The sequence below is a fragment of the Lampris incognitus genome, chromosome 7 (assembly GCF_029633865.1).
Source record: "Lampris incognitus isolate fLamInc1 chromosome 7, fLamInc1.hap2, whole genome shotgun sequence".
NCBI lineage: Eukaryota > Metazoa > Chordata > Actinopteri > Lampriformes > Lampridae > Lampris > Lampris incognitus.
Window position 1 is genome coordinate 4,800,956 of NC_079217.1, and position 66,939 is coordinate 4,867,894.

A 66,939-nucleotide genomic window follows, 5' to 3' on the forward strand; every position below is an offset into this window, starting at 1 on the left:
GTGTCGGAAAAAACAGTGGTTCGGCCTGGAGTCGCCTTGTCACGAAAGTGGGGAGGCGTCTCCTTCGAGACCGCCGGCTGGAGAGATGCAGTTGGCGAACGCGTGCAGTACGAGGGTGGGTGTTTGAATTAAAATAGGGATCGATTGGCCACTAAATTGGGAGAAAAAAAGGGAAAAATCAGAAATAATTTTTTAAAAAAAAGAATAAATTGCCTTACGCATTCTCAGTAGCAATGTGCCCCTGGTTCCATGGGAAAACTGAAATTTTCCAGTGACCAGAGAAGGGAAAAATACAGAGGCGCTTCCTGAGTATTTCTCCCCTCTTCAGTTGTCGGACTTTGGCCCGCCCGGAGAATAAGGAACAAATCACACTCCATATCGGTTCGGCAGGGAACACATAATTTCCTTCTAAAATATAGGATGATTCCATATTTTAAGGGATGGATGGCAAGATAAACAAGCACAAAACCATCCAGACCCATGACGCACCCACCAATTGAAGTCGATTGGATGAACAGTTGCTGAGAAAATCAAAGGACCGACAAAAACTCCTTCCATTTTAGTTAGATTATATTCTGAGGAATTTTGAAATGTTTATTGTTAGTATATCAAAGACTAACGAGTGCGCCCTACTAAATGTTCCTCTCAGGTCGTCCATGTCACAATTAGCAACGCATAGACCATAGCAGCAGTTGTGCGGCGCTGCGGTAAAAACATTTATTTTATATCGTTTTTAAAATGTAACCCTGAAAAATAATCCATTTTTGAAAATGGTATTGGCAATTTGATTGTCTTTTTTCTGTAACTGTATTGGAATACAGTATATTTTGGGTTTTTTAATCCTGATCATGTAACGCCCGTTGCTGTATTCCATTACTCCCAAAGCCTGATTATGCAAAACTAAAATCAGTTGTCCACCATAAACCTGTTTATGCTACAAAATGGTACTGATTTAAGGTTTTGGCACCACACCTGGATGGTGTGCACACTGCAATATTTAATTGTCTTTCACTGACTGTAAAAACTGAAAAGGGGGGGGGGCTGTACCCATTAAATCAGCTGGTGGTTAGTTTATGTGTTAGCATTTGAATTGCATAACCTTCCTTACCTCTGCAGGCGGATCTGGTAACCACAAGAGTTTCCATTCCCAACACTTTCTGCCCTCTCTGCTGCTACACGCTCCGCCACCTGACAAGAAGTGTAAACAGCCATGTCCCCACACACACACACACACACACACACACACACACACACACACACACACACACACACACACACAAATAGCCGAAACACATACATAACTAAATCAGGTTATAATCTATGCAATGCGCACAGATCCTTTTACACCTTACCCTTCGCAGTGGGTAAGGTGCTCATGCACAAATATATATATATATATATATATATATATATATATATACACTCACTGGCCACTTTATTAGGTACACCTTGCTAGTACCGGGTTGGACCCCCTTTTGCCTTCAGAACTGCCTTAATCCTTCGTGGCATAGATTCAACAAGGTACTGGAAACATTCCTCAGAGTTTGGTCCATATTGACATGATAGCATCACGCAGTTGCTGCAGATTTGTCGGCTGCACATCCATGATGCGAATCTCCCGGTCCACCACATCCCAAAGGTCCTCTATTGGATTGAGATCTGGTGACTGTGGAGGCCATTTGAGTACAGTGAACTCATTGTCATGTTCAAGAAACCAGTCTGAGATGATTCGAGCTTTATGACATGGCGCGTTATCCTGCTGGAAGTAGCCATCAGAAGATGGGAACACTGTGGTCATAAAGGGATGGACATGGTCAGCAACAATACTCAGGTAGGCTGTGGCGTTGACACGATGCTCGATTGGTACTAAGGGGCCCAAAGTGTGCCAAGAAAATATCCCCCACACCATTACACCACCACCACCAGCCTGAACCGTTGATACAAGGCAGGATGGATCCATGCTTTCATGTTGTTGACGCCAAATTCTGACCCTACCATCCGAATGTCGCAGCAGAAATCGAGACTCATCAGACCAGGCAACGTTTTTCCAATCTTCTATTGTCCAATTTTGGTGAGCCTGTGCAAATTGTAGCCTCAGTTTCCTGTTCTTAGCTGACAGGAGTGGCACCTGGTGTGGTCTTCTGCTGCTGTAGCCCATCTGCCTCAAGGTTCGACATGTTGTGCGTTCAGAGATGCTCTTCTGCATACCTCGGTTGTAATGAGTGGTTATTTGAGTTACTGTTGCCTTTCTATCAGCTCGAACCAGTCTGGCCATTCTCCTCTGACCTCTGGCATCAACAAGGCATTTTCGCCCACAGAACTGCCGCTCACTGGATATTTTCTCTTTTTCGGACCATTCTCTGTAAACCCTAGAGATGGTTGTGCATGAAAATCCCAGTAGATCAGCAGTTTCTGAAATACTCAGACCAGCCCATCTGGCACCAACAACCATGCCACGTTCAAAGTCACTTAAATCACCTTTCTTCCCCATTCGGATGCTCGGTTTGAACTGCAGCAGATCGTCTTGACCATGTCTACATGCCTAAATGCATTGAGTTGCTGCCATGTGATTGGCTGATTAGAAATTTGCGTTAACGAGCAGTTGGACAGGTGTGCCTAATAAAGTGGCCGGTGAGTGTATATACACTGTGCCAAACACAATAAATAAAGACATATAGATTAAATTATCTAAGGACAATACTTACAGAGATGGCACTGATGCGTCTGGGCTGAGTGCAGACTACACGGCACAGTGAGCCAATGCCCTGGTTGATGTGGTCGTCTAGGATGAACTGGGTGACCTGGGTGGTTTTTCCACAGCCTGTCTCCCCACTGACCACTACGACATGGTTAGAGTTGATTAACTCCACCAGTTCCTACCCAAGGGAACGAAGGGTATCAGGAGGGTTGGAAAGATTAACAAATGACAAAGGGTAAAAAGATTGATGTATATTACAGTTACTCAAAAAGACAAAAGGTTCAGACAACATAAGTTTAAGTCTGGATATGGATGAGTCAATGTCATGGGTATGAGGCTACTTACTCCACAAGACAGGTAAAAACCCATATTAACAACAAATGTTGCACAGTGCAAGTTTATCATTAATAGTCTATCTACCATGTTTGAGCAGTGCAATAAGTTTTGGCGTAGTTTCAGCTTACAATATAGCTGACGTTCATACTACTCGGCTGGTATTGTGAGAATGTTAGAGAAGCAGAATCAAATTTGTGATGCGTTTGCTGTAAACCTGGTACATACACACACACAATTCAGTAAAAAGATGACCCGCCATTTGTATCCCTACTATGGATGACATAGAAGAATGTAGAAAAATAGAATGTAGATGAGGTGAAGAGAGGGGAGGCTTGAGAAAACGCAGAAATTGAGGACCAAAAAACTGAGGCGCAAAATCCTAATTGAGGATCCACCTTTTACATAGATGCTGATTTTACAGTAATAAAGGAGGATGCTTATGTAGTGAAAAATCAGTCAGAAATCATACCTCTCTCATCTTAAAGGCTGGTAGTTTTTCCCTGAATTTCTGCAAGAAAATATAATGAAAAAACATTTATCAGCTGAATATTATACATCGAACAATATCAACAGTAAATCTTTATCTAGGAGATCTCAAACCAATGATGAATGTCTAGCCCAGTGGGCATGGTAATATTTGCTGGCACATTTTAACTTAATTTCATTCAATATACTAATGGTCAGACAATTATTTTGTGATAAAATTACTTTAAGTCAGCATTATAGGTCATCTAATATTGTGGTTGACAACAGCAATCCTTGAATGTGTCAACACCATCTACAGCGAAAAAGTAGCACCCCCCCATTCTCACCAGCATCTCCTGGTACTTGCGGTCTGATTTCTTGCGCTGCAGATCTGTCTTTAAAACGTCATCCTGAGTTTTGTTTCTGCTTACTTCCTGCAACAGGTATTCTAGATCTTTTTCTTTGCATCTGAATTTCTCTTTCTCCTTCTCCTGTTCTTCTTCATCATCCCATGTGTCTGGTGTCTCATCTTTTACTACTTCCATGGAGAAGTATCTTAAAAAAAAAAATTCAACATGAGCTCTATAAACTATTCAAATTTGCACAAACCCAACAACACTGAATAGACAATATTAGTAATCCTTCAAAGTGGGTAAAGATGGGTTACCTTTGGGACTTCTGAGGCATTTTCTTCTGTGCTGCACAAACTTCTTCTTCCAACTCCTCAGATTTGACCTCAATCTTCACATTTTTCTCTTCAGGTAAGTCACCATCAAAGTAACTGCACACATAGACCACTGGGGATGTTACTGAAAGCCAAAACACACTGACGAACAGACAGTTCACACACACCAATCCCAACTTACTGTACTGGACAGAAAAACACTGCAAACCGTCCTCACCAATGACCATCTTTATCAAGAGGTGAGGAAGAGCTGTGAGATGCAGAGGTGCTGACATTTCTTCTGTGTCTCTCTGGACCTGGATGGTCATTCTGGACAGAATTGAGCAGCTCGGTGATTTGTTGCTCTCTGGCCTCATCCATCTGGACCACAGCTCGCTGCACAAAGACATGAGCAAGATAAAGTTAAGCGCCAAGCACAAAACCTTGATTTTACACAAAACCTTGATTTCAGGCAACGTATCCCAGTGCCGCAACTAGTGCTGGGTGATATAATAATAATAAATCTTATATAGCGCTTTTCTACCACTCAAAGTCGCTTTACAATAAACGGGGTGAATCAAGACAACAGATAAACATAGCACAAACATACAAGGGTGGATGGGAAGGGGGGTCTACGAGAGGGAGAAGCTGCAGCCACACATGACGCCAGCAGTACTCTCCCACTTAAACAGATACAATATCAATATACACAATATCAACATATCTCAAAATATCTGCTTACATATGCACAACTACCATGTTTAAGAATCCAACTGTGGTTCATCATTGAACTGTTCAAGTTTATAATTAACATTCCCTTAAATATTTCATACCAAATTTTACACTATATTCTCACTATCAACTTAAGAGAATAAAATTATGTATTATGATATGACAAATATCAGAATCTTATCCTGATATAACTGAAAGATGAAAACAATAACATTGAATGATTGCCCAGCCCTAGCTGCTACAAATCTCATTTCACCTCACTGACTCCCAAGTTTATTGCGGATGCTAATCCACAACCGCAAACTGATTGGACTCAGCCTGCAAGACTTGCAGGCTGATAATAATCCATCCATCCATCCATTATCCCAACTGCTTATCCTGCTCTCAGGGTCGCGGGGATGCTGGAGCCTATCCCAGCAGTCATTGGGCGGCAGGCGGGGAGACACCCTGGACAGGCCGCCACAGGGCAAAAAAAAAAAAAAAAAAAAAAATTTTTTTTTGTGAAGCACTTTGTGTCATTGTTTTAGATATAAATATAAATAAAATTATTATTAATTCTAGTAATTTTGTATATAAATAGCACTTTTCTAAAACAATGCCACAAAAACCTTCAAAAAAAATCTATCAGCTTGCTTCTCTGTCAATCAATCAGCTTGTCTCTCTGTCACTCTATCCACCTGTCTCTCTGTCAATCAATCGGCCTGTCTATCAGCCTGCCTCTCTGTCACTCTATCAGCCTGTCTCTCTATCAGTCTGTCTCTCTATCAGCCTGCCTGTCAATATATCAGCCTGTCTCTCTGTCACTCTATCAGCCTGTCTCTATCAGTCTGTCTCTCTGTCACTCTATCAGCCTGTCTCTCTATCAGCCTGCCTGTCTCTCCATCAGTCTGTCTCTCTATCAGTCTGTCACTCTATCAGCCTGTCTCTATCAGTCTGTCTCTCTATCAGCCTGTCACTCTATCAGCCTGTCTCTCTATCAGTCAGTCTCTCTATGAGCTTGTCTCTCTATCAGTCTGTCTCTCTATCAGTCTGTCACTCTATCAGCCTGTCTCTCTATCAGTCCGTCTCTCTATCAGCCCGTCTCTCTATCAGTCTGTCTCTCTATCAGCCTGCCTGTCAATATATCAGCCTGTCTCTCTGTCACTCTATCAGCCTGTCTCTATCAGTCTGTCTCTCTGTCACTCTATCAGCCTGTCTCTCTATCAGCCTGCCTGTCAATAAATCAGCCTGTCTCTCTATCAGTCTGTCTCTCTATCAGCCTGTCTCTCTATCAGTCTGTCTCTCTATGAGCTTGTCTCTCTATCAGTCTGTCTCTCTATCAGTCTGTCACTCTATCAGCCTGTCTCTCTATCAGTCTGTCTCTCTATCAGCCCGTCTCTCTATCAGCCGGTCTCTCTATCAGTCTGTCACTCTATCGGTCTGTCTCTCTATCAGTCTGTCTCTCTATCAGCCTCCCTGTCAATAAATCAGCCTGTCTCTCTGTCACTCTATCAGCCTGTCTCTCTATCAGCCTGTCTCTCTATCAGCCTCCCTGTCAATAAATCAGTCTGTCTCTCTGTCACTCTATCAGCCTGTCTCTCTGTCACTCTATCAACCTGTCTCTCTGTCAATCTGTCTTTCGAATACCACCCACAGAAAAAGGCATTCATACCGATCGTCGATCAGTTTGCTTCCTTCTCACGGCTCCATATCTGGCGTACCACAGCCCAATCTCACGACCCTTCAGGTGTGGTGGATGACGGTCCGCCTGTCCCGCATCGCTCCGGTCAGGAGAAGCGAAGTCCGAGTCTCTGGAGTGTCCCCTTCCACCTCCTCTCTCCCACCTTTCCTTGTAGCCATCCCCGAAGCCCCGACCTCCTCTTCTGCCCCTCCTCCCACCTCCTGGACCCCCTCGGTAACTCATAGCTAGTTTAGCAAGTATTAGCCCTAGCCGACACGATGCAGTCGCAGCTAATAAGTGACTACAGGTTGCTGTGGCGACACGTAGGACGACAAAATGTTGGATTGTGTCGCAGTGGCGATTTAAAGATGACTGCTCGCGGCTCTTTAGGCTGTAGCTCGCTGCAGCTTCTCTTTCTGAGCGTTAAAGAAACAACACCGACGCTTAAACGTTAGGCTCGTAGTATATAAAGTTGTCTGATAAGTCAGTGAAGGCCAAAGTGCGGATTACACGTTTGGCCCCGAAGCCAACGGCAATTTCAGGAACGATGCTGCACCGCAGTAAGAGCCGCCGCCGGAGCGCCGTCGCCCACAGATGACGATTCCCTTCTTCCTCCCGTTTTACGGTCATTGGCGGTAGGCAAACAACAATTTGGCGCATTACCGCCACCAACTGGAACGGAGTGTGGGCCAGAACGGCTATTCAATCAATCAATCACTCAAAGTTGCGTTTTTATAGCGCCTTTCTGGCTGCAACAGCCACTCAAAGCGCTTTACAATTAATTAATTCACACACACACACACACACACAGCAAATGTAGATGTTAGATTTATTTTGTTTGATTTTTTTTTTAAATCTTCTCAATCAAACTAGTTTTGTAAGACACACCAACAAGCTATTTTTTAAAGTCAAGTGCCTTAAAGTTCAGGGATTTGACAGAATTGAACACAGCACAAATAATGTTCAAAGCAAGAAACAATCTACTGCCGAGTAATATGCAAAAAAATATTCTCGGATAGAGAAGAGAGAGAAACTAAACTTCAGGAAATGATGTGTTCGAACAGCTTTGAAGAGCATGGGCGTTTCAGTCTGTGGGGTAACCCTGTGGAACAGTCTGAGCATGGAACTCAAACAAAGTACTGTAACGTGCACGAATAAGAAGACACGCTGGCCGCTGGCTGGCGGGTCTGACCCCTTTGGTCTAGCGGTTAGCGATACCTCCCGCGGTGCGGGCGATACGGGTTCGCTTCCCGGCCGCGGCAGTTCCTGTGGTTGCCCCCCGAATTCGCTACATTGGTGTCAGAAGTGGGATGGGGCGACCGTAAGGCCATCGGAAGCGCATGCGCCCTAAGGCGTGAAGGAGCTGATACCCCCCCCCTCCCGGGTAGTGTAACGTGCACGGATAAGAAGACACGCTGGCCGCTGGTTGGCGGGTCTGACCCCTTTGGTCTAGCGGTTAGCGATGCCTCCTGCGATGCGGGCGATATGGGTTCGCTTCCCGGCCGCGGCACTTCCTGTGGCTGCGTTGTCCCCCGAATTCGCTTCAGTACAAACACTACGCAGCTCAAGAAGAAGTACAAAGGCCTGGTTTTCAAGAGATGTAGGGATGATGAAGAGTTGTGGTAACTGTTCAAGTTACCACGAGGCGACATCACTAACCGCTCGGCTAAAGGGTCAGACCCGTTAACTTATTAGTAGTTTACAGTAGTTTCACAACTTCCCACGTTATTAAACCCGTGGACAACACCAACCGTCTTCATAGTCATGATGTAAGGATGGTGTTGACACTTGCTGCCAGTGCCCTTGCTCAGTAGCGAGGGGAGGGAAAGACAGTACAAAGGTCAATGTAGCTATCAAGTTGTTACTCGATTGTTACCTGCTTAACGTTATGTTGGTAAATAGGGGTTTACCGCTTTAAGAGCAAGATCTGGGGTCGGACTCTGATTGGTTGGTAGGGAGGGGGGAATGAGTGTTGGTAAATAAGGGTTTACCGCTTTAAGAGCAAGATCTGGGGTCGGACTCTGATTGGTTGGTAGGGAGGGGGGAATGAGTGTTGGTAAATAAGGGTTTACCGCTTTAAGAGCGAGATCTGGGGTCGGACTCTGATTGGTTGGTAGGGAGGGGGAATGAGGAAGTTGTTGTGTGGCGCGAACGGTATTGGGAGCTCCGCGCAAGTGAAAGGAAATATTATTACTAAGAACTGTGATATATTGGACCTATGTCAACGTTTGGTGCAGCTGTGAGGAAGGATTAAATGTGTTTCCAGAGAGAGAAGACGGTGTCCTCGCCATTTTCAGACGAAGTGAACTATTGAACCGTGTTGGTTTGTACTCCGGAGTTTAGCTAGCTAGCTAGCTACCAGGCGGTGACGGACAGCGCCAGCGAACTTCCGCCCTGGACCCCAAATAAATTCGGTTCCCCTGTAACTTCCGGCGAAGGTGATCAGAAGACGGCGACAGGAAAAGTAATAGTTAGCTAACTTTAGGTTTAGTGAGGAAAAGACAAGAGGATAGGCTATATAACACCAACGTTATGCTAACTAGCTGACGAGCCAGCCAGCCAAAGAGAGAAATAATGTTGTTGACAGCTCTTTACATTCTTTGCTTTTACGTGCCTCTTAAGTATTGTGAAACAAGCGTCCGCGGTGGCGTAGCGGTCTAAGCATCGGCTTGGTGTCGATGCAGTTGCCCACTGGGGACTGGGGTTCGCGCCCCGGTCTCGTCAGATCCGACTATGGCCGGACTCGATGAAGCAGCAATCATTGGCAACGCTGTCTTCGGGAGGGGGGCGGAGTCGGCTTGTGTTCGTCATGTGAATGCGTCTCTGTGTGTGTCGGGAAAACAGTGGTTCGGCTTGGATTCGCCTTGTCACGAAAGTGGGGAGGCGCTTTCCTTCGAGACTGCCGGCCGGAGAGATGCAGTTGACAAACGCATGCAATACGAGGGTGGGTGTTTGAATTAAAATAGGGATCAATTGGCCACTAAATTGGGAGAAAAAAGGGAAAAATCAGAAATAAATTTATAAAAAAAAAAAAAAAAGTATTGTGAAACAATCACACCAGTAGGCATAGATAGTTGTTTATAATCAGTTAATGTCAGTGCAAAGGTCACATTGTGTTGATCATAATGCAGTTTTATATCCCTCAATTCCTCAGCCTGTACATGGATATACGAAATTTCTTCAAAAAAAGGAGGCAGCTCCGCCGAAAGCCAGTCAGGTGAGAAGATTTTGCCAGTTCAGACAAATGCACATTTAAACTGATTGACCATTCATTAAGCCTTGAGTTCTTGTAAATCTGAGTTTAATAAAATAACGTGTTACCAAAAACAGGCAAGGAGAGGGAGAGAAGGAAGATGGAGGAGACTGACGGGGCTGAAGGAGCAGGTCTGATGGAGGTTAGTGATCAAGAAGAAAACGAGTGGGAGTTGTTTAAGCTTTCAAGTTAAAATTAATACCGAATTTTATGACGTAGGCCTAATACTTACACTTGGAATAAACTAGCCTAAACGATTTTACATGACATTTTTAGTTTTAGAGGGTCACACAACAAACGTCAGTCTTTCATGATAATTTTTCTGTCTGCCATAGAAATCCACTAACTGGGCGATTTAGCAAAAATGGAGGAGGCTTCAGGGTCTCATTAATTTAATGATTTTTTTAGCAAATGTTTGGACTTATCTTAAAGGGTCGTGCAGAAGGAGAGGCTGAGAAAGAAAAGGGTCAAGAAGCAAGCTGTTTGAGTGAAAGGGAGAAAACGGATCCAGAGACAGAAAGGGAACAAACCGATCCAGAGGCAGAAAGAGAGCAAACAGATCCAGAGAGAGGGAGGGAGCAAACCAATGTAGAGAGGGAAAGTGATCAAGCAGCTACAGCAACTCCTTCCAGAAGTTACAGGGATGATTTAGGTGACAAAGACACTGGGCCCAGACATGTAAAGCTGAATAGCTACCCACAAGACATTTTTGGTATACAGAACAGGGCATTTCAGTACTGCTGGTTTGATAAATACAAATGGCTAGAATACTCTGCAGCTTTCTGCTTTCTATGTTGAGTATTTGGCAGAAACATAAAACATGAAGCTTTGGTCAGTAATGGCTGTAAAAATTGGAAGAAAGCCTTGTTTATCTTTGAAAAGCATGAGATGGCACAAACCCATAAAGACAGTGTTGTAGCATGGCAAAGCTACCAGGCAACTGGCAGTCAGAAAAACATTGCTCAGATTATAGCATCAGCACATGTAAGCGAGATAGAGAGAATGGAATATCTCAGGCGAATTGTTGCGGTCACCTCCTTGTTAGGAAAACAGGGACTCCCTTTTCGTGGCAGTAATGAAGCTAATGAAAGGACAATCAGAGGCAACTTTGTTGCATGTATGGAACTTTGAAGGAATTTGACACTTTCCTACAAAAGTACAGTCCTCTGTCGAATACCACTTATCTCTCTCCAACATCTCAGAATGAGATGATTGAGTGTTGTGCTCAAGAAATTACTAATGTCATAATCTCTGAGATGACAAAGTCCAGAATGTATGCCATTATGGCAGAAGGGGCCAGGGATAGACAGTCAGAGCAGTTGGCTGTCTGTATAAGGTATGTTACAGAGGGGGCAGTTAAGGAGTGTTTTCTAGCACTAACAGAAATGAAATCATTTGATGCCCAGTTCATAGCAATTGAGTTGCAGCAGCAGTTGGGTCCACTGGGGGTGTGCAAGCACATTTCAGAATGCTGCATCCAGAGGCAATTTATGTGCAATGTTATGCTCATGAGCTGAACTTGGTGTTGTGCCATACTTGCAGGGCTGTTTCGGGGGCTGCAGAGTTTTTCAGTTTGTTGGAGAGTGTCTATTCATTTTTCAGCACCTCCCCAATTAACCACCACAAGTTCAAAGAAGCTCAGTCCAAACTTGGATTGACATCAGCTGAACTTGTACAACTTTTAACCACTCGCTGGGCATGCCAGCTGCGATCCCTTAATGTAGTTCTTGACACTTTACCTGCTATTTTTGAATGTTTGTCTGCCATTGGATCCCCCATAGCTGTTGGTCTGAGAAAGAAGCTTCTCAACAGTGTATTTACTACTGATGTTTCAGTCCTTACTTTCTGTAACTGAGGGACTTCACGAGTTCCTACAGAAAGAGACGTTAGACCAGGACGAAGCTGTAATCTGCAAACAAGCTGTGTGTGACACATTGGGAGGCAAACGCACAGATACATTTGCCACAGAGCTGTATGAAAGAACCAAGGCCCTGTGCAACACTCACAATATCCCAGAACCAGATGCTAAAAAAAGGCATAAACAGAGGAAAATGGGTGATTTTGTGTCGGAGACAACCTTGGGTTCAGGCACAGATTGGTTCAGCTCAGGAACCTTGAAAACAGAGTTGCTTTTCCCCTGCTTGGATAGGATGGCTAGTGAGCTTGAATAACGATTTTCTAGTGTGGATGCAAGCTTACTAAAAGGCATACAGGCATGTAGCCCTAATTCAGAGCAGTTCTTGAGTGAATCATATTTAACTGAGCTTGCCAATCACTACAACATTGATCTCAAAATAGAAGAGTTGCTGGTGGCCAGAAACTCTCTTGCCCGCAAAACATAGGCTGGATGCCCACCCCAAGACATGTTAGCTGTGCACAACCTCCTAGATCCAGATATGTTTCCCTCTCTAAAGGCAATCATTCAAGTTGCCTTAACAATACCTGTGAGTAGCTGCTCTTGTAAAAGGTCTTTTAGCGCACTGCGCCGGCTGCATTCCTGGCTGCGTAAAACAATGGGGCAGAAGAAGCTTCACAATCTTGCAGCCATGTCAATTGAGAGCAAAATGTCAGGGCTGCTGAGTCACAACAGAACCATTGACCGATTTGCCACCTTCAAAAACAAAAGGTATTCTTTGATGCTCCCACCCACAAAATAGTCTCTTCTCTATGAGTACTAGCTTTTCAGTTTCAGTAAATGAAGTTATTGCTGAAAAGGGTTATATAAACCTGTCTGTTAAAATTCCTTTTCATCTGATCTTTCAGTCATTCATTCCATTGTGTTTCTCCTTGTGTTTAGTACTTTGAGGTCGGTTCAAGTGCAAAACCTCTTTTCAGTCACAAACCGTCATATATTATGTATTCTGAATATTGTCTATTTCATGAAATATGTTATGCATGATCCCTGTCTACTGTTTGAGTGTGGCTTTGCATGGTTGTGGAAAATATTTTCCATGGAAAACTCACTCACGTGTAAAAAGTTCCTTCTCCGGGTATATCATAATAACAATTTCCATACAAAACATCAAAAATGTTATATTATCGTAACACTGTAGGAGCCAATAATATCAGCCAATCTAAACCATACTACACTGTGAAGTCAGCAAGTTGACAGATGTTGATTTCAATACAACCCAGCATGTAAATTGCCATGTATACTGCCATCTTATGCATACACCTTTTTGTTGGTGCTTTTTGACTAACAGCCCTATTGTCCTCTGGCTGGGGGTGGACTGCATTTAGATTTCTTCCATATTTGTAGAAATGTCATTCCCTTAATATATCCTCATTTGTGAGAATAAATAAAAGATTCTTGAGAAAAGTTAATATTTGTGCTGTCAAATGTCACTATGACTTTGAAATTCTGTCACCTAGATTATTAAACACGTAAGCACAACTACAGAGCAAAATCACACTCTTTCTGATTGCACAAACTGTGATGGCACCAATCTACAGTCTGTATGAATAACATACTTAGCACCTGCAACTTCTATATATACGTATATATGTATATATATATACGTATATATATGTATATATGTGTGTGTGTATATATATATATATATATATATATATATATATATATAAAGCAAGAGTGTATGTTTGTATGTTCGCTTAAAACTCCAGAAATACACATTGTAGAACAAAAAGAAAGGTATCTTTAGAATCAGCACTTTCCAATCAATGATTGCAAAGTTCGAAAAATATTTCAAAAACCAAGTAAAAAATGTTATTTATTTGCGAAATTGAGTTTATTTTTTGGTGATTTGCGGCGATTAATACACACATTGGCAAAGACGCTTGATGAATGGATTGAAAATTATGACATTTGATCATTTTTGTTAATAAGATTCATTTATTTGACATTCATTTATCACATGTATCATATCATAAATTATGTTATATTTCATCAACGCTTATATCGTAAAGATCCGATCGTGTTGGTTGTTTTGGTGAGAACTTTCCCCGGGCAATGCCGAGCACCTCTGCGCCTCCTTAACTTCAATACCTTTTCTTGATCGGTGCCTGTTGTAAGTGGATGGATAGCTTTTAAGTCATATTAGATCCATGCCTAATACAAACTATGATGATACAGATCTACTGTGTGCCAAATAACCGTATTTTGATTAATTTTTACAGCTATTGATACTCTAAAAATTAATGACTAACAGACATTTTGGGGTCATTTAAAAAAAAAATCCTCCCCGCAGACCCCCCCAGTAAAGGCTTAGCCCCCCTGTCCATAAATCTCTAGTGACGCCCCTGAGCTCTGTATCTTCGGCGCCCACGTGCGCACACACATACACTTCTCCCCGCTCAGTGAGGCATCATGGGGCATGACCTGTAATTTTAGCCTTAAAGGTTAGTGTACTACCTGAAAAAAAGATGTAGTACTGACATCTACTTAAGATTCCTAAAGCTCGTCAAATTCATTGCCAAAACACAAAAACGTTGTATCGCCCCATCTGCAAGAGACTTTTGTTGTTCTATTTTTACCTTTTTGTTGATAATCCAGTGATGCTGCATACAGTGCAACAATACAGGATTTTGCCCTCTCAGGTTCGTGGTGCAGTTTCTGTTCTGTTGCGCTAAAGTTTGATTTGCTATTTCAACGAAGCTCCTTAATGGGCAGCTCCCCACTTAAAATGTACACAGCCTTGATAGACAGGATCAATTAAACAGATGCAACAACAAAAGATGACTTTCATGATATCTGCCACTTCGTTATTTACTACTTATAATGACAAAGCATGTTGAGAGAGCAGATTGTGTTGCGAGACATTTTAATGATTTATTCCTCTGAATCACCACAACAGAGCCCCACGGAAGGCAAAGTGATTCAAATAGCTTGATACAATAAATAATCACATCCCGTTTGTTAGTTCAGAATAATTTGCAGTAGTCGGCAGTTGGAGGGGTCTTTTGTGGCTGTTGTGCTCCACATTTCCTCATCTTAATGGTTGCATTTATGAATTGTTTGTGTTGCTTATGAGAGCTCTCACTTACTGCTATTGTGTCTGATTGGATTGTGTTCGAGACAGCTTCTTTTTTCTTTTCTTTTTTTTTTCAAATGTGTCAGATAAATTTGGGAGAGAGAGGTGAGTTTCACCCTCTCTTGTTCTTTATTTCTCTACCTCTATCGCCTTCTCCATTCTTTTATTTTTATCTGACAGAGGGAAAACCAATTTGATAAGCATCTGCAACGTAAGACAGGCAGAAAAATAAAGGATGGGTATGTGTGTGCATGTGTGTGTGTGTGCTTGTGTGTGCATGCATGTGCGTGTGTGTAAGCAGCTGGGATTTGTGCACAAGGCTTTTAAGCGATTGTAGGGTTGAGATTCCCATCGTTAAATATGGATCGTGTAACGTCACGGCCTCCTTCTAAAGTTCCGGTCCTCAAGTGTTTCCCGCCTTCTTGATTACACTCCCCTGTGTCTACCCTGTAAATATATCCTCCCCTGTGTCTACTCTGTAAATGTACCTCCTCGTTTTCCCTGTTACTGTGCCAGTTTGTCTTTGTACCTCCGCGTCAAAGCCCAGATAGCATCCAAATGTGGGACACTTCAGGCTATGATGCGGCACTGATGGCCTTCTTGTGGCCCTGACAAAATGGATGTGAGTCTGTAGTGGCCCACATGTACAATAGCAAATATGACCCAAATATGCCAAATCAAATGTGGGCCTTTTTTGGCAAAGTTGCGGTGCTCTCGGCAACATGTAATCTGGATGTGACCCTGAAGTGGCCCGGCCCAAATATCATAAAACAAATATGGCCACCTTTGGCAAATATGTGGCACATGCGGCATTGCTATGGCTTGGTTCTGGCCCAGATCTGGAAAACAGGAGCGGACCGCCCAAGTGCCATCATTCCACGCGGTATGTGGGCCGGATGAAGTGTCGGGTGTGGGACGGGTCCGGGCCACAGCAGTTTTGCTATCTGGGAGCGTTCCAGTGCTTTACTGCTCATGTGTTCCTGAGTAATATCCCAACTAGTGTCTGTGTTTTGGGCGTTGCCTTTGCCTAACGTGTATTGGAGTCCTCTGCCTGTCTATTGGACTGATTTACTGTGTACCAAACTCATCTTCAGCGAAAACATTTATTCTACCTGCCTCGTGCATTTGAGTCCACTGTCTGTTGGCCTCAGCGTTACGGATCAGTGTCTATCTAGCTCATGTTCCTCATGCCTGTCCTGTCCTGATCACAAGCAAAGAAGAGTTAGGGACGGTTTCATTCTCTTATCGGTTAAATACTATCAGATACTATCCTATTTTGACGTTACCACCTCCACTGTGGCATCATCAGCATCTTTAGTTTAGGCCATTTGGACAGAAGATATAACTAACACAGCAAAGAATTCATAGACTGGTTCAATTTCTTTTTCCAATCAGTTGTGCATATATAAATATACACTTAAGAGAGGTGTCTTGATGCTCAGTAACCAAGGTAAGAAAGCCAAACAAGGTTGAATCAGTTCATCTGGATACAATATTTATGTTTATGAGAACCGTTGTATCCAGATGAACTGATTCAACCTCATTTGATACTGAGAGAGGGGAGAATTTGCACAACTTTGTACTTGTTGGATCAGAGGTGACTTGCAACACTTCCTCTTATTGCTGATACTTTTTGGTATTATTCCCAGATCGCAAAGTGGCTGTGGCCCGGACCCGTCCCACACCCAACACTTTCATCCGGCCCACATACCATGTGGAATGATGGCACTTGAGCGGTCCACTCCTGTTTGCCAGATCTGGGCCAGAACCAAGCCATAGCAGTGCTGTATGTGCCACATATTTGCCAAAGGTGGGCCATATTTGTTTTGATGATATTTGGGCCATATTCACCATTTACCACACGGGCCACTTCGAGGTCACATCCAGATTACATGTTGCCCAGAGCACCGCATTTTTGCCAAAAAAAGGCCCATATTTGATTTTGCATATTTGGGCCATATTTGCTATTATACATGTGGGCCACTTCAGGCTCACATCCATTTTGTCAGGGCCAGAAGAAGGCCATCAGTGCCGCATCGTTGCCTGAAGTGGCCCACATCCGGGTGCTGTCTGGGTTGGAAAGGTGAGCCCAGAGTCTCAATGCCAATGTCTCATTTCTTAGTTTGTAGCTCAAAGGAGATGGAGGACAGACAGAATCTGAGTGCGAGTCAGAGAGGGCTTGAGAGGACACAGATATATTGAGAGCGAGGGGGTCAGAGGATGGACAGATGGAATGTTAGATGAGGGAGATGGCGGAGGGATAGAGGGAAATATTCACACAGTAATCGAGGGGTTGTGAAAAACAAAAAAGGAGATGGAGGCCGCTGTTTTTCTATGCGTCTAACAGCATTACGCTCCCGCCACGCCACGCCACGCAACTCAATCCCTTCCAGGATGCATGCCTCAGTTTCCGCACGTTTTCCCTCCCTGTCCTCTCTCAACTTAGCTGTGATGTACCCAGACGACCTCTGACCACAGTGAATTATTTAACGAAGGTGAAAACCAACTCCGTATTTTTACAACGGTTACTTCCGGGGGGCTTTTTTTTTCTTTGGCTTTCGCACTCATTTATTCATGCTGTGCATGTAAACACAGTACCCAGCTCCCGTCCTTAATATTTGAACATCACATCTATGCATTGCCGTCAATGCTAAATTTATGAGCCACGCTTACTTTTTGTTGTTTCAACATGTGAGGTTGTGAGTGGGAGGTGAAGGTCCCTGCATTAGGTAAAACTGACAAAAATAACTAGCTTACTGGCAAGAACAGGAACAGCTGCTGGCCTTTTTTTTTAATCAATAATCATTTTTTAGTATTCACCGTTCCCTTGTCCCTCCCTATGTGTCCCCCTCCATGTCTGCCAGATATCCCCATATACTCTCGTTCTACATAATACCGATGCTACAGGGTCCCCAAAGCTCCATAAGACACAAGTGAAGCGTCATCTCCTGACTGCAGATGGTTAGCGGGCTAAATCTATCCCTTCTGATGGGAGGATGATTCAAATGAAATACCTCACGGCTGTTGCAGAACAGTCACATCCCTTTTATCCCCCCCCCCCCGGAAACATAACCAGAATCCCCACGTCCAGAGACCCACCAAGCCAGAGTCCTTGTAAAAGCAAACTCACTCGGCAAATAAAACAGATTCTGAAGATGAACTCTTGATCTCCTTCAACCAAACACATCCAGTTCTTTGTCTGATCAAAATTTTCGGATTTGGGCGTCCGGCTGGCGTGGCGGTCTATTCTGTTGCCTACCTACACGAGCATCGCCAGTTCGAATCCCCGTGTTACCTCCGGCGTGTTCGGGCGTCCCTACAGACACAGTTGGCCGTGTCTGTGGGTGGGAAGCCGGATGTGGGTGTGTGTCGTGGTCGTTGCACTAGCGCCTCCTCTGATCAGTCAGGGCGCCTGTTCGGGGGGGGGGGGATAGTGTGATCCTCCCATGCGCTACGTCCCCCTGGTGAAACTCCTCACTGTCAGGTGAAAAGAAGCGGCTGACGACTCCACATGTATCGGAGGAGACGTGGTGGTCTGCAGCCCTCCCTGGATCAGCAGAGGGGGTGGAGCAGCGACCGGGACGGCTTGAAAGAGTGGGATAATTGGCCAAATACAATTGGGGGGGGGGGGGAGGGGGAAAACTCTTAAAAAAAAATCCGGATTCATCAAAGCTGAATCAGTTCATCTGGACACAACGTTTATTGACAGATACATTTCAGCACTTGTCTAAGTGACATCATCAGTCTAAACTGACTGCAGGGATCCCACCCTTATAAACAACACAATGCCTAACCACCGCAACCAACGACCAGTTTCAAATGCAAATATGGGTGTGCCCTTTAACTAGAGTTTCAATAGCCATGTGTACTATTCACAGAGAGAAGGTTGAGGAATAGTTGTAATCACAGCATTGTAAGATGGTGACAGATGTACTCTTAGGCCTCCCCCCCGGTTCAGGGATGGTCGTTCCCTCTTCACATAGATGGCCTCTTTGACTCCTCGTTCAAACCATCGTTTCTCCCTATCAAGGATGTGCACATCCTCATCCCTGGAAGAGTGGCCACTGGCCTGTAGATGGTGTAGACTGGAGTTCTGGTCTGACGTGTTAGCTCTACTGTGTTGTGCCGTCCTCTTGGCCATCGTGTGTTTAGTTTCCCCAATGTACAAGTCATGGAAATCCTCCTGGCACTTAACAGTGTACACTATATTGCTCTCTTTGTGCCGGAGGACCAGCAGGGTGGGGATACCTGCAGTCAGTTTGTGCCGGGGGACCAGCAGGGTGGGGATACCTGCAGTCAGTTTGTGCCGGGGGACCAGCAGGGTGGGGATACCTGCAGTCAATTTATGCCGGGGGACCAGCAAGGTGGGGATACTTGCCAACAGTTTGTGCCGGGGGACCAGCAGGGTGGGGATACCCGCCAACAGTTTGTGCCGTGGGACCAGCAGGGTGGGGATACCTGCAGTCAGTTTAGACTAAAGAAGACACTTTATGCGATCCCATAACCTTGTAAAACCAATACTGTCGCTCTGCCTTTATTGCTGTTGAGCTTCTGACGCTTCCTTTTAGCTGATAATAGATAAGCCCAGCCCTGTGGTTTATGTGCACTAAAATGAGTGCAGACAATTCACTGGGATGGTTTAACGTGGGGGCGGCACCGTGGTGCAGTGGTTAGCGCGGTCACCGCACAGCAAATGATCCTGGGTTCGAGCCCCGGGGTAGTTCGATCTTGGGGGTCATCTCGAGTCGTCCTCTGTGTGGAGTTTGCATGTTCTCCCCGTGTCTGAGTGGGTTTCCTCCAGGGGCTCCGCTTTCCTCCCACATTCCAAAGACATGTAGGTCGGGTGAATCAGCCGTTCTAAGTTATCCCTAGGTGTGTGTGTGTGTGTGTGTGTGTTGGCCCATGTGATGGCCTGGCAGCCTGTCCAGGGTGTCTCCCCGGCTGCCGGCCAGTGACTGCTGGGATAGTCTCCAGCATCCCCGTGACCCTGAGAGCAGGATAAAAGGTTCGGATAGTGGATGGATGGATGGTTTAACACGGTTTAACACCGCCATAAGCACACGCACAACTTCTCATGCTCTCAAACAGGGAAAGCAGCTGTGTATTGATGGGCACGGTTAATGAGAATGCAGCCGCTGACCAGAAGTTGAACCTGCAAATGAGTGTAAGCCAATGATCCAACTGCTTAGACTCTGACCAAGGACAAAGCTGTGCTCAGCTCTAACCTCTGACGCCATTAACAAATGAAATGTTATAATAACTGCACAACGATGGCTGAGGACAACCTGACATTCATTGTGATTCGTATGGCGTCAAATTCCTGGGAATGCGCAAACCCAAAGAACTCACATGGTCACTCGGCACCTTCCACCTGGTGAAGAAAGCGCGACAGGCTTTTCTTCCTCAGGAAACTTAATCAAGCCGGTCCCCCCTCTCAGCTGCTGGTCAGCTTTTACAGAAGCACAATGGGAGGTGGCGAGTATTGGGCCAGATGTCCTACTTGCCAAAAGAGGGTCTAAGGACAGGATGTGTTGCTGTTAAGCCCACTGAGACAAATTTGTAATTTGTGATATTGGGCTGTACAAATAAAATTGATTTGATTTTGATTTGAAAAGGAATGCGAAGCGGTGCAGTGGCCTCTCGCTTCCTGGTGTGGTGATCGCCGCGGGCCCACCACTTAGCTTGCTAAGTAGGACCTTAGCATATGGCCGCTCCTACGCAAATGTGTCCGCAGCAGCACCTTCTCGTGGTACCTCCCTTGTTTTCACAAAGTCTACCGCGGGGGCGACCGGGTTCCCGGTGGTATAACCGGGTGGCTTGATTGGACTCGTTAGCCTTGGTTGGCAGCCAATCTTGAAGGACAACTCTTTTCAGACCCGGTTAGATGAAACTCGTTAGCCTTGTCAGGCAGCTGATCTAGGAGAAGGAAAACTGATTTAAAGCCTCCGCTGCCTTGCGGGTATACTCGTCTACAGGAAAGGTGTCGGGAAGAAACCCTGAGGAAGAATCTGCATCCGTCTCCATTGCCAGTCGTCTCGCTTAGTCTTGCCACTGGTCGTAGGTGGTCTCGGACGAGAGAGTGGGGTTGATGATGCGCAACTCTTCCTCACTTTAATCATTGCGCAAGCCATCAGTCATCCATCACAGGACGACTAGATGGTACTCGTCGTTGTGACGGACGAACAACAGAAGCACAATAGAAAGCGTCTTCTGTCAGTGTGTCGCAGTGTGGTACGCCAGCTGCACAGCAGAGAACAGGGAGGACTTGGCCCGGGTGGTAAAGACGGCACAGAGGATTGTGGGAGCTGTGCTCCCGGACCTGGATGCTGCGTATGCCAGCCGCCTACAGAGGAAAGCCAGCAACATCCACAAACACGCAACACAGCCGGGTCACTGTCTTGTTTGTTGCCTTGTCATCGGGGAAAAGATACGGCACCATCAAAACCCGGACTAACAGGCTGAGGAACAGCTTCTTCCCCAGAGCTGTAGCCTCCATCACCCCCCCCCCCACACACACACACATACACACACCTGCCTGTAGCTGCTGAGGACTAACTGGTAGTAAAGCCGCTGCAATATGGACAACTATGTGCAGTAATCCCATGCACTATTTTGAACTTTAAAAGCCGCTGCCAGCCGCTCTGATGGCCGAGCGGAATAAACCGCCGTTCTCGCAGTCCGCTCGCCATGTGGCTGGGAGGTTCCTATCCCAGACTCGCCGTAACCGGTCACGGCCAGAGCGTCAACGGGGTGAGACATTCATTAGGCCACCCTTACCCGAGGGATAGTGGGTGTAGATCGGTGTAGTGTTCGTGGACTCATCGTTCTCCAACGTCCCCTCTGGCCCACCCGGGCGCCTGCAGCTAAGCAACCGATAGCATTCTCCCTACGTCTCCTTCGCGGCCTGAAGGTGATGCAATCCATGCGATGCTTCAGCATGTTAAGTAGCGAGAGCAGTCGACACGAGTTCGAAGGAAGCTGTTGTTACGACTATCTCCTTCCTGTGGAAACGTGAGCCTGGGCAGTTATTCGACAAGAGGTCCGGCCACATGCCGTCGGGTTAATCGGGTGGGATAAGGGGAAAAACTAGAAACATGGGGGGAAAAAAGCCGCTGCCGTCTTTTATTGTCTCATTATAATTTTTGCGACCGCACTTATAGAGACTAAATGTTGTTTGTCCTCGTTGTTATCTTGTTGTTTTTTTTAATCATTCACCTCGTCTAGTGCTGCTGGTCTGAGAGTCACCAAACAGAATGTCCTTGTGTGTGTACAGTGACAGCAGAGAGTCTTATCGTACGTACGGCCGCTGTTTTGCCGCCGTGCCCGGGGGCTTTATGAACACAAGCGTCCTGCAGTCTGGTGGGAGGCGGCTTTCTGCCATAAATCTTTAATGAAAACATTCATAAAGCGGAAGGAACATGGCACAGTTGGAGACGCGTGACTTCCTCTACGAAGGGAGAATTCAGAAGCTCGTGAATTAAGTCCACACAGCACCGATCATGTGTTGAACATCAAGCACCCCCCCCCCGAAAAACAAAAACAAAATATGTATTTTAAAAGATGCACTCATAATACTTGGAAAAAAAAAGGAAGTACACATCTGATGGAATTATGGTGAAAATACATATTTGACTAATGCTGCTAATATCTGTGAGCGCGCACACACACACACACACACACACACACACACACACACACACACACACACACACACACACACAGAGTGTAGCTATATGTGTTGCTGTAATGACAGATATACTGATGTGAGCCATGAAGTAGAATATCAATCGTCCGTGCTCATGAAGAGCTTCGTGATGCTGGAGTACTCCACGTGTCATGAATAATTCATCCAGTTGTGCGTGTGTGCGTGTGTGCGTGTGTGCGTGTGTGCATGTGTGCATGTGTTAGCTGCAACACAGAGGCCCAGGTAACGAAACTGAGTGGGCGTAGAAACGATCCCCTAAGTTGCTCTAATGCACATTCATATGCTGTCTAATTCCACGGTGAAGGACACACACTGTACACGCACTGTACCCGCACTGTACACACACTGTACCCACACTGTACACACACTGTACACACACTGAACACACACTGTACACACGCTGTCGCGCATTTAAAATGCACTGAATGTACACTGCAGAAAACAGCCCAGACTAAGTACCCCCTCAAATTATTTTACAATTTTCACTGTTTTCTCTTTGGCTCTCACAAAGTCTTTGTCTATCTCCCCCCCCTCACTCTCACTCTCTCTCTTTTGCTCCCTCTCTTTCTCGCTCTCTCTCTTGCTCTCTCACTGTCACTCACTCTCGCTCTCACTCTTGCGCTCTCTCTCGCACTCTGTCTCTCTCTCGCTCGCTATCTGTCACTTGCTCTCTCTCTCGCCCTCACCCTCATCCTCGCTTTTTCTCACTCTCTCTCGCGCTCACTCTTGCGCTCTCTCTCGCACTCTGTCTCTCTCTCGCTTGCTATCTGTCTCTTGCTCTCACTCTCGCCCTCACCCTCGCTTTTTCTCACTGTCGCGCTCACTCTTGCACTCTCTCTCGCTCTCTCTCACTCACTCTTGCTCTCTTTCACACTCTCTTGCGTTCTATCCCTCTCTTGCTCTCTCACTCTCACTCTCACTCACTCTCTCACTCTCGCTCACTTGCTCTCTCGCACTATTTCTAGCTCTCTCACTCTCGTGCTCTCTCACTCTCTATCTCTCTCTCACCTGCGCTCTCTCTTGCGCTCTCTCTCTCTTGCACTCTCTCACTCTATTGCTTGCTCTCTCTCTTGCTCACTCTCGCTCTCTCTTGCTCTCACTCTCTCACTCACTCTTGCGCTCTCTTTGGCACTCTTGCGTTCTATCTCTCTCTTGCTCTCTCACTCTCTCTCTCTCACTCTCGCTCACTCTCGCTCACTTGCTCTCTCGCTCTCTCTCGTGCTCTCTTGCACTATTTCTCGCTCTAGCTCTCTCACTCTCGTGCTCTCTCGCTCTCGTGCTCTCTCTCACTTGCTCTCTCTTGCTCTCTCTCTTCCTCTCTCTCGCTCTCTCTTGCTCTCGCTGTCACTCTCTCTCACTCACTCTTGCGCTCTCTTTGGCACTCTCTTGCATTCTATCTCTCTCTTGCTCTCTCACTCTCGCTCACTCACTCTCTCTCGCTCACTTGCTCTCTCGCTCTCTCTCGTGCTCTCTTGCACTATTTCTCGCTCTAGCTCTCTCACTCTCGTGCTCTCTCGCTCTCTATCTCTCTCTCACTTGCGCTCTCTCTCACGCTCTCTCTCTCTTGCACTCTCTCACTCTATCGCTTGCTCTCTCTCTCTTGCTCACTCTCGCTCTCTCTTGCTCTCTCTCTTCCTCTCTCTCTTCCTCGCTCTCATTCTTTCTTTCTGCTCTGGAGAATCAGACAATCATGAGAGTAGTGACATTATTGGTATTAAACCTACGGTAAATTATTAACAAACCAACGTGACGTGGCCAACGCACATTTCCATAACAACACACAGAGACGTTTATACAACACAGTGCCAGCCACACACGTCCTCGTAAGGCTAGTACACAAATGCTTTGCAAGCTAAACAAGAACACACACACACACACGAGGATGAGTCAGACGCGGGGGTCAGGTGGTCTCCCTGTTGAGTCACTAGTGACGTAGTCTAAAGGAGCATATCCGTGTGATGAATGAGCTCCTTGCTCCTCTCTTGTCTGACTGGATTTCTCTCCCCCTCCCCCCTCCGTCCCCCGCTTTTATGATGATGGGCTGCCTTTGATAAAGGTCTAAGCTAGCATGCTAATACAACACAGGAATGCTCCTCTTGCTCCCCCCCACCCCGCTCGCTCTCTCACTCACTCACACACTCTACCTCTCTCTCCCCCCTCGCTCTCTCTCTCCCTTACACACACCCTCTCTCTCTCTCTCTCCCTCTCTCTCTCTCCCTCCCTCCCTCCCTCTCTCTCTCTCTCTCTCACTCTCCCTCTCTCTCTCTTCCTCGGGCCCCATTTTTTACCATCACTGTCAATGTCCCCCACATTGTCTACTCTGTTTCAATGTAACCAAAGAGCAGGTGATTTATCTGCGGTCACAATACCATCTGAGGACAACGTGCAGGAGGGCTCACTCCGGGATGATCGTGATCTCGTAGGCTAAGTCTTCGTTTCCTCTGTCAGTCCTATTGGAATAATAATCATAAAGGGTCGAATGTCTAATCACTAGTAATCTGCTCATTTGTTGGTCTTCACGGTTAGCATTGTTCTCTGGACACCTATAGACAGATCAATTCAAGGGGCGGTCTTTCGCCATCTCCTGTCCAGGTCACTCTTGCTTGTCCCCGGCTTGCTTTCTGTAGGCCTCATTGAGCAGCTGGATCTCCTCCCGGTAGCCCGAGCTCTCCTGGGTCTGTCGTCGGCTGTTCTGCCGGTGGGCCTCTACCGTGTCGGGGATGCTGATGTTGATGTTGTCAACTTCGGGGTTGCCACCGCTGGGGATAAGCAGTGAGTAGGAGGCAGTCTCCCCCAGATCGCAGGAGACAAAGCGGTTCTCCCTGCGTGAGTAACGCAGTGAGGGAGAGCGGGCGTGGGCGGACGACTGACTGATGTTGGAGATGATGGAGACGCTGTCCATGGCCTCCTCGTTGTCGCAGATCTCCAGAACCTCCAGGTGGATCTTGACGTTGGTGTCCCCCACCACTGAGCCGATCCCCATGCTCATGTCCATGCCCATCTGTGTCTCAATCCCCAGCTCCATCATGCAAGCACTCACATCCCCAGCCTGGTGCCCTGATGCTGGATCGTCAGCGCTGGGCTCGTGGCCAACTGATTTAGAGCGGTAAACTTCAACCTTGAGACAGAGAGAGAGAAAGATGGAGAAGGAAAGGGAGGAAGGGAGTTTTATGCCACAGTCTGTCTTACTGACAGCATGTAGTCATATCTATTAAATTTACAATACTCCAGAGAGAGGTAGAGAAATGAAGTTACACATCTTACAGGGAGCGTTGTGTATAACATCTCAGCACAATATGTGGGGGAATAAACTCGGAGGCTAAAAAATTTTCCATTATTCTCATAAACTTGGACTGCACCAGGGACTGGCATGGTCAATCACAGTTTCAAATTATTGTCGTTGAAATTGCTGAAATTATAGCCCCATGATAATCACCACGATGTAGTTCTCTTTTAATCTCTTGTCTTGTTGACAGTTTTTCCCTCGACACTGAAGCGGCTCTGCTTTTGGTGCATGGATAATTTCACTTCGCAGCATCGTAGGCCAGTTCTGACTATTTCCTCCAGTTACGTTGGACTTCTCCTAAGTCTTACTGGAGTGTAAACTACCTTCAAAGTAATGGCAGGACGACGGATATAAAACGAAAACGTCTTTATATAAATAAAGGGTGGTGCAATCAATCAATACATTACAACTTTCGAGAGCTGAACTAATTTTCACTTGGCGTGGCTCTCTCCGAACAGAACAGGCGTCCTCATAGCATGCTTGACTTTTACTTTCTCGCAAAGCATTCTGGTAGTCGTAGTTTCTTAACAGTATCTTAACTAATCAAACACAAATGCATCGCCAATATATCAAACGTAATACAAATAAGATATATTTTAACTCTTTCTTTTTAACTGTACATGATAAAAATACTGTAAATAACATAAACAGCTTCCAATGAATTTCAATCGATCAATCTCAGTCATGTAATCTGTTAAGTTACAGCAGTTTCAGAAGAAGCTAGAGCGATGGTGTTCATCATGTGAGGACAGACGTGATTTCATCATGCTGAACTCTTGACTTAAGCAACATGCTGCCACCTAAGAAGAAGCTGCTACTTCATTATTAGGTATACTTCACATTACGTTTTTTACATTTATCTCACTACTAGTATCGTGGCTTTCACAACTGACTGCCTCTCTGTTGCTGCAACAGTCCCCCCCCCCCCTCACTTTTTTCTCCCTAATTGTACCTAGCTAATCACCCCACTCTCTGAGCCGTCCCGGTCTCTGCTCCACCCCCTCTGCCGATCCGGGGAGGGCTGCAGACTACCACATGTCCCCTCCCATACATGTGGAGTCACCAGCCGCTTCTTTTCACCTGACAGTGAGGAGTTTCACCAGGGGGGTTTAGCGTGTGGGAGGATCACGCTGTTCCCCCCAGTCCCCCCCCCCCCGAACTGGCAGCCCGACTGACCAGAGGAGGCGCTAGTGCAGCGACCAGGACACATACCCACATCCGGCTTCCCACCTGCAGACACGGCCAATTGCGTCTGTAGGGACACCCGACCAAGCCGGAGGCAACACGGGGATTCGAACCGGCGCTCCCCGTGTTGGTAGGCAACGGAATAGCCCGCCACGCTACCCGGACGCCCCCCAAGATATGTTTTAAGCTTTGGAAAAGACCGAACTGACTGGTGTTACCTTCCTGGTGTTGTTGGGGGAGATTTTGAGCCCATCACTGCTGACCTCGTAGGTGGAGAGAGAGAGGGTCTTCCCTGTGGGCGCTTGCAGAGATACCGTTCCCTGGAAGGCACACAGGGGGACCGACAAGCCCCCTGTTGACCGCTGCAAAAGAAAAACCAGACCACAGTCACTATCATAAACTGGGTTTATCCACACTGGATTTTCATATAGGAAGTATGGATTTGCAGTAATGACAAACTCAAAAATCACAATATTTTTCACCAAATACCTCGATATGTGATGATTTTCTGGGGCTAACCATTGGCTAACGATTATTTACACACAAGAACATTTCGAGAGACGATCATTAGTTGGCAATGCGGACATGATGGCCATGCAGGTAGAGGCAGTCGTTCATATAACTCAGTTGTGTTCAGATATCACATTAATGTAATAAGACTTCACGACTATCCTGCCTCCTGCTGAACCTTGTGCTTCTCTCGGGAGGCAGACGGTATATTACCCTTCCCATCACCTGTGCAGCCATTTCTACGTAGCCCCGAAGTAGCGCCCTGTGTTCACACTAATTGAGCTCAGATGGTATCCATGACGCCAAGGGCAGGGTGATTAATGTGTTGACTGACCATTTACATTCTCAGATTTAATGAAGCTAACACGCAGAAGCACCGGGAGCAAGCACTTTGCCAGGAGGACTGGATAATACAGCTCAGGGAATTTAGGATCTTCGTATAACCTTGTGGGCTCACACTGTGAAAGATGATGGTTGACAGGAGGTTGAACGGGTGTTGATTTGATAACAGTGGGGTGTTTTTACTGATTTATTGATACCGTAGTAATACCAGAGAGGGTGATTTTTACTTCAACGATGATTACTGCAGCAATAATAACTGACCGTTTTTTATTGCAATGGTGCAATCGATCCAGGGCCAACCACCAGGCTCGGAAGTAAAGAACATCCAACAGCAACACTTTATTTGTCGTTTCACCTCATGTACTTGCGGACATGAAATGAAACGAAATGCCATTTCCCCCACCCACAGCAGTGCAACATCAAGACAAAAATGCAATCAAGAACTAGAGGAACACATATGTTCAAGCTAACACATAGATCCAGACCAAAAACAAACAAACAAATAAATAAACAAACAAACAAAATAAATCACTGTCCAAGGGAACAAACGCCAGCCAAGATGACTGTCGGAACCGCCGGTCTGCATGGGCTAGCCGTTGGCCTAGCCTGCCCCGATTATGCGTCCTGTCAGACCGCCCTCCGTGTTTCCTCCTCGGGCGCAGCTCCAGGCAGAGGCCGTGGTCCCTGTGGCAACCGGACGAAGCAGACCGAGCCCTCCCAGCCGATCCAGCGCCAGCTCTCCCAGCCAGACACCCTTGACACACCTCCCTGCAGTCCTCATGACAACATCAAAACACCACAGTCAACGCCAGGTGAGGCCGCCGCCAGACCGCCCTCAGTGTTATTGGAACTGCTGGTCTGCATGGGCTAGCAGTTAGCTTAGCCTGCTCCGCTTCCGTGTCCTGTTAGAACGCCCCCAGTGTTACCTCCTCGGGTGCAGCTGCGGGCAAGGCCGCGGTCCCTGGGCCCACAGCGCAGCGGACCGAGCTCTCGCAGCCGATCCGGCGCCAGCTCTCCCAGCCAACAAACGAAGACAAAAACTTAGACGTGGACAAAGACACTGCACCGACGGCACTGGGCGAGGCCTCCGCAAATGTGAATTTGCGCCGTCATCTTCCCACGCCGGTACTGGGTGAGGCCGCTGCGAACATGAATTCGCGCCGCCATCTTCCCACGCCGGAAGCGGTGTGACAACAGCATGGGAATTATAGCTGAAATAAGATGGACACCGTAAAATGTGAAACGTTTCTTCAAATTAGTGTACACACATAAAAAATAGGAACAGGAGGGAAACAAGACAGACCTCTGACTCATCACCATGGCGCCGTCAGCATGGGAGTCCCTGACCAATGCGATTACTTGGCTGGAAGTGACTGTTGGAAGTGCGTTTTGCTAAGGTCCCAAATCCTGTTCTCCGTCCATCGCGTTGTCTCGCGTGGTTGGTCTATCAGTCTGCGATCTTCTCACTTGCAAGCGCCGTTTGGATCACCGCTGTTTTAACCGCAGCAATTTCATGGCCACTAATTCACCACACATCAAAGTGTGTTGGCTATCTTGTGAGGAGGTTACGGAGGGGATCCGTGCTGCCGAACAGCAGCGGAGAAGAGAGACGCCACATGAGGAGACCGTGGGAGGATCGTGGCACATCTCACGGTGCTCGCTAAGCTATTCGGACGCCGTCGCGTCACAAGGCCTGATTGCTCGAGACTCCCAACAATAAAACAGAAACGCAGCGTTTGACCTCTCCCCTTCCCTCGTGCTTCCAGTTGACTCCTTTTCTGTCGTCGTATCATCTCCCATCCTCGTTTCTCTTCGCCTCACTGTGGAGTTGACGGAAAGGCGCTGAAAGAGAGAGACGAGGGCAAGTCGATGCGGCTGCAAGTCCGATAGTGCCCCAGATCCCGTCACCGTGGGTGCATGGGGAGGGGGCAACAAACCCATTGGGGAGGGGAAACAAATGGAGAACTAGGAAAAGAGATTATTACTACAAGAGGAAAGAGGGGAAATGTGAAACTAGTGAACAGAAACAAAAGAAAATGCAAGTGGAAGATGGAAAAAATGGCCGGAGAAATGACCAATTTGGGATTGAGAGACGGAGGAAGGAGCGAAAATGGAAGCAAACATGCAAAACTGACAAAGTTTTTTTTTGTTTTTTTAATATTCCACCCTTTTTCCCCCTAATTATATCCAGCCAATTACCCCACTCTTCCGAGCCCGGTCGCTGCTCCACCCCCTCTGCTGATCCGGGGAGGGCTGCAGACTACCACATGCCTCCTCCCATACATGTGGAGTCTCCAGCCGCTTCTTTTCACCTGACAGTGAGGAGTTTCACCAGGGGGGATGTAGCGCGTGGGAGGATCACGCTATTCCCCCCCTGAACAGGCGCCCCGACGACCAGCGGAGGCGCTAGTGGAGCGACCAGGACACACCCACATCCGGCTTCCCGCCCACAGACAACCAATTGTGTCTGTAGGGACGCCCGACCAAGCCGGACATAACACGGGGATTCGAACCGGCGACCTTGTGTTGGTAGGCAACGGAATAGACCGCCACGCTACCCGGACGCCCCTAACAAAGAAACTTAAATAGGGGCTGAGAAAAATAAAATGGTAGAGAATTCCTTTGCCAGGTCAAACATTCAAAAAACATTGGAGTGTATGTATATTACTGTTAGACGGGTATTACTTTAGATCCTTAATTGATGTACCTAATTACACCGTCCTTGTTGTCCTTTCAAGATCTAACCAGAAGATATCTTAATGAACTGGAGTATCATCCATCCTTGCAGGCCCCGCCATGTTGTTGTCAGTTCTGGCCCTGGAACGTTCATCTTGATTTACACTCGCGGCCGGGCTCGGAGACTCGAGCCTAAAGCCCTGCAGGCGGGGGGATGGCATTAATTCATAATTCATAAGGAGGTTTTGGTTCTCCCCCTTACTCTTATGCCTCTGTTTAGGAAGGGGAGCGGGTCTCCATCTGCCCCCAGAGAGAGGGCTTTTGAGTGCACCCCCAGGCCTGTGCTCGTTAGCGGCGTGGATAAAGTCACAGGAAGGGTAAAGATGTCTTTGGGCTCCAATTCCACCTCTCGCTGCGGACACCGGGGGCCAGAGGGGAGGAGGGCTGAGGGGGAGAGACGGTGGGTAATGACACCCAGCCTGCTAACAAGGAACACAACACTGGCGGGGAAAAACAATAAATCACCCACTATCTGAGCTTGGCTAATCTGTGGTTTGTGTGTACCTGTGCGTGTGTGTCTGTGTGCGATCATGTGTGCATACACACGTCTGTGTGCACGGACACATTTGTGTGGGAAGTTCTTGTTTTTTCTTTTTGTGTTGCATCAGTTGGCCATAGCTTCCACTTTGTGATCTGTTGAGTCTGGCGTTTATAAGACTGCACGTTATGTGTGTGCACCTTTCTGGGTGTGTTTGAGCTTGTGTATCAGGAATCAGGAGCATTTATTTGTCATTTCATAGTAGCGCGGTCGCCTCACAGCGAGAAGGCCCTGGGTTCGAGCGCCGGGGTAGTGCAACCTTGGGGGTCGTCCCGGGTCGTCCTCTGTGTGGAGTTTGCATGTTCTCCCCGTGTCTGCGTGGGTTTCCTCCGGTTTCCTCCCACAGTCCAAACACATGTAGGTCAGGTGAATCGGCCATACTAAATTGTCCCTAGCTGTGTGTGTGTGTGTGTGTGTGTGTGTGTGTGTGTGTGTGTGTGTGTGTGTGTGTGTGTGTGGCCCTGTGTGATGGCCTGGCGGCCTGTCTAGGGTGTCTCCCCGCCTGCTGCCCAATGACTGCTGGGATAGGCTCCAGCATCCCCGCGACCCTGAGAGCAGGATGAGCGGTTCCGGTCATGGGTGGACTAAATTACGTTTGCCCCCCAGCCCACAGCAGTGCAACACAAAAACATATCCAAAAAACGACACCGCCAAAAACATACAAAAACAGACCAAACAAACAAAACCAAAAAACAGCCAGCCCCACAGTCCTCCCAGTACAACACAGTCCAAAAAAAAAAAAAATCCGCCGTCCAGAGAACGAACGCCAGCCAGGATGACTGTCGGAACCGCCGGTCTGCATGTGCTAGCAGTTAGCTTAGCCTGCCCCGCTTCCGCGTCCCATCAGACCGCCCTCGGTGTTTCCACTCAGGGGCAGTTCCAGGCAGCGCTGTGGTCCCTGGGCCAATCGGATGCAGCAGACCGGGCTCCCCCAGCCAATCCAGTGCCATCTCTCCCAGCCAGACACCCTCGACCCCCCCCCCCCACACACACACTCCACACGACGACACAAACGTAGACGCAGACAAAAACACTGCGCAGGTGATGTCAGGCGAGGCCGCCACCAGGCGAGGCCACCGCCAGACCATCTCAGTGTTTCCTCTCGGGAAGGTCATGGGCTAGCAGTTAGCTTAGCCCGCCCCGCAGCAGACCAGGCTCTCCCAGCCGATCCAGCGCCAGCTCTCCCAGCCAAACGAAATCGACGAGCAAAATAAAAACTTAACGCGATGACACAAACTGAGACGCAGCCTTAGACGGGAACAAAGACACTGCATAATCGGCACTGGGTCAGGCCGCCGCAAACTCGAGTCCACGCCGCCGTCTTCCCACACCGGAAGCTGCAGCTGATCGGAATGCTCTGCAGAGTGATGAAGTCTGCACAGAAAACCACTGGCACACAGCTGCCGTCACCTGAGGACACACACAGATCCCGCCTCCTACGTCGGACCACAGACATAATCGAGCGCTCATCTCACCCAGGCAACCACCTTTTCACTCTGCTGCCCTCTGGGAGGCGCTATAGGTCTTCCAAGACCCGTACTTCCAGACTTTTGAACAGTTTCTATCCAAGTGCCATTAAAGAACTGAACTCTTAACAAACTCTAGGGTTGCAGTAATACCCCGAAACTGTGCAATAACACCTGTACATTTGGCATGTGCAAAAAACTACGCTGGCCCGGGTTAGTGCGATACACAGACTGTTTATCTAGTGTAATAGATGTTACACTTACGCATACATTATACTGTGTTGGTTGTGCTGCAAATGTGTGTCTATTTGTATTTTGACTATTTGTCCATCCATTATCCAACCCGCTTACCCTGCTGTCAGGGTCGCGGGGATGCTGGAGCCCATCCCAGCAGTCACTGGGTGGCAGGCGGGGAGACACCCTGGGCAGGACAGACTGCCGGTCCATCACAGGGCATCACATTGTTTTAATTAAACAGTCGGATTCCCGGGTCCACACCAGTTCTAAGTCGGCTGCTAGGTGCCAGCTGAGGTGACCTACAATTTCTATTACAGTGTTTATAATTATAATTATACACCAAGTTTGAGCTAATTTTGTTGTACAGCTGTGCAATGACAAAGGCATTAATTCATTCCTTTATTCATGTGTGTGTGTGTGTGGGGGGGGGGTGTTGGTCATGAGTGCGAGTGTGTGTATGACTGCATATCACTGTGTGTGTGACTGCATATCACTGTAGCTGTTCTATACTCATCCTAGTCTTTGTGAACGTAGGTTTATCCCTGTATAGTGTACAGGAAGTGCCAAAAACACACACAAAAAAAAATTCAAATTTGAATTCAAAAGACTTAAGATACACACACACACACACACACACACACACACACACAAAGATGCTGAACACGGGCACACCCGCAAACACACGTAGTACACAGGCAGACTGAAGTCGCAAGCACATTCACACAAACGCACAATGACTTAAACATACACAAAAAGCACAAACACCCCCCCACACACACAAGCACGCACTCGATATGCATACAAACGAGCCAGCAGACAGCATCTCCAGCTGCCACATGATGCAAAGTGAGTGCGAAGGCCAACTGTGGATGCACACTCCGTGGATTCTGCACCCTCTGGCGATTCTCAGACCAAAACAAAAACATCGCCCGTGGGTGTGTGTGTGTGGGTGGGGGTGTGGGTGTGTGTGGGTGGGTGTGTGTACGAGTGCATCTGTGCATGCCTGCATATTTGTTCCTTCTTCTTTTCTTGTTCCAATTTGGTTTCACTATTACCTCAGAGTGTTGTTGTTCAAAAACATACAATTACTGTCACTTTCAGAGGTCATGCCGGTGGCAGTGCTGCTTCTGCTCCGCAGCACAGGGGCACTCTTCCTCCCCGCTCTTCTCCTCCTCATCACCGCCGGGAACCATCCATTCCCATCCATCCACTATCCGAACCGCTCATCCTGCTCTCAGGGTTGCGGGATGCTGGAGCCTATCCCAGCAGTCATTGGGCGGCAGGTGGGGAGACACCCTGGACAGGCTGCTGGGCCATCACATAGGGCCGACAGTGCCACACACACACATTCATACCTAGGTACAATTTAGTACGGCCGAGTCACCTGACCTACATGTCTTTGGACTGTGGGAGGAGACCCACGCAGTCACGGGGAGAACATGCAAACTCCACACAGAGGACGAACCGGGACGAACCGTGGCTCGAACCCAGAACCTTCTTGCCGTGAGGCGACCGCACTAAACACTGCGCCATCGTGCCATCCTCTGCCGGAAACCATTAAACATTAAAATGTTTGGTCTTGTCCCGGTAGCATGGCAGTCTATTCTGTTGCCTACCAACACGGGGATCGCCGGTTTGAATCCTCGTGTTACCCCGGCTTGGTCGGGCATCCCTAAAGTCACAATTGGCTGTGTGGGTGTGTGTCCTAGTTGCTGCGCTAGCGCCTCCTCTGGTCGGTCAGGGCGCCTGTTCAGGGGGGAGGGGGAACTGGGGGGAGTAGCGTGACCCCCCCCCCCACACGCTACGTCCCCCTGGCGAAACTCCTCACTGTCAGGTGAAAAGAAGCGGCTGGCGACTCGGAGGAGGCATGTGGTAGTCTGCAGCCCTCCCCGGATAAGCAGAGGGGGTGGAGCAGCAACCGGGACGGCTTGGAAGAGTGGGGTAATTGGCCAGCTACAATTGGGGAGAAAATCCCCCCCCCAAAAAAGTTTGGTCTTGCCTAATTCTCACTTTTATAACAACTCATCTGGGACTCAAATGCACGAAACAGAAGACAGAGAGATGTTTTGATACCGGGACGCGTGTTAAGAAGGAAAGAGCAGAGGACTGCGGGTGCACCGTAGACACGTGTCCTGCAAGGCAGCGATAGTTTCTGCTACTGCATAGATGCTTGTGAAAGATTCAGTAGTCTGAGCGAGACGTGGATCAGTGGATCGGAGCTGCACTCTGCTGCAGTGTGCTAAGTGAACTGGACTGAACTCGACCTCCAACCTGTTGCGGTTTTTGTCTCTACAAGTATATATAAAAAAAAATATTTTGCAAATGCATTTGTGGCCATCACACAACCTATAAGTGAGAAGATGTGAGCTGCCCAACAAACATGCCATAAAATTTAAAAACGACGCTCTCTTTTGACATTTCATTCCATTGTCTTTATCTTCCTTTTTCAGTACGGACCGTTTTATCAGTTCTCCAGCCCTTAAACTCCTTTACAAGTGTCTTCATAAGTCAGCTTCCTCCATGTTTAATTAATTTCTGTCTGGATTTAATCGTTTTAAAATGATGGAGTACGCCTCATCAGATATTGTAGGACCTCTTTTAGTCAAATTAGATTTAGTCAATTTGAATTCGTTGCACGGATATATGGGACGATTCTGAGATTTTAAAGTATACTCTAAATCAGTTAACATTAGACTAAAATTAGACCAGATTATGTATTTATGCTCCATTTATTCACCTTTTTTCTCTCTCTCTTTTTTTGGGCTAGGGTTATTAAATTCCACGAGTTGATTTCTAACTGGAATTGTGCAAATCTTGTTCGTCATATAGCCTTTAATGCTCATCAGTGAGCTAGTGAAGCATTATGAAGCATTACTTTCAGCTATATACACACACGTAAACACATCAGACACTGCAAGTGCAATTGTCAGTGCTATTTGTACTTGTCCCTTACAAATAAATAAATAGGCCTGTCAACGGCGCGTGCACGCACACCCACATACAAACACACACACACACAATTAGAGCCACACTTTGTATTTGCCAAGTCACGTCATTACAGTAGGGGCCCCGAAATTGCAAAAACACTGCAAATCTAAGAACACGCAACTCAATCAAATAAGAGCTCCGCCTCTGAGCTGTCCAACGTTTAAAAAGCTCATTAGAGTAGTACAGAATGGCCTAAGTATGTTGGAGTGATAGGCAGGCTTTCAGACCTCGTTCATTGAAACTAAACAACAGGTAGTGGTGGTAGAAATATTCTTGGATAAAACACAATGTCATAAGCATATCGTTATGAGAAGGATACTGGGAAAATCCAAATAGGAAATAAAGTAAAAGAGGAGGACAATGACGGGAGAAGAAAAGAAAAGAAAATAAGAGAAGAGAAGAAAGCTAAGGCAAGGCAAATTTATTTGTATAGCACATTTCAGCAACAAGACAATTCAAAGGGCTTTACATAAAACATAAAAGGCATCAAGATAAAATAAATAAACTAAGTGCAATGTAAGATGAAAATCAAAAGCTTCAAATTTGATTTAATTAAAGGCAGTGGCAAATAGGAAAGTCTTTAGCCTTGAATTAAAAGAACCGATAGTTGCAGCAGACCTGCAGTTTTCTGGGAGTTTGTTCCAGACATGTGGTGCATAAAAACTTAAAAGCTGCCTCTCTCTCCATGTCTAGTTTTGACTTTGGGGACAGAAAGCAGACCTGTCCCAGATGATCTGAGAGGTCTGGATGGTTCAAAGTGTAAGAGAAGCTCAGAAATGTATTTTGGCCCTAAACCATTCAGTGCTTTATAAACCAAGAGCAGTATTTTAAAAACAATTCTTTGACAGACAGGGAGCCAGTGTGAAGACCTCAAAACTGGAGTGATGTGATCCATTCTTTTGGTCTTAGTAAGGACTCGAGCAGCAGCATTCTGAATCAGCTGCAGCTGTTTGATCAATTTTCCAGAGACATGTAAAGACGACGTTACGGTAGTAAAGTCAACTGAAGATAAATGCGTGGACAAGTTATTCCAAATCCTGCTGAGACGTAATTCCTTTAATTCTTGATATATTCTTCAGGTGATAGTAGGTTGACTTTCTAATTATCAATGTGGCTATTGAAATCCAGGTCTGAGTCCATGACTACACCAAGATTTCTGGCTTGATTTGTGATTTTTAACATTACTGATTGTGACTGAGCGCTGACTTTTAATTGTTCTTTCTTAGCCCCAAAGACAATTGCCTCAGTATTATCTTTGTTTAATTGAAGAAAATTCTGAGACATCCAGTCGTTGATTTGTTCAGTGCACTCACTCAGCGGTTGTATGAGATTATAGTCCCCTGGTGATATGGTTATGTAAATCGGTGTGTCGTCTGCATAATTATGGTAGCATATCTTGTTGTTTTCCATAATCTGAACTAGTAGGAGCATATGGATGTTAAACAGAATAGGCCCCAGAATGGAGCCGTGGGGAACTCCACAGATCATTTTTGTCTGCTCAGATTTGTAATTACCTATAGACACAAAGTAGTACCTGCCCTTAAAGTAGGATCAAACCAGTTTAGTACTTTGAAAGAAAGTCCCACCCATTTTTCCAGTCGGTCTAGTAATATGTTCTAGTCAACTGTAGCAAATACAGCACTGAGAGTGAATAATACCAGGACTGGGATTCTGACATTGTCTGTGTTTAAGCGGATGTCATTAAAGACCTTAACAAGAGCAGTCTCAGTGCTGTGGTGTGGTCGAAATCCTGATTGGAAGACTTCAAAACAGTTGTTTAGTGCCAAGAAGTTGTTCAGCTGCTGGAAAACAGCCTTTTCAATGATTTTACTTAGAAATGGGAGGGTTGATGTGGACCTATAATTTTTCATTCGTGAAGTGTCTAGATTGTTCTTTTTTAAGAGTGGCTTTATGACTGCAGATTTCAGGGCCTGTGGGAAGAAACCTGAGAGGAGATGTGTTGACAGTTTGTAGAAGATCTGAGGCCATGCAATTAAAAACATTTTTGAAAAAGCCTGTTGGCAGACTATCAAGGCAGCAGGATGAAGGTTTCAGATGTTGCATAATGTACTCCAAGTTTTTATGGTTGATGGAATCAAATTGTGTCATGCTATTTCATTTGGTTTTAGGTGGACACAGGGACAACACATACCTGGCACCTAGAATGGAGGCACTGACTGCCTGTATAGTTTTCTGAATGTTGTCATTGATGAAGGAGGCAAATTCATTGCAAGCCCTGGTAGATAGAGATTCAGAGGTTACTGCCACAGGAGGGTTTGTTAACCTGTCGACAGTAGCAAACAAGGCACACACATTATAATTTTTTTGACAATGTCAGAAAATTAGGGCCGCCTTGCATTTCTCAGTTCCAAATTATAAATTAATAGTCTCATATATATATATATATATATATATATATATATATATATATATATATATATATATATATATATATATATATATATATATATACACTACCGTTCAAAAGTTTGGGATCACCCAAACAATTTTGTGTTTTCCATGAAAAGTCACACTTATTCACCACCATATGTTGTGAAATGAATAGAAAATAGAGTCAAGACATTGACAAGGTTAGAAATAATGATTTGTATTTGAAATAAGATTTTTTTTACATCAAACTTTGCTTTCGTCAAAGAATCCTCCATTTGCAGCAATTACAGCATTGCAGACCTTTGGCATTGTAGCTGTTCATTTGTTGAGGTAATCTGGAGAAATTGCACCCCACGCTTCCAGAAGCAGCTCCCACAAGTTGGATTGGTTGGATGGGCACTTCTTGCGTACCATACGGTCAAGCTGCTCCCACAACAGCTCAATGGGGTTCAGATCTGGTGACTGCGCTGGCCACTCCATTACCGATAGAATACCAGCTGCCTGCTTCTGCTCTAAATAGTTCTTGCACAATTTGGAGGTGTGTTTAGGGTCATTGTCCTGTTGTAGGATGAAATTGGCTCCAATCAAGCGCTGTCCACTGGGTATGGCATGGCGTTGCAAAATGGAGTGATAGCCTTCCTTATTCAGAATCCCTTTTACCCTGTACAAATCTCCCACCTTACCAGCACCAAAGCAACCCCAGACCATCACATTACCTCCACCATGCTTAACAGATGGCGTCAGGCATTCTTCCAGCATCTTTTCATTTGTTCTGCGTCTCACAAACGTTCTTCTTTGTGATCCAAACACCTCAAACTTGGATTCATCCGTCCACAACACTTTTTTCCAGTCTTCCTCTGTCCAATGTCTGTGTTCTTTTTCCCATCTTAATCTTTTTCTTTTATTGGTCAGTCTCAGATATGGCTTTTTCTTTGCCACTCTGCCCTGAAGCCCAGAATCCCGCAGCCGCCTCTTCACTGTAGATGTTGACACTGGTGTTTTGCGGGTACTATTTAATGAAGATGCCAGTTGGGGACCTGTGAGGCGTCTGTTTCTCAAACTAGAGACTCTAATGTACTTATCTTCTTGCTCAGTTGTGCAACGCGGCCTCCCACTTCTTTTTCTACTCTGGTTAGAGCCTGTTTGTGCTGTCCTCTGAAGGGAGTAGTACACACCGGTGTAGGAAATCTTCAATTTCTTAGCAATTTCTCACATGGAATAGCCTTCATTTCTAAGAACAAGAATAGACTGTCGAGTTTCAGATGAAAGTTCTCTTTTTCTGGCCATTTTGAGCGTTTAATTGACCCCACAAATGTGATGCTCCAGAAACTCAATCTGCTCAAAGGAAGGTCAGTTTTGTAGCTTCTGTAACGAGCTAAACTGTTTTCAGATGTGTGAACATGATTGCACAAGGGTTTTCTAATCATCAATTAGCCTTCTGAGCCAATGAGCAAACACATTGTACCATTAGAACACTGGAGTGATAGTTGCTTGAAATGGGCCTCTATACACCTATGTAGATATTGCACCAAAAACCAGACATTTGCAGCTAGAATAGTCATTTACCACATTAGCAATGTATAGAGTGTATTTCTTTAAAGTTAAGACTAGTTTAAAGTTATCTTCATTGAAAAGTACAGTGCTTTTCCTTCAAAAATATGGACATTTCAATGTGATCCCAAACTTTTGAACGGTAGTGTATATATGGCAAAGATTTAGCCACCTTGTCAGCTGATGAGTGTGTGATGCATGAAACAGGCTTGTTTGCCTGTGTATTAAAGTTTTCTTTTTTTCCTACATCTATCTTAATATTCCACTCCTCAAATCATAAGATTTGTTTCTTGCCAGCTGCGTTCAGTTTTATGAACTCTTTTTTCTATTCTGACCAGCATGGCACATCTCCATGGAGATCTCTTCTTACCAGAGACTACCTTCACCTCAGTGAGTCCAATAGCATCAATAACATTTGTAATTTTAGAATTGAAATGTTCTACAAGTCCATTGACCGAGACCCAAGAAAGAGCGGCAGGGAAGAGAAAACCTGAATAAATATTTCATTTGTGCGTTCAGTGATCTTTCAGTATGCCGTTTTGTGATGACCTCCATCTTGAACATTTGTGTGCAGAGTTGGTGCTCGCAAAGAAAACACCGGAATGATCTGAGAGAGCAACATCAGTCACCACAACCTTAGAAATGTTCAGACCCTTGGCGATAATCAAGTCCTGAGTGTGCCCCGTGTTGTGTGTGTGTGTGGGGGGGACATTTTTCATTTTACATTTTACAGAAGGAAAATGAATGCATTTTGTCTAAATCATTTGGGCAATTCATGTGGACTGTCATGTTAAAGTCCGCAAGGCATTTTCCTAGACAGATAAAAACACAAAGACAAAAAAAGAAGCAGAATTTACACACACAAGCGTTGTGGAAATTGGCTAGATGGGACTAGCTGAGACTAGACGGGACTAGTTGAGACTAGCTGGGACTAGCTGAGACTAGATGGGACTAGCTGAGACTAGGTGGGACTAGCTGAGACTAGATGGGACTAGCTGAGACTAGCTGGGACTAGCTGGGACTAGTTGAGACTAGCTGGGACTAGCTGAGACTAGATGGGACTAGCTGGGACTAGCTGAGACTAGCTGAGACTAGATGGGACTAGATGGGACTAGCTGGGACTAGCTGAGCAGCCAGCACGACCTAGGCCGCCTGCTGCGTGTCTGCCTGCTCTGGACGTCTCACTAAGCGGGCCAGACAGGCGCAGCGCCCCGAGAAAGACGGCAGCTCATTTCCTTTGAAACACAATGTAAACACACACAAAGGCAAACGGAAAATCCATCCACTTTATGGTCCTGTGCTACTTTAATGACTTCTGAGCAATAAAACTAGTGAATCACCTCTTCAATGTCATTGCCGACTGTGTGTTTTGTTGAGAGCATACGGGCTCACATACAGGTCCGGGCCTAGCAGCTTCCCAGTCCCCCAGTATACCTACTGGGGGACTGGGAAGCGTCACAGGACTGGGAAGCGAGCGGGGCAAGTTGAGGGGCCGTTCACACGGCAGCGTTTTCAGCATAAAACGGTAAAGTACTGCCCCGTTTTGGCCGCTGCTTCACACGACAGCGGCGTTTTGGGGGCCTGGAAAGGCGAACTTCTGAAACCGGGTTCCAGAAGGGAACCTTTTGAAAACGCAGCTACAGCGTCGCCCTGTAAACTAGCAACACCGCTTCCTGTGAAAACGGTGACGTCACGGCTCCCCTTCCCACATGCGTACTACGTTTTCGGTCCAACAGCCATGCGCAAGTAAGAAGACGACATGAACAATGGTAGAGGCTTGTTCCTATCGATGCAGAGAACGGAAATGGAGTAGAGAACGGTCAACTGAGCATGCGCGAAATGCCTCTACCACGCCTCCACACGCCCCGTGTAGCTTCCAGGCGCTAGGATTCTAGGAAGACCCGCCCCTACCCTGCGTCTGATTAGCTAACTTTAACCCTAACCCCGCCCTAACCTTAACCTACCCAAACAACGGAGGCAACGAGTACTTGCGCATGCTCAGTTGACCGTTCTCTGCATCGATGGGAACTAGCCTCTACCCATTAACAATGGCGGACTACAGAGCCGTGTTTGTGTACTCGGGCCGGACTGACTGAAGGATTCAGGTGACGTCACCGTTCAGCCTGACTGATAAACTAACTACTGCCAAGGCTGAGTCATATTTAACTTACCAACACCTTTGCTAATACTGGTAACGGCGAGGGGGTTTAATGATGCTAAATCTCTGAAATCTTATTTGAAATTAAAGAGTCACTGAACACAACTTGCATTGTGTTTGTAATTTTGCCACCACCACACCCCCCACCCCAAAAAAAAATTTTTTTAAGCAAGGTTTAAGTTATTGACGTTGTTGTGTGTGTTGGTAAAGGTCTTCTACACCTTGGTCAGCCATATGTACCTGTAAGCCACATCAATTCTTTAAAATTGCCATTGCCTGCCATCTTATTTTGCAATCCTACCTAGCAACCAAAAGTGACATAAGCCACTGCAAAGGCATTAATAATTTGAATATTTGTGGCTTAGATATTGTCTTAAATACACTCGTGATAGAAAGCATCGACGAAGATACTTGTTTTCATGTGAATCTTCAAAATCCTACTGGGGTGGGGGGGTGGTGGTGAGGGGGGTCTACTTGTACCTGTCTTGGTGTTCTCTCGGATTTACTCCTGCACCACTCCCAGTCGCTCAGCTCGATTTTCCGACACTCTTCATGCGACAGCCTCCTCTCCGGCCCCTCGAACACAGAAGACGCGTCGGCCAGGCGGTAGTCCTGCTGCTGGAGGGACGGTCGCGAGGGAGCGCAGCGGAAGGCGTCGTCGTCGCCGTTGTCCTCGTGGGGAAGTGGAGCACCGTCCGCCGGGGCCTCCCCTGCGCCGGTCGCCGCCTCCAGCAGCAGGTCTGCATTTGAGGAGCTGTCCAGTGGGGTTTCGGCGCTGAAATCAAAGTTGGCGTCCAAGCTGGACAGCCTACTGGTGCCCAGTTCCTGGGGCCGGCTGCCGGGGAAGTCACAGTTTAAGAGGTTGTGGTAGGAGGGCTTCTCAACGGATGGACTGCACTGGGACTGGGTGACGTGGGATAATCTGTAGACTCCGTAGCCTTGCTGGAGGGAAAGGGTGAACGCAAATCTTCTCTTCATTACTGCAGAGACAATAGTTGAAAGTAGCCTAATTGCACACGGAAGGTAAATCAATCAAAGCTTCACATGTGGGCAAGAGGCTCGCCCCGCATGGCAAAGACTGACGGTGTTGTTTTGAAGCCTACCTGAGGGCTCCTGTGTTGGGTCCCGTTTGCAGTCGATGAAGCATCCGCAGGGCATGTGGATCCAGCGCTCGGAGAGCGCGAACAGGGGAGTGACGGCGGGGGCGAGCAAGGTGAGGAAGAAGCCCAGAGTCTCCAGAGACGAGCTCCGAGCGTCCGTGGTGTGGCGAATCAGCACCGATGTCTGTCAATTAAAGACGGCGGAAATTGGTCAATAGAAGGGTCGCCTTTGGTATTTGTAGAGAGACAAGCCAAATAGATAACCATAAAACACACACACACACACACATTTGCATAAGTTACCAAGTAATTAAATTGTTTATTTCAATTAATTAAAACCTGAGGGAATTGCAAGGCTTACAAATTATGATACGCACACACACACCTAGGGACAATTTAGTACGGCCGAGTCACCTGACCTACATGTCTTTGGACTGTGAGAGGAAGGAAACCCACGCAGACACGGGAGAACATGCAAACTCCACACAGAGCACGACCCGGGACGACCCCCAAGGTTGGACGACCCCGGGGCTCGAACCCAGGACCTTCTTGCTGTGAGGCGACCGCGCTAACCACTGCGCCACCATGTCGGCATTGGGGCATTATACTGCTGGAAAAAACTGCTTCAGTGAAAGGATGCATGGCTGGAAATGAAGCTGCAGTATCCTGTGGCGCTTCTGTACCAGGGCCACAATGTACCGATGAAAGATGTCGCACACCATGACGTCACCACCTGCTTTCAACGTCAGTGTGCGGCGTTATGGGTACTCTTACGTTGGTTATCGTCGGTACGGTGGCGCAGCGGTTAGCGCGGTCGCCTCACAGCAAGAAGGTCCTGGGTTCGAGACCCGGGGTGGTCCAACCTTGGGGGTCGTCCTCTGTGTGTGGTGTTTGCATGTTCTCCCCGTGTCTGTGTGGGTTTCCTCCGGGGGCTCCGGTTTCCTCCCATAGTCCAAAGACATGTAGGTCAGGTGACTCAGCCGTAATAAGTTGTCCCTAGGTATGAATGTGTGTGTGTGTGTGTGTGTGTGTGTGTGTGTGTGTGTGTGTGTGTGTGCGTGTGTGTGTGTGCGCGTGTGTGTGTGTGTGTGAGAGCCCCGTGTGATGGCCTGGTGGCCTTTCCAGGGTGTCTCCCCGCCTGCCGCCCAGTGACTGACTGCGGGGATAGGCTCCAGCATCCCCGCGACCCTGAGAGCAGGATAAGCGGTTTGGATAATGGATGGATGGGTGGATGGGATTCGTCAGACAAAGCAATGTTTCTCCAGTCTCCAGATGTGCAGTGTTTTTAGTCTCCAGCCAACCGCAACTGAGCTCCACTTCTTCGATGACAGAAGTGGAGCCACGTGACGTTATTGGCTGTCAGATCCCATTTGGACAAAGACGTGACAAGTTGCGCATTGATTTATGGGTATTTTATGGCGCGCCGTATTTTTCATCTGCTATCGTACCCTGTTCTATTAGTTCGTTTGAAGTGGATCTGGTGGGTAAAGTCAACCGGGAGCCATAGCTTGGTCTGGAGTTTAGTGGCGGCTGGTGCTAAACAAATTCTTTGGGGGGGGGGCGCAGTTTACCCCGGCGCAGCACACCTGACTGCTGCTTTAATGTCCACTCAGTTATTAAGAAGGACCATGTGGTCTATAGATTTTGTCAGGGTTGGTAGACGGTGGATGATTGACAGTCGAGACGAGGCGTGGTGGTGGGTGTGAACATGATTGACAGCCACGAGAATCGTCCAATCACGTTAGATCATAAAACATTAAAACAATACCAATTCGCTGCCAATAAAAGTGGGGGTGTCTGGGGCAGCACAGAACAGCGCCCCCTGGAAAACCTGAAGAAACCAATCAGAGAGCAGCCTCAGGTCACCTGCTCGCCACAAGTTTGAGGGCTTGCATAAGGTATGGTTTGGCCGGCGCCCCTCGCCTAGGAAGTATATGTATTCAGACAGGAAGTATATGTATTCAGACAGGAAGTATATGCATTCAGACCGGAAGTATATGTATTCAGACCGGAAGTATATGTATTCAGACAGAAATCCACCAAATACCATTTGAACCAATATGTAATGCTGCTGACAGGCTGACAACACGTTTATTTCATCATTATTTACATTATACAACTAAATTATATTCAACATGTTTAAGTAGATTTTCGCCTCTTGATGTTTGAGGGGGGCGGTGCTCCAGCGCCCCGTACTGGCCAGCCGCCACTGGAGGAGCACGCACCCCTATAGTTGTTACTCGTGGATAATGTGTGTTTTATGTGACGTGTTGAACCGCGGTTCATTACGTCTTAAGGAGGACTACTACCTCTCCAAGGAGACACACGTCCAGGTAAGTGTCCACCGTTCAGAGGAGGAATGAGACGGGTCTCATCTCTGGCGCGTTGCTCACAGAGATATTCTTCTTTCTCTTTTTTTTCTGTTGTAGCTGTGTGGTGTCTATTTTTAGCTGAAAAGTCTTTATTTTGATTGCAACAAACAAGAAAATGCACCATGTAATTACCAACCAACCTACCTACCTACCTACACACCTACCTACCCACTGCATATTGAGGCAATACATACTTGTATGTATTTTTTCATGAATATAGATGATCCATAAAACCTTCCTCAAACAGCGAAACGTGCAATTAAATGTTATTTTACTTAGAATTTCCCCCTGCCTGGGAATTCTTTGGGAATATTTTCTCATTATGATTGATCCGGATATCAGAATTATGATTGCTCCGGATATCAGAATTTAATTGATCCGGATATCAGAAGTATCATTGATCCGGATATCAGAAGTATGATTGATCCGGATATCAGAATTATGATTGATCCGGATATCAGAAGTATCATTGATCCGGATATCAGAATTATGATTGATCCGAATATCAGAAGTATAATTGATCCCGGATATCAGAATTATGATTGATCCGGATATCAGAATTATGATTGATCCGGATATCTGAATTATGATTGATCCGGATATCGGAAGTATTATTGATCCTGGCATCGGAATTATGATTGATCCGGATATCGGAATTATGATTGATCCGGATATCAGAAGTATCATTGATCCGGATATCAGAATTATGATTGATCCGGATATCAGAATTATCATTGATCCGGATACCAGAAGTATCATTGATCCGGATATCAGAATTATGATTGATCCGGGCATCGGAATTATATGATTGATCCGGATATCGGAATTATCATTGATCCGGATATCGGAAGTATTATTGATCCGGATATCGGAATTGTCACGATACGGCAAATATCAAAATGTCCTGCCTATGCAAAGGCGACACCGAATCATCGCCCAGGCGTTTTAAAAGTGGTGACGCTTCCGTGTTTATTGTTTTTATTTTGATTGATTTTATTTATGTGCCTTGCTTACCATCATCGGCATCCACAAAACAACTCGAACCACCGCCAGGATCAGGGAGAAGCGCTTTTGCGCGAACACCACCGGCGTGTCCCCGACCGCGCCGTCTTTGCGCCCGTCGGCGGGGGTCGGAGACGGACCGGGGTCCGGACGGACGAGCCCCCGTCCGGTCCCGAGCGAGCCCGGGCTCAGCTCGCTGTAGGCGCCCCAGCTCCCGCCCGGGCTGTCCCGGGAGGGGGACGTGGGGTCGCAGAGAGGAGCAGCGCTCGCTCCCCGCGACAAGTCCGGGTCACCCGGGCACAGCAGCGTCCTCTGGGGCTCCCGGGAGCACAGCAGCTGGCAAGTGAGCGGGAGGAAGCAGCACATCAGTCCGCAGAGGCACAGGGAGTAGAGGGAGAGGAGGAGCAGCGTGTAGGAGCCGCCGCTCTCCGGGAAGCAGCCCAGCGACGCGGGCGCGAAGCTGCCCAGTCCGCACAGCGGCAACGCGCTGACGGCCAGGCTGAGGACCCACACCGAGGCGATCGCCCACAAAACCCCCCGCGGCCGCCGGGCGGACCGGAGCACCCCGAATCTCTTGGTCACGTAGAAGGTGTAGGCTGCTATGAGGCAAGCCTTCGTGTTGCTGGAAACCCCCTGGAAGACGTAGAGGAGTCCCGACAAAGTGCACAGCGTGCCCGCCTGCCCCTCTCCACCTTGCCCCCGCCGCAGGAGCGTGAAGAGCGAGAGGGGGACCACGCTGAGCAGGTCGTCCGCTGACATGGACGCCACGATGAGACACAGGGAGGTTTTGCGCCTCATCCGGACGAGGGAGAGCAGCGAGTACACGCCCCCGGCAAAGGTAGCCGCGGCGAGGGCCACGCACAAGCCGAGAAGCAGCAGCGCGACCTGCCCGTCCACCTCCGCGGGGTCCGGCTCCTCGGTGGGGGACGTGGAGAGGTAACTCCTGTTGGGCGCCGGGGAGCTCGGGGGTGTCGAGGACATTTTTCATCCAGGTCCTAAATACTCCCCCCCCCCTCCTCCTCCTCCTCGGTCTCTTCTTTTTGTTTCAACTCACGAAGCGGGGTCTGGGCGGGCTACCGGAGCTGGTGGCGGGTATGATTCCTGCAGCGGAGATGGCGTGCAGCGTGTGCACCGCCCGCCTGACGCGCACCGCTCACCGGCGACGCGTCCGCACCGCGCGTTACCCAAGCGCGTCTCCAGCAGCCGAGCCGGGTTTTGTTTTTCTCCTTTCCACGCCGCGCGCTGCCGTCATCGCCGCTGGGCCGGGCCAACCGCAGCCCTTCCTTCACCTTTGGCTTCACTCGCGCTCCGCGTATCGCCTCCGCCCGTCCGTCCGTCCATCGCCATCCATCACCCAGCTCCCAGCTACTCTCCCTTTCGACGTTCAACTCGGGCGTGCGGAGGGATCCTCGCTCCTCGGGTCAAGCGCGCGCTCTCTCTCTCTCTCTCTCTCTCTCTCTCTCTCACACACACACACACACACGTCTCTCTCTCTCTCTCTCTCTCTCTCTCTCTCTCTCTCTCTCTCTGTCTCTCTCTCTCTCTCTCTCTCTGTCTCTCACACACGTGTCTCTCTCTCTCTCACACACACACACACACACACGTCGCTCTCTCTCTCTCTCTCTCTCTCTCTCACACACACACACACACGTCTCTCTCTCTCTCTCTCTCTCTCTCTCTCTCTCTCTGTCTCTCACACACGTGTCTCTCTCTCTCACACACACACACACACACACGTCGCTCTCTCTCTCTCTCTCTGTCTCTCACACACGTGTCTCTCTCTCTCACACACACACGTCGCTCTCTCTCACACACGCCTCTCACTCTCTCTCACACACGCCTCTCTCACTCTCTCTCACACACGCCTCTCTCACTCTCACACACACACATCACTCACACACACACACAGGCCTCTCTCACACACACACACACGCCTCTCTCTCTCTCACACACACACGCCTCTCTCACTCTCACACACACGTCGCTCTCTCACACACACACGCCTCTCACTCTCACGCCGCTCTCACTCTCTCACACACACACGCCTCTCTCTCTCACACACACGCCTCTCTCACTCTCTCACACACACGTCGCTCTCTCACACACACACGCCTCTCTCTCTCTCACACACACACGCCTCTCTCACTCTCACACACACGCCACTCTCACTCTCTCACACACACACGTCGCTCTCTCACACACACACCTCTCTCACTCTCACACACGCCGCTCTCACTCTCTCTCACACACACGTCGCTCTCTCACACACACGCCTCTCTCACTCTCTCACACACATGCCTCTCACTCTCTCACACACACACATCTCTCTCACACACACACACACACGTCTCTCACCCACTCTCTCTTATCACGCACGGCTGACTGCAACATTTACATAAAAGGCAGAAGACCATATAAAAGGGGAATTTCTTTTTCACCGCCTTGACAGATGAAATGCTGCGATTGAGTTTTGTCAGCGCAGCCTTAAATATGTAAACCATCTCATATTGTGCGTGTCCGTGCATGCGTGTGCGTGCGTGTGTGTGTGGCGTGACAGTGGCCTCGTCTTGTCATGAGCTCTGGTTTTCAAGGCTCTTCAAAGGTTCTCCCTGTTTGCTCAGATCGTTACAGATGTTTGTGAAACCTCAGCCCCATTTTAGTTCTAGCAATACTTTGCGATGCCCCTTTTCCACTACACGGTACCGGCTCGGCTCGGCTCGCTTCTGGGTCGTTTTCCATTACCGTAGCAACACCCCCTCAGTGTAGCTGGGTTTTCGGCTCTCAGTTTTTTCCAGTTTCAAAATGTATTTTTAAGATAACTCCGCTTCCATCACTCCGGTATTTACAAATGGCGGGTGATATCCCATGCGCGCATTGATGACGCAGTGACGCAAAATGGCGCAGTGACGCGTTTCTCTGACCAATCAGAGCCCCGCATTGTTTTTGGTACCCGCTCCAGTTGTGGTTTTTTGGAGCCTCGACACAGGTGTAACCAGAAAAGTGGTAAGTTACCAAAATGCCGGAACTTTCCAGGAATGGAAAACAAAGAAAGGGCGAGTCGAGTCGAGTCGAGTTGAGCCGGTACCATCTAGTGGAAAAGGGGCATAAATCTCTACCGTTTATTTCCTATTATGAGTGCTGTACACGTGTGTGCGCGCGTGTAGCATTAAATAAACTTACTAGCATTAGCATTAACTGTACTAACTTATTAGCATTAATTGTAAATTATACGTAGGTCCCACACTTTTACAATTGAAAAGATCTGGTAACACTTTAGTATGGGGAACGTAGTCAGCATTAATTATGTGCTTATTAGCATGCAAATTAGCAACATATTGGCTCTTAATTGGTCATTATTACGTACTCATTAATGCCTTATTCTGCATGGCCTTATTATACAACCAGTAAGCCATTAACTATGAGTTTTCCCTCTATGACCTCAGAAGTATTGCTTATTAGTAGTACCATCTCAATATGCTTTGCTTAGTATGGACTTTATAATGTGGTAATACCACAAGAAGAGTTATTCTCCCTTACTAACACTTAATGAATATGGTCTGTTCTTACATAACAACACACAAAACTACAAGTGTTCATAGTGTTACATTACTCTAAATTAAGTTTTTGTTACTTAGAATATGTTCCCCATACTAAAGTGACATCTTGATCATTACTAATTCACTAGTAATTAAGTTTTCTTACTTAGAATATGTTCCCCATACTAAAGTGACATCTTGATCATTACTAATTCACTAGTAATTAAGTTTTTGTTACTTAGAATATGTTCCCCATACTAAAGTGACATCTTGATCATTACTAATTCACTAGTAATTAAGTTTTCTTACTTAGAATATGTTCCCCATACTAAAGTGACATCTTGATCATTACTAATTCACTAGTAATTAAGTTTTTTATGTTCCCCATACTAAAGTGTTACCAAAGATTTAATTATGAAATTATACTGTACAATAATCGAAGTCCAAAAAAGTAGAGTTAAAAAAAGGGAGGGATAGAAAAGGTAAATTAAAATCTTCGGTATTATAAAATGCATAATTAAAAAATGAATGTGATATTAATTCATTTGAATATTTCATGTATAAACATTTCTTATGTTATCCTTTATTATTTTCAGCGGGTACATATTTGCGTTTCCTCGGTTTTTCAGTTTCCCGCCATTGTTGTGCGTATACTTCTTAACAGTGTCAGCTTACCTGTGGACTGTTTATGTCTGCCGTCGCCCCCACTGGGATAAATAAAGTCTGTCTTGTCTCATCTCATCTTGAAAATAATTGACGTGCAGCTGGCAGTGGTATGGCACTCTTTCTTCTTCTTCTTCTTCTTTGTATTTCTTTGTATTATGTGCAGGGGTGTAGCACAAAATTCTGAGCCCTGTACATAAGCAGTCTCTGTGGGCCCCTTTCCTCTTTTGTCTCTCACGCATCACTTTTTTGAGTTCTAGCATACTGTATATTATGTGTTCCCTGTTAAGCTAGGTAGTGTTCATAGATATAATTTCATATGACACTGTAGCTATGATGCTGATAAATGTATGACACTGCGTGTGTTACAGCACTAGCTAGCTAGCTAACCCCTACTGTGTTCAGGTCGAGTTAGCTAGCTAGCTAGCTGCTACCTAGCTGCGGTAGTAGGAATAAGCTAGCCACCTTTCTTTTAAAAGCTCCTAGCGCACCTCTCTTTTGGAAGAAATTAACAGTTGTTTTCCCTCATTTTGCCTTCTCTCCCTTTCCTTTTATTCTTTTCTTTTCTGGAACCCAGATTTTGCTTTCTTTGGGAAAGACATGACTGTGCTCGTGCTTGTATCAGCATTCACTCGTGACAGGACTAGATGAGCTGCATTGAGAGATGCTCGTGGGGGGCGGACTAAAGCATTTTGCACCTTTTGTAAGGGGTGAGAGGGGCCCCACAGAGGGGTGAGAGGGGCCTCAGAGAGGGGTGAGAGGGGCCTCATAGAGCCTCCACTGTTTTCTTTAAGTCCCTCAACCGATGTATTGAGCCAATTTTAACTGAAGTTATGACACTAATTAGTTAGAATAAAAATTTGCAAATCAAAACAAACTTTTAATTCCAGGCTTCCCGAGCACCCCCCCCCCCCCGGTGGGTCCTTCCCCTTTTCCCCCTCGCTACGATGCTGCTGATTATTTGTATTCCACCGTTTCTTGTCAAATTTTACCTTGCCTCTGCACACACAGCTCGTTCAACCCTTGTGCACCACAAATTGATGTAAATTCAAACGTGTCTTTGATCGCATTTGACTTGAGCTCCACTGATTGGATTAGAGTTTGGGCTAAGTGACTTACAGGCAGTCTAATGACTGGAGTCTCGTTGGGGGAAGAGCCACCAGGCCATGGTACACAAAATATAACACACACACACACGCGCACACATGCACACACAGACAAGCACACACTCAATATTACATGTACACACTCACGTGCTGCACAACACATCTATAATAACACTCACAAGACAGCTGAGCTCAGCCTCACACAGCAAGGTCACCCGTGGTTCCTGTAAACATGTAGCTGCACATGTAGCACTACCACTACTACTGCTGCTAATTTTGGCTGCTCCCGTTAGGGGGCGCCACAGCGGATCATCCGTGTCCATCTCTTCCTGTCCTCTGCATCTTCCTCTGTCACACCAGCCACCTGCATGTCCTCCCTCACCACATCCATAAACCTCCTCTTTGGCCTTCCTCTTCTCCTCTTCCCTGGCAGCTCCATATTCAGCATCCTTCTCCCAGTATACCAAGCATCTCTCCTCCACACATGTCCAAACCATCTCCATCTTGCCTCTCTTGCTTTGTCTCCAAACCGTCCAACCTGAGCTGTCCCTCTAATATACTCGTTCCTAATCCTGTCACCTCTGCCACCTCCAGCTCCACCTCCTGTCTTTTCATCAGTGCCACTGTCTCCAGCCCATACAGCATAGCTGGCACATGTAACACATGGTAGTTTATGTATTAGGTGTACATGTAAAAAGACAGAAGGTGAGTTTGAGGGCATGGATGTTTGTGTTCATGACATGTGCATAAGTGTTGAAGTGAGAGTAAAAAAGCCACAGAGTCTGTGCAAAAAAATATAACAAGAAACGGACGGAGCAAGTGTGATGTCATAACACATCAACATCATCCGCGCACAGATATATGAAGGACACTGAAGGTGACCTCTGCAGGCAGAGCGTAAGATAGTCCCATAGAGAGGTGAGCTGGATGGATAGACAGACACACAGACGGCCAGATGGACGGACAGACAGACAGACATATAGGCAGACAGACAACAGACATATAGGCAGGCAGATGGACAGACAGATGACCAGATGGACAGACAGACAGATAGACAGACAGACAGCAGACAGACAGACATATAGGCAGACAGACATATAGGGAGGCAGATGGACAGACAGACGACCAGACGGACAGACAGACAGACAGACAGACAGACAGACATATAGGCAGGCAGATGGACAGACAGATGACCAGACGGACAGACAGACAGACAGAAGGACAGACAGACAGCAGACATATAGGCAGACAGACAACAGCCAGACATATAGGGAGGCAGATGGACAGACAGATGGACAGACAGAAATAGACAGACAAATGAACAGATGGACGAATGGACAGGTGGTCAGACAGACAGAAACATAGACAGGCATATAGGCAGACAGACAGATGGATGGACAGACAGACCGACAGACACAAAGTCAACAGACAGAGATGGACAGATAGTCAGACAGACAGACAGAAATATAGACAGACAGACAGAAATATAGACAGATGTGTAGGCAGCTAGACAGACAGACAGACGGACAGATGGACAGACAGAAATCAGACAGATGTATAGGCAGACAGACAGAAATATAGACAGATGTATAGGCAGACAGACAGATAGACGGACAGACCGACAGACACATACACAACAGATGGACGGACACACAGATGAACAAACAGACAACAGACAGAGACAGACGGACAGACATAGACAACAGATGGATGAACGGATGGACAGATAGACAAACAGACGAATGGACAGACAACAGACAGACAGAAATATAGACAGATGTATAGGCTGACAGACAGACAGACAGACAGAAATATAGACAGATGTATAGGCTGACAGACAGACAGACAGACAGACAGACAGACAGACAGACAGACAGACAGATAGATAGATACATACATACATATAGTCATTATTACTTGTTCATATTCACAAAAGGCCGTTACATGAACCGTCTTTAAATGAGAGATTTTCCCTCTGCAGCGCCGCTGCCACTGAACACCTGGCAGGAGAGAGAGAGAACGATAGTGTGTTAGAGAGAGAGAGGTGAAGGAGAAGAGACAGGAGGAACAAAAGACAGAAAACAGAGAGACACGAGCGGCCATGGGTGCAAAGGAAGGCAGACGGAGAAATGGAGCCTGTTGAAAAAGAAAGGGGAGAGAAGCTCTCCAGGAATGGTCTGCTCACATTCATTAGTTTTAATCTGGGCGAGGTAACATCTCAGCTCTTACACCACCTACATGAAGCTGGAGCACTCCAACCTGATGTGTTGGTCTTTAATCTGGGCGAGGTAACATCTCAGCTCTTACACCACCTACATGAAGCTGGAGCACTCCAACCTGATGTGTTGGTCTTTAATCTGGGCGAGGTAACATCTCAGCTCTTACACCACCTACATGAAGCTGGAGCACTCCAACCTGATGTGTTGGTCTTTAATCTGGGCGAGGTAACATCTCAGCTCTTACACCACCTACATGAAGCTGGAGCACTCCAACCTGATGTGTTGGTCTTTAATCTGGGCGAGGTAACATCTCAGCTCTTACACCACCTACATGAAGCTGGAGCACTCCAACCTGATGTGTTGGTCTTTAATCTGGGCGAGGTAACATCTCAGCTCTTACACCACCTACATGAAGCTGGAGCACTCCAACCAGATGTGTTGGTCTTTAATCTGGGCGAGGTAACATCTCAGCTCTTACACCACCTACATGAAGCTGGAGCACTCCAACCTGATGTGTTGGTCTTTAATCTGGGCGAGGTAACATCTCAGCTCTTACACCACCTACATGAAGCTGGAGCACTCGAACATGATGTGTTGGTGTTTAATCTGGGCGAGGTAACATCTCAGCTGTTACACCACCTACATGAAGCTGGAGCACTCGAACCTGATGTGTTGGTCTTTAATCTGGGCGAGGTAACATCTCAGCTCTTACACCACCTACATGAAGCTGGAGCACTCCAACCTGATGTGTTGGTCTTTAATCTGGGCGAGGTAACATCTCAGCTCTTACACCACCTACATGAAGCTGGAGCACTCGAACCTGATGTGTTGGTCTTTAATCTGGGCGAGGTAACATCTCAGCTCTTACACCACCTACATGAAGCTGGAGCACTCGAACATGATGTGTTGGTGTTTAATCTGGGCGAGGTAACATCTCAGCTCTTACACCACCTACATGAAGCTGGAGCACTCGAACATGATGTGTTGGTGTTTAATCTGGGCGAGGTAACATCTCAGCTGTTACACCACCTACATGAAGCTGGAGCACTCGAACCTGATGTGTTGGTCTTTAATCTGGGCGAGGTAACATCTCAGCTCTTACACCACCTACATGAAGCTGGAGCACTCGAACCTGATGTGTTGGTCTTTAATCTGGGCGAGGTAACATCTCAGCTCTTACACCACCTACATGAAGCTGGAGCACTCGAACCTGATGTGTTGGTGTTTAATCTGGGCGAGGTAACATCTCAGCTCTTACACCACCTACATGAAGCTGGAGCACTCGAACATGATGTGTTGGTGTTTAATCTGGGCGAGGTAACATCTCAGCTGTTACACCACCTACATGAAGCTGGAGCACTCCAACCTGATGTGTTGGTCTTTAATCTGGGCGAGGTAACATCTCAGCTCTTACACCACCTACATGAAGCTGGAGCACTCCAACCTGATGTGTTGGTCTTTAATCTGGGCGAGGTAACATCTCAGCTCTTACACCACCTACATGAAGCTGGAGCACTCGAACCAGATGTGTTGGTCTTTAATCTGGGCGAGGTAACATCTCAGCTCTTACACCACCTACATGAAGCTGGAGCACTCGAACCTGATGTGTTGGTCTTTAATCTGGGCGAGGTAACATCTCAGCTCTTACACCACCTACATGAAGCTGGAGCACTCCAACCTGATGTGTTGGTCTTTAATCTGGGCGAGGTAACATCTCAGCTCTTACACCACCTACATGAAGCTGGAGCACTCCAACCTGATGTGTTGGTCTTTAATCTGGGCGAGGTAACATCTCAGCTGTTACACCACCTACATGAAGCTGGAGCACTCCAACCTGATGTGTTGGTCTTTAATCTGGGCGAGGTAACATCTCAGCTCTTACACCACCTACATGAAGCTGGAGCACTCCAACCTGATGTGTTGGTCTTTAATCTGGGCGAGGTAACATCTCAGCTCTTACACCACCTACATGAAGCTGGAGCACTTGAACGAGATGTGTTGGTCTTTAATCTGGGCGAGGTAACATCTCAGCACTTACACCACCTACATGAAGCTGGAGCACTCGAACCAGGTGTGTTGGTCTTTAATCTGGGCGAGGTAACATCTCAGCTCTTACACCACCTACATGAAGCTGGAGCACTCGAACCAGGTGTGTTGGTCTTTAATCTGGGCGAGGTAACATCTCAGCTCTTACACCACCTACATGAAGCTGGAGCACTCGAACATGATGTGTTGGTGTTTAATCTGGGCGAGGTAACATCTCAGCTGTTACACCACCTACATGAAGCTGGAGCACTCGAACCTGATGTGTTGGTCTTTAATCTGGGCGAGGTAACATCTCAGCTCTTACACCACCTACATGAAGCTGGAGCACTCGAACCTGATGTGTTGGTCTTTAATCTGGGCGAGGTAACATCTCAGCTCTTACACCACCTACATGAAGCTGGAGCACTCGAACCTGATGTGTTGGTGTTTAATCTGGGCGAGGTAACATCTCAGCTCTTACACCACCTACATGAAGCTGGAGCACTCGAACATGATGTGTTGGTGTTTAATCTGGGCGAGGTAACATCTCAGCTGTTACACCACCTACATGAAGCTGGAGCACTCCAACCTGATGTGTTGGTCTTTAATCTGGGCGAGGTAACATCTCAGCTCTTACACCACCTACATGAAGCTGGAGCACTCCAACCTGATGTGTTGGTCTTTAATCTGGGCGAGGTAACATCTCAGCTCTTACACCACCTACATGAAGCTGGAGCACTCGAACCAGATGTGTTGGTCTTTAATCTGGGCGAGGTAACATCTCAGCTCTTACACCACCTACATGAAGCTGGAGCACTCGAACCTGATGTGTTGGTCTTTAATCTGGGCGAGGTAACATCTCAGCTCTTACACCACCTACATGAAGCTGGAGCACTCCAACCTGATGTGTTGGTCTTTAATCTGGGCGAGGTAACATCTCAGCTCTTACACCACCTACATGAAGCTGGAGCACTCCAACCTGATGTGTTGGTCTTTAATCTGGGCGAGGTAACATCTCAGCTGTTACACCACCTACATGAAGCTGGAGCACTCCAACCTGATGTGTTGGTCTTTAATCTGGGCGAGGTAACATCTCAGCTCTTACACCACCTACATGAAGCTGGAGCACTCCAACCTGATGTGTTGGTCTTTAATCTGGGCGAGGTAACATCTCAGCTCTTACACCACCTACATGAAGCTGGAGCACTTGAACGAGATGTGTTGGTCTTTAATCTGGGCGAGGTAACATCTCAGCACTTACACCACCTACATGAAGCTGGAGCACTCGAACCAGGTGTGTTGGTCTTTAATCTGGGCGAGGTAACATCTCAGCTCTTACACCACCTACATGAAGCTGGAGCACTCGAACCAGGTGTGTTGGTCTTTAATCTGGGCGAGGTAACATCTCAGCTCTTACACCACCTACATGAAGCTGGAGCACTCGAACCAGGTGTGTTGGTCTTTAATCTGGGCGAGGTAACATCTCAGCTCTTACACCACCTACATGAAGCTGGAGCACTCGAACCAGGTGTGTTGGTCTTTAATCTGGGCGAGGTAACATCTCAGCTCTTACACCACCTACATGAAGCTGGGGCACTCCAACCTGATGTGTTGGTCTTAAATCTGGGCGAGGTCGTCAGCATTTACACCACCTACATGAAGCTGGAGCACTCCAACCTGATGTGTTGGTCTTTAATCTGGGCGAGGTAACATCTCAGCTCTTACACCACCTGCATGAAGCTGGAGCACTCCAACCTGATGTGTTGGTCTTCAATCTGGGCGAGGTCGTCAGCATTTACACCACCTACATGAAGCTGGAGCACTCCAACCTGATGTGTTGGTCTTTAATCTGGGCGAGGTCGTCAGCATTTACACCACCTACATGAAGCTGGAGCACTCCAACCTGATGTGTTGGTCTTTAATCTGGGCGAGGTCGTCAGCATTTACACCACCTACATGAAGCTGGAGCACTCCAACCTGATGTGTTGGTCTTAAATCTGAGTGAGGTAACATCTCAGCTCTTACACCACCTACATGAAGCTGGAGCACTCCAACCTGATGTGTTGGTCTTCAATCTGGGCGAGGTCGTCAGCACTTACACCACCTACATGAAGCTGGAGCACTCGAACCTGATGTGTTGGTCTTCAATCTGGGCGAGGTCGTCAGCACTTACACCACCTACATGAAGCTGGAGCACTCGAACCTGATGTGTTGGTCTTTAATCTGGGCGAGGTCGTCAGCATTTACACCACCTACATGAAGCTGGAGCACTCCAACCTGATGTGTTGGTCTTGCCCCATGACTCATTGCCAAAGAGGCGGTCGTGATCTTGGGACGCTCAGACAGAGAAAAAACATCAACACAAAATATTCCCCCTCGAAGCCAAATGACTTTTGATAGATTTATGGGACGCAAACCGTTGAAGACGGAGGCCGCGCTCGCAACTCCCAGGCATCGATCTGTGTTCCTGTGCTGCTGGAAAATAACGTGTGTGCCGAAGCACCGAAAGGTTTATAATTTACCGATCCTTGTGATGTCTGGCAGAAAGCGAGACCCTCTGAAAAACAATGTCAAACTGCAAAGCCATCGTCTATTTACAGCAGCCGCCGCAGATGAGTCGGCGTTGCTGCTCCTTGGGCCCGTATGAAGGGCGCGTTGCAGTCTGCTCTAAACGTCTCGTCCCTTCACACTGACGTGACGGGCGAAAAGCTTTAACGGCAGGACATGTTTCAGAACTCGTCAAGACGTCGGTCTTTAACTGGCTCACAGTAGAAACCATATCGCAGGGAGTGGAATCAGTTCATCTGGACACCGTGTTTACTGAGAGAGAAATGCTTCATCACTTATCTGACGCCCCTTCTCCACTGCATGGTACCGGCTCCACCCAACTCAGCTCTACTCACTTTTTTTTAGTGTTCCACTGGGCAAAAGTTAGGGATAGTATGCACCACCCCACATGAAATTACTATAAATAAATGAATAAAATGTAATATATACATATTTATTTAAATATAAATAAAATATTTTAAAAAAACAACTAGTCAACACGCCCACAAATGACCAGCGGGGCTTCGCCATGAGGGGGTACTATCTGCATTGGAAAATGAAATCCCAAAAAGTAAAGCGAGTAAGAGTCGAATAGAGTAGAGTCGAGTTGAGCCGGTTCCATGCAGTGGAAAAGGGACATAAGTGACCTCTTCAGTCTCAACTGACTGCAGGTGCCCCCACCCTTATAAACAATACAGCTGCATGACGACCGAAACCAGCGACCAGTTTCATGTGCAAATATGGGTGTGACCATTAACTGGAGTCTCGATGGCCATGTGTACTGTGCACACAGGATTGGGGAATAGCTGCAATCACAGCATTGTAAGATGGTGACAGATGCACTCTTAGGCCTCCCCCCCTCGGTTTAGGGGGGGTCGTTCCCTCTTCACATAGACGGCCTCTTTGACTCCCTGTTCAAACCAGCGTTCCTCCCTATCAAGGATGCGCACACCCTTAAAGAGTGGCCACTGGCCTGTAGATGGGCGGAGACTACGGAGTCCTGGCCTGACAATATTTATGAGGGTGGGGATACCTGCAGTCAGTTGACACTTATGCCCCCTTTCCACTACATGGTACCGGCTCAACTTGACTCGGCTTTTTCGTTTTCCATTAATGGAAAGTACCGGCACTGTGGTAACTGTTACCACTTTTTTGGCACCACCTTTGTCGCGGTTCCAAAACAACTGGAGCACACCAGCTAGACTGAGGAGTACTGTTACGGTGATGGAAAACGACACCCTCTGAGTCGAGTCGAGTTGAGCCGGTACCATGTTGTGGAAAAGGGGCGTTAGATGAGTGATGAAACATATCTGTCAATAAACGTTGTGTCCAGGTGAACTGATTCAGCTTTCTCTGATATCCTAACCTGGATTACTGAGCATGCATCAAGACATTAGAAACTAGTCTACTACCACTACTTTCAGCTGCTCCCGTTAGGGGGCGCCACGGCGGCCCATCCATTTCCTCTTCCTGTCCTCTGCATCTTCCTCTGTCACACCAGCCACCTGCATGTCCTCCCTCACCACATCCATAAACCTCCTCTTTGGCCTTCCTCTTCTCCTCTTCCCTGGCAGCTCCATATTCAGCATCCTTCTCCCAATATACCCAGCGTCTCTCCTCCACACATGTCCAGACCATCTCCATCTTGCCTCTCTTGCTTTGTCTCCAAACCGTCCAACCTGAGCTGTCCCTCTAATCCTGTCCTTCTTCATCACTGCCAATGAAAATCTTATCTTCACCTCTGCCACCACCAGCTCCACCTCCTGTCACATTAGAAACTATATCATACATTTATTATTGTGTTGTAGGGCAACTTTTCACCAGATAGTAAACCGTTCATCTCTGCATAAACTGATAAATTAATGAAAGATATACATTCAGTTATGTAACCGGTTATTTTCTTGCCCGGTGCAGGATTCGATACGACGGGTACTGAACCGCAAGGCGACGTCACTAACCGCTCGGCTAAAGGGTCAGGCCCGTTAGCCAGGGGCTAACGTGTCTTATTAGCAGTTTACAGTTATTTTTTATTATCATTCCAGAGAAGTTGGTGGCGCATCACAGCTTACCAAAACTCCTGCTGGGTGGCGTTTACGAGTTGCAGAAAACGATGCACCAGCCCCCTGAACCCTGTCCACTAGGGGTGCAACGATTAATCGACGCAGTCGACAAAAACCGATGATAAAATTAGTTGCCAACGAATTTAATTGTGGACAATTCGTCGGTTACGTCGTCACGCATGTGTTTCACGCTGTGGAACTGGACTAAACATCGTTTCCCCGGAGAGAGATGCACATGCGCAGAAGCGACCGGGAACGGAAGCGGAAGCGACAGGACGGGTAAACGAAACAGCAAGATGGCGGCGGCCGATGCGACGCCATTGCGTCCTAAAACGTGCCAAGTGTTGGGATTGCCTATCACGGGAGCACCTCAGTGACGCACGAGCATGTGAAGAGGAGGCACGCTGGACATCTGGACGATGCGGACGCGCCTCGGTAAGACAGTTCGCTTGTTAGCTAGCTAGCTAGCTACGGAGAGACGGAGGTGGCTTGGCTTTTAACATTAACATAAAGCCAAGTCAGCTCCGTCTGTACCAGCGTGCGGGATTCCGAGAGTTTAAAGGAGTAACGTTCCCCTTATGCCCGACAAGTGTCTTATTTAGTGTTTTATTTAATCCCACTTGTTTTAAGGTTCGGAGACAGTGGCGCTGACGAAAAGACAGGTAAGCGGAAGTGGAGGTGGCCGAGTTGAAGGTAAGGTTGATATTGAGTTTATTTTATTTCGAACGTGTTAAAATAACGAAATAATATACATATATATGTGTGTGTGTGTATATATATATATATATATACACATATATATATAATGTGTGTGTATATATATGTGTGTGTGTATATATATATAGATACATACATATATATGTATATGCTTAGATTTAGTGTTAGTTTATTTGAATCAAACCAACTCTTTAGTTTCTTCAATTCATTTCCTACTGTATCCAAAAGTTGTTCCAAGTTGTCCCCACTGCAAAGTAGTTTTGTGTCATCTGCAAATAGTTGTTTTTTTAGTGTTTTGGAAACCTCACATATATTATTAATGTACAAAATAAACAACAATGGCCCCAACGCTGAGCCTTGGGGAACCCCTCACTTAACCTTTATTAATTGGGATTTATAATTATTAATTTGCACACATTGGTTCTTATTATTTAGGTAACTGGATAGCCAAGAAAGAGTTACTCCTCTGATTCCATATTTTTTTAGTTTTATTTATGATAAGTCGTAGTCAACCATATCAAATGCTTTTTTTTTCTTTTTTAGATCTACAGCATATTCTTTCTTTTCTATAGCAGTTGATAACTCTTCCACAAAATCGATGAATGCAAATGACGTAGTCCTATTAGTTCTAAATTCATATTGTTGTTCACACAGTACATTATGTTTTGTGATAAAGTCATCCAACCTTGAATAGAATATTTTTTCCAGTATTTTAGAGAATTGTGAAAGCAAAGAAACGGGTCTGTAATTTGAGAGTGTGTGACTGTCTCCAGCCTTGTATATGGGTCTGACTTTAGCCGTTTTCATTTTACATGGAAAAACACCAGTTTCTGTCATTTTTGAAGGTAAATAACACTAAGATATTATTATTGTTACTTCTTTTATTATCTTTCATAGAAAATAAAACAACACAAATCTTACATTCTTACTAATTCTTACTTACTGAAAACAAATGAAAAGATTTCCTAAAATAAACACAATCACGATGTCCTGTGAACTAACGTATTTTGATCAGGCACTAAAGTCTACTACTACTACTGCTACGTTCGGCTGCTCCCATTAGGATATATAATCTAATCTAACATAAATATGATATAGGTGGCATGGTGGCGCAGTGGTTAGCGTGGTAGCCTCACAGCAAAAAGGTCCTGGGTTCGAGCCCCGGGGTAGTCCAACCTTGGGGGTCGTCCCTGGTCGTCCTCTGTATGGAGTTTGCATGTTCTCCCCGTGTCTGTGTGGGTTTCCTCCAGGTGCTCCAGTTTCCACCCACAGTCCAAAGACATGTAGATCAGGTGAATCGGCCGCACTAAATTGTGTGTGTGTGTGTGTCTGTATGTGTGTGTGATGGCCCTGTGATGGACTGGCAGCCTGTCCAGAGTTTTTTTGTTGTTTATTTGTTGCGTTTTAATTAGCCAGCCAAAAAGACCTGCCCTGACATTCAACGCGTATAGCAGAACCTTTGTAAGGAGACCACTTTTCTCTGCAGCTGTGATCACATCAGCATCCAGAGTGAGCAGGATGCCCCTCTCTGTTGCCATCAGCATAAAAGCCTCCAAATCATCTTGTGATAGTTTGCTTCTGAGCTGTATTTTAATGAATCTGAGTGTTGAAAATGTGTGTTCGTAAGCAAAGGCGATAGACAGGGTAAGTAGAGCTTTGCAAAGAGGCGGTGGGCATCTGTCAGAGCGTTGTACTGCTGCCTGAGAATTTGGTAGCAACACCGTGGGCACGCATTGCAGGAGGAAGTGTTTTTACAGCGGATTTCAACCTCCGCCTCTTCATTCTCATCCTCCGCTGTTCTGGTCTCATACTCTTGTAATGGTACATTCTCAGTCTTTCCCACTGCAGAGCAAAACTGCTTAATTCACATTGCAAATTCTCCGCCGCTGCATTTGTGTTAAACTTTAACAAACACTTACTGAGCTCTTGGGAGGCTGACTGTGGAAGTGAGGGAGGACTTCTCTTGGGAGAATGTCTTTATGCATGCTCGATAATCCAGACACGTTTCAACACTCATCTAAGTGACCTCTTCAGTCTAAACTGACTGCAGGTATGCCCACACTTATAAAGGATACAGTTGCACAACAACCGAAACCAACGACCAGTTTCATATGCAAATATGGGCGTGACTAATAACTAGAGTTTCAATGGCCATGTGTACTATCCACAGAGGATTTGGGAATGTTTGCATCACAGCATTGTTAGATGGTGACAGATGTACTGTTAGCCCCCCACCCCTTGGTTCAGGGATGGTTGTTACCAGTGGCGGTTGGTGCTAAATATGTTTGGGGGGGGGGCGCAGTTTACCTTGGTGCGGCGCCCCTGACAGCTGGTTTAATGTCCACACAGTCACAGAGTTATTAAGAAGGACAATGTAGCCTATAGAGTTTATCAGGGTTAGTAGACGGTGGATGATTGACAGTCAAGATGAGGCGTGGTGGTGGGTGTGAACATGATTGACAGCCACGAGAATTGTCCAATCACATTAGATCAGAAAACATTAAAATAATACCAATTCACTGCCAATAAAAGTGGGCGTGTCTGGGGCGCCCCCTGGAAAATCTGAAGAAACCAATCAGACAGCAGCCTCAGGTCACCTGCTCGCCACAATGTTGAGGGCTTACATAAGGTATGGTTTGGGCGGCGCCCCTCACACAGGAAGTATATGTATTCAGACAGGAAGTATATGTATTCAGACAGGAAGTATATGTATTCAGACAGGAAGTATATGTATTCAGACAGAAATCAACCAAACACCATTTGAACCAATATGTAATGCTGCTGACAGACTGAAAACACTTTTATTTCATCATTATTTGCATTATACAGCTAAATTATATTTAACATGTTTAAATAGATTTTCATGTCTTGATATTTGAAGGAGGCGGCGCCCCAGGGCCCTGTACTGGCCAGCCGCCACTGGTCGTTACCTCTTAACATAGATGGCCTCTTTGACTCCCCATTCAAACCAGCGGTCCTCTCTATCAAGGACTCGCCAGTCTACACCCATCTACAGGCCAGTGGCCACTCTTTCAAGGATGAGGCCCAGTGGTTAGTGCTGTTGTCTCACAGCAAGAAGGTCCTGGGTTTGAGCCCAGAGATAGTCCAACCTTGGGGGTCATCTGTGTCACTGGCCCTGGCTCTCACTCTCCCATACACTCATCCTTTTTATACGACTCACAAAGACAAACGGCAATATCATTCAGTACTGCAAATAAGTGATCCGCTTTCGATGACTGATTGTTTTGTGTCTGCAAGGACAAAGTTAAGCACATGGGCGTAGCAGCCATCATGCACTTGATTTGGGGACTCTTGCCATGAGAGTGGGAAAGCCTTTGTCGTGGCCTTGCATATTGGATGCACCATCTGTGCCCAGTGCATTTACTTAAATCCAAATTCAGGTTGTCGGCAACCTCTGAAAGCATACTGACAGAATAGTGGTCTGTTGATTCTCTGCACGGTAGTGACAAGCCTCTTGTGAACTGTGTCTGTGACGTGTCCCAGAACCACAGAACACTGGGCCTGGGAGGCGAGGTCCTGAGTGTTGTCAGTTTGCACAGAGAACATCCCCACCCTTTGTCAAGTCAAGTCAGTTTTATTTGTATAGCTCAGTATCGCAAATTTGTCTCAGGGGGCTTTGCAGCAACACAACATCCTGTCCTTACACCCTCACATCGGATAAGGAACAACTCCCTAAAAAAACAACAACCAAAAACCCTTTAACAGGGAGAGAAGACAGGAAGACACCTCAGGGAGAGCGACAGAGGAGGGATCTCTCTCCCAAGACGGACAACATGCAAAGATGTTGTGTTTGCACAATTTACACAATACAACACTGAGAGAGGATAACACAATTACAATGGAATTATAAAATATATGAAGAATATGATGCGCAGGATGCCAAGCAGTGTCCAGACGCCACCGGAACAGCCCAGGACCCGAGCCACGCGACCACCATCACCATGTAAAAAAAAACAAAAACCCCAGGATAACAAAAATATGTCGAACCCACAGATGTATCCCTGTCTTGCAGGCGGTGAGCCCCAGTAAGGTCTCTGCGTTGTGTTAGGTGGTGTGTACCAGAGCCGAGAAGACAGACGGGGAACAGGACTCCAGGCAGCGGTTGGGGCAGAACAGATTGCTCTCCTTTAGTTTCTTCAAAACACCGAACAAAACGTTGTGACGTCTTCCACAGTGTTCCGAACTGTGGCAGTGATGGAGGTGATGGAGACGGATGCGTTGTCTTTCTCAATGGATTCAGCCACATGCTCTATTAGACACATATCCGCCATGATCGACATCGATGTCTTCAGGCATGTATGCAGCATCATTCCTCGGCCTATAACTGAGGCCTCTTTTGCCAGTCACTTCCACAACATCCACCACACGCTGGGTGAGACGTTCCCTCTGTGAAGACAACTGACTACCACTCAGTAGCAGTGGCGGCTGGCCAGTACAGGGTGCTGGGGCGCCGCCCCCTTCAAACATCGGGACCTGAAAATCTACTCAAACGTGTTAAATATATGAGTTTAAATACTTGGGGTCAACTGTCCAAAGTAACAGGGAGTGCAGGGGAGAGGTGGAGAAGAGAGTGCAGGCAGGGTGGAGTGGGTGGAGAAGAGTGTCAGGAGTGATGTGTGATAGAAGGGTACCAGCAAGAGTTAAAGGGAAGGTTTACAAGATGGTAGTGAGACCAGCTATGTTATATGGTTTGGAGACAGTGGCACTGGTGAAAAGACAGGAGGTGGAGCTGGAGGAGGCAGAGATGAAGATGATAAGATTTTCATTGGCAGTGGTGAAGAAGGACAGGATTAGGAACCAGTATATTAGAGGGACAGCTCAGGTTGGACGGTTTGGAGACAAAGCAGGAGAGGCAAGATGGAGATGGTTTGGACATGTGTGGAGGAGAGATGCTGGGTATACTGGGAGAAGGATGCTGAATATGGAGCTGCCAGGGAAGAGGAGAAGAGGAAGGCCAAAGAGGAGGTTTATGGATGTGGTGAGGGAGGACATGCAGGTGGCTGGTGTGACAGAGGAAGATGCAGAGGACAGGAAGAGATGGAAACGGATGATCTACTGTGGCGCCCCCTAACGGGAGCAGCTGCAAGTAGTAGTACTAGTAGTAGTAGTAGTAGCAGCAGTAGCAGTAGTAGTTGTAGTAGCAGCAGCAGCAGCAGCAGTAGTAGTAGTACTAGTAGTAGTAGCAGCAGCAGCAGTAGCAGTAGTAGCAGTAGTTGTAGTAGCAGCAGCAGCAGCAGCAGTAGTAGTAGTACTAGTAGTAGTAGTAGTAGCAGTAGTAGTAGCAGTAGTAGTAGCAGCAGCAGCAGCAGTAGCAGTAGTAGTAGCAGCAGTAGTAGTAGCAGTAGTAGTAGCAGCAGCAGCAGCAGCAGCAGCAGTAGTAGTAGCAGTAGCAGTAGTAGTAGTAGTAGTAGCAGCAGCAGCAGTAGTAGTAGTAGCAGTAGTAGTAGTAGTAGTAGTAGCAGCAGCAGTAGTAGTAGTAGCAGTAGTAGTAGTAGTAGCAGTAGTAGTAGTAGTAGCAGCAGCAGTAGTAGTAGTAGCAGTAGTAGTAGCAGTAGTAGTAGTAGTAGTAGTAGTAGTAGTAGCAGCAGCAGTAGTAGTAGTAGCAGTAGTAGTAGTAGTAGCAGTAGTAGTAGTAGTAGCAGTAGTAGTAGTAGTAGTAGTAGCAGCAGCAGTAGTAGT

The 66,939-nt window shown here is 46.9% G+C and overlaps 2 protein-coding genes across 2 annotated transcripts in view; both read right to left on the reverse strand.

Moving 5' to 3' along the window:
• dhx36 (DEAH (Asp-Glu-Ala-His) box polypeptide 36) overlaps positions 1 to 7,133 on the reverse strand; it is a 37,427-nt gene extending 30,294 nt beyond the window's left edge. Inside the window, exons 1-7 of the mRNA XM_056283084.1 lie at positions 6,547 to 7,133; positions 4,402 to 4,559; positions 4,167 to 4,280; positions 3,847 to 4,054; positions 3,504 to 3,542; positions 2,706 to 2,876; positions 1,109 to 1,188 (exon numbers count right to left, since the gene is read on the reverse strand). Of these exons, the coding sequence (XP_056139059.1) occupies positions 1,109 to 1,188; positions 2,706 to 2,876; positions 3,504 to 3,542; positions 3,847 to 4,054; positions 4,167 to 4,280; positions 4,402 to 4,559; positions 6,547 to 6,798 (1,022 nt within the window). The 5' untranslated portion in view covers positions 6,799 to 7,133. The remainder of the gene's footprint in view (positions 1 to 1,108; positions 1,189 to 2,705; positions 2,877 to 3,503; positions 3,543 to 3,846; positions 4,055 to 4,166; positions 4,281 to 4,401; positions 4,560 to 6,546) is intronic.
• Positions 7,134 to 25,097: 17,964 nt separating this feature from the next.
• On the reverse strand, positions 25,098 to 47,373 carry LOC130116157 (probable G-protein coupled receptor 149). Its single transcript, XM_056284110.1, has 5 exons — positions 46,379 to 47,373; positions 42,996 to 43,176; positions 42,373 to 42,872; positions 27,194 to 27,337; positions 25,098 to 25,622 (listed from the first exon to the last, which is right to left on the reverse strand). The coding sequence occupies exons 1-5, from the start codon at positions 47,345 to 47,347 to the stop codon at positions 25,098 to 25,100; spliced, it is 2,319 nt and encodes a 772-aa protein (XP_056140085.1). The 5' UTR covers positions 47,348 to 47,373.
• Positions 47,374 to 66,939: the final 19,566 nt, after the last annotated feature.

What these genes read in the sequence shown, in the direction of transcription:
- LOC130116157 (XM_056284110.1), bottom strand. Translation starts at nt 47,347, where the DNA reads ATGTCCTCGACACCCCCGAGCTCCCCGGCGCCCAACAGGAGTTACCTC. An exon ending in TTTTGTGGATGCCGATGATG is followed by an intron (nt 43,177 to 46,378) that starts GTAAGCAAGGCA and finishes TTTAATTGACAG; the next exon opens with ACATCGGTGCTGATTCGCCA. An exon ending in CCCAACACAGGAGCCCTCAG is followed by an intron (nt 42,873 to 42,995) that starts GTAGGCTTCAAA and finishes TTGTCTCTGCAG; the next exon opens with TAATGAAGAGAAGATTTGCG.